Here is a 65,196-nt window from a genome sequence, read left to right on the forward strand (position 1 = left end):
ATTTAGGGAATGAGATTTGGAAGAAATATATTGCTTTCGCTGATATTTTACATTATTACTACACAGAAACATAACCTATGTAACCATATGGTTTTCATATATTCAATATGGGTTTTGGTTTGCAAATTTAATCTTTCCGCTATTGTACTGTTGTCAGTGAGCTGTTCAATTTTGCTCCTGATTGAATATTTACCATGCTAGCCACAGTTTGATGACACACATAAATACAACCATGCTATTATACAGTCAAACTTGATCAATCTTTTCACACATATAGATTAGCAGTACAACTTCCAGTGAAGTAGTAAAGAGTTTCTGCATAGTTTAAACAGTAGAAATATGGTTAAGTGACACATTATATATGATGTGTGTGTGTGTGCAGAAGGAGAATATGATTTATTGGGTCATTGAAGTAGTTGTTTGGATTGTTCAATTACCTAGTACTTGACCAGTTCAATATTATCTTTTACAAATCTTTAATTAATGTTCTATATTCTTTTTATGCTTCCTTTCCCACTCTCGAGTGCGACAACTAAAAGTTTATTGAGCACTGAGAGACACAGAAAAAGGAGAGAAAAGGTGTTTAGATGACTTCTCAACAAAACTCCCCCTGTTTCCTCTCCATCAATAATAGTGCACTTATAAGGCATATTAGTTTGAGTAAAACTATAGATTCTGCTGTAGTGTGTGTATATTTCTCCTTGTCATGCCTTGAAGGCAAGAAAACAGGTTAGTGTTTACGTGATGAAAATAAATTATCTTTGTCCCAATCATTTAATGTTTGACATATTATATAATTCCTTAAGGCCCACTTGTATTCAATCATGTTAAGGATATGCCTTACAAATATTTCTTTTGATATAAATTGGTAAATTAATCAAAGTTGATTAAAGGTGATTAGTGTTGTTGTGGAGGTGATGACCACCTCTCTTTTGGACAGTCAGTGGAATTTCTCACAGACCACAAGGGAATTGTTCCAATAAAGGCAAAAAAATAAAATAAAATTAAAACAATCCTAGTAGCTTTAATAGTTGGAAGTGGCAACTGCACTTACTATCTTTTGCCTTGTGATATGTATGGGCTCTTCAGTTCTTTATTATTGTTGTGATGAACAAAGAATATGAAGGCATGCTGTCTTTGATATCAGTGTAAATATTAGCAATCAATTTTTCCATGGGGTTCTGGAATTGTTATTTTATTGTTCCTAATTATGGCAAGTACTAATATGCACGAAATTTTATTATTACGAAAATAAAAAATGAAATTTGTCAATAATTGGCATAATGAGAATCTAGATTGTCATGTCAATATGAAAACATTCTTAAAATATTACCATTTTTTTCTTTTTGACTTATTTAAAAAAAATTATCTGGACCCTATTAAAAAATTGTGTTGGATAAACTGAATGATATATATATAATATATATGAAGCATGGGAATTATCTGAAAAGGCAAAAGGCATTGATTTGTTGCATCAAGTTTCCAGGTGCGTGCCATTATTATAGGTGGATGAAATAGCTATGGCCAAAACTTGTGAATAGAAAATTGAATGAAGGCAAATGGAAAGCACTGAATGTGTGGTACCTAATATTGTTTGTTTTTGAGTTAGGGATTCATGGAGGATACTTTTAGAGGGCCATCAATGTTTTTGGTATATAAAAAATGCCCAATTGCCCTATTTGGATATATAGCAATTTAAATATGGCAGACAGAAGCAATGACTAAGTTAGCCACAGAAGCATTGTAAGGTGAAAAACAACTAAAGGTGTTATAGGGGATCCTCAAGTGTGCAAAAGAATAAGGTTTAATCATGCATGTGAGCCCCCTAATTAGGTATAGATAGATGGTTGGCCTTAAAATGTGTCTATGCTTTGTCGGGGATAGATAAGAGTGCATGTCCTTCTTTGTCTTCCTCATTCTCACTCTCTTCTTATAATTTGGCTAATATTCTACAATGCAAGCTCATGAAAAGGATCAAAATTCCCTTCACTCAACCTCTCACCTCAACCAAAACTGATTATTGAGTTCAGTAGTAGCTTCTTCTTTATTTATTTATTATTTCATTCATGCATGATCTTGTTTTTGTAGCTTTAGAATAATAATCTGAGACATGAACGCTGATTATATCAGTTACAACCGGTAACAAAAACTTAATGACATGATATGGTAACAAACTTCATGACATGATATGGGAACAAAAACTTAAAATTGATTTAACTGGTCCGTTGAAAAATCGGTAGCTTTCCGAATGAACTTTTATTATTACCACAACAATCTCATGCAAAATGAAGCAATACAAATGATGGTGATGGGACTTTGCATTGATTTCGTTTATGTCGTTATACCATGTAAAGCAACCTCGACATTTGGAAGGAAACTTGCCAGTGTGTGTACGTTTAGAAGGAGGAAAGTCGTTTTATGTAACTTCTTTTGGTGGTGAGCATGAATATCTAATAACTTTGTACTTAAACTCTTATACAATAGTAAATTTTACACACAGATTATATATTGGAAGAGATAGAGAAAAGAAGAATATAAAATGTAGAAAAAGATGAAGATGGTGATGCATGAATTATATATTAATGATGATATCTAATAGGGTCTACTCTGAAGTGGCTGTTGTTTGGAGTATTTGGAAGGAAGTTTGTTGAATGATTTATATTTAGGTTTGAAGATAGAGGCCTAACAGAAAAGGATGAGAGATTATAAAGAAATGAGGAAACAACCGCTTGTCCTTTACCTAACCTAACCAAAACCAAAGGTGATGATAGTACGAATAATACATATCTAGATATATAGCTCTAGGCGGCTGAAAAAGTTAATATTAATACTCTTAATCTCCATCATATATGTATTTAGAGAGAGATATAGCCTAGAGAGAGAACAAAAGTAGGTTTGTGTTACTAAGGATAATCTACCTTTTATGTAATAGTCAGGAAAATCTAGTTTGGATAAGATGAATAACATCTAAAAAGTGTGGGACGTACTAGTTTTAAAATTTCAGTTGTTTTTAGATAGTTGATCACATTTTCAGTTATATATTTGGGACAAGAGTCAAACTTTATGAACCTTATTTGTTAAAAAATATAAGATGATTGTAACCAAAGAATTTATAATAGGCATTATTATGATGTTTATTGTTTTATATAGATGGATATTTTACATCACTTATATTTTACATCATCGTCGGGTGTAAAATCAAGGAAACTATATTAAATCTAGGTTAAAAAAGGATTTAAGATTTAATTATGTTTAAAGTCTTGGCCAATTTATTTTGTCAATGGATACAAATTTCATACAACAATATATGGTAAAGACAAAACAATATATAATAATGGGGTATGAGTTAGCGGAATTGGACATGGTGATACTTCAAGTGATTATTATGGTGTTCTTTTAGAATTGGAAGGACCAAGTGAATAAAAAAAGTTAGTTTTATTCTATTGTGATTGATTTAATCCTTCAATTCACGAGATAAGAGCACACAAGCAATATAAGATTGTAAAAGTTAGAAAAAGGAGAAAATATGAAAATTTTGATCATTTTATTTTTTCAGAAATGGCAACTCAAGTTTACTACTTGTCTTATCTTGGGGAAGTTGATGATAAACATACTTTGTAAGTTTCTTATTACATGCATGAATTTCAGGTTCATGGAACAATTAAGGATGACCTAGTTGATCAACTACAAGATGATGAGATTAATAGTGAAGAGGTTAACTTGGATATAACACACGCAAATTATTTCACTTAAGAGAAAGAGGAAGAGGAAAATTTTATGCAAGAGGAAGATAAAGATTGTTTTTTTTTTTAAAATATGTTTAGTATTATAATAGTTTTTTTATGATATGTTTACATGGATGATATTGTTTTAGTATTATAGTTATGATACTCACTTATAATTGTTTGTGGTTTTTACCTATTATTGAGATTATGGTGTTATTTTAGTGATTTAGTATTGCCTTTTTTTTTAAAGAAAGAAAAAGATGTCAAATTCCAAGAGACCAATGCAATCAACTAGAAAGAAAGTTGAGAGGAAAAAAAACTACACAAATTCATATACCATATATAATACCATCAACTATCCATGAAGCTTACTCCAACAAAATATCTAAACCTCCATTACCATTTAGTTCTTCATTTCGACCTATACCTCTTTCACCTATAACTCGATCTTGATCTCCTCCACCTATATCTCGACCTCCTTCTCTATCTATTTCTCTACCATCTCCTCCTACCACCTCTACCTACATATGACCCTCCACCTATAGGTCAACCTCCTTCCCCATCTTTATCTCAACCTCCATCTCCTCCACCACTTCCACCAACATATGGCCCTCCACCTCATCCACTTATATCACACCAGTGGAAAAATAGGATTACATGACGGGTTACTATGATAGGTGAAATCCACCTATCATAATACATTGATCGGTAGCAATTTTGTAATAAAATTAAGATATATTATAACATATTTTTAGAAATATATCATAATAGGTGTAGCAGTGGCATTTTCGTAATAAAAGATACATATATTATGATAGGTAAAAGGCCAACTATCATAATAAGTTGGACGCGGTGAGAAAATATAAATTATGGGAAAACATATTATGATAGATATTGAAACACCTATCATAATAGGTGCAAATCCCCTTTCAATCTCCCAGTCCAGCGCACATCATTTCATTTCTTCCAACTCGCACAACTTTTCTTCCAACTCGACCCGTAGAGCTTTTATTCTCTTCACCATTTTGTTTCTTCCAAATCTCAACCTCTCGTCGCGTAGAGCATTTTTTGGTCTCATCCTAGAGCACGGAATACACCACGTTCCACGCCGTCTTCTGGTGGCTGCCGAGAATTGTGAGCTTCCGGTCATCGATCTCAGCCGTTTAAAGGACAGGGACTAGACTGTGAGGGAATAATGCAAGTCGCACATTGCTAGGGCTTCACAGGAGTGGGTTTTCTTCCAGGTGGTCTCTCTCAGGTAGGTCTCTTTTCTCACTACTCACTTCTATAAGCTTGTTCTGTCATAGATTAAGAAGATGACTTGAAGAGTAAATGCATTTTGTTGAAAGGATATGAATTGTTTAAATATGCTTTAGTGATAAATCTGAATAATTTTGGTTTCGCAACAGCGAAGGTGTTTAATGTCTTTCACTCCCCCTATGTATAAATATGTATAACCTTCTTTGTATTAAATGATAGTTTCGTAGTGTACGTATTGATTCTAAGTTCTAAAGCCATCATTTTTGTTGTATAAGCTTATCTTTTGTTACTTTTCTTCCTTACTACTTTTCTTTTTATTATCTGTCTTATAGTCTTTATAATAACCAACCATCTTCGCTTTGCTTCTTATTTGCAAGAAAATTTGCACCTAATGCTTTAGGCCCTCTTTTAGACATAACAACCAAAACTATAGGAATTTGAGAAGTGTCTGGCTGATAAGTTGTATCTTCGAATTAACGCTGACTGAAGCATGTTAGTTAGTCATCTGCTACTCCATTATAGTCACATGAATCTAAACCACATTTTTTTACTGGTATTAGCCAAAATATTGACTAATACTTTATTGGATCTCTCATTAGATAAATAAATATGATAATGTTTCTTCTCGAATTTTAGAAAATAAAAACCAGTGACTTGACTTATTCTTTGAATTGGATGAACTGAACTTGTAAACTCTATGTAATCAAAGTTCTGTTTTAGAATCCTAATACCTGAAAGTGGGCCTTACTTAACATGTCTTCTTGAATAAATTTATTTCAAAAAGAGCATTTTGACTTGTGTTTTGTATGTACCTTAATTTTCATATGTTCAGTTTTCCTTTATTTTACCTTTTATTGTTAAAATTGAGATCGTTACTACTTCTTGCAACACACTATAATTTCTGATTACCATACAACATTAACATAAAGAAAATCTTCATGTCTCCATCAGAGTTGTGAAGCTGTCAAATGTGGTTTCCAATTGTGATTTTAAATTTTGTAGTTGTTTAACTTAGTTAACATGCAACTTCCACTCATATTCAACTTGCATGGATATAGGCACAACTAAATCTCTCAAACTAGAATAAGAGTGTGAATGGGAGGATATATTATAAGAAAGGTGGACAATAATATAGATTAGGTTTGTTTCATTTTATATTATAAGAATTTTGTACCTAAGATACTTATTTGGTTTTAGGGAAATTAGGTATGTACCTAAGTTAATGACTTTCCAGGTTCACTTTGCATTTTTATAGGGAAATGAATTTGGAGAATTGTTAGTGTTCTTCCTTTCACTTACCACATATCCCTAAGTTGCTTTTTAGTGTTGAAGTAGCATCACTTACGTGTTTTGTAGGAAGCCTTAAAGCTTTGCATAAACGTTAAAGTGTCACCTCTTTGTTGGTTTCAGTTCATTGCCACAAAACGTTAATATGGACCTTACTACTATCTATGGATTTCTTGACCCTGTTATCATTCAAAGTGTAGGAAATAAATCAGAGGAGGTGCAAAAATACTTAACAGAGATGTTTGAAAAAGCTAATAAAGAGGTCTATTTAGCACCTTACTTGCATAAGTAAGTACACAAATTTTGAATTCTTGGTAACTAACTTAAAAGTTATTTTTAATTAATATTATTGTCACTTCTAGGGGTCATTGGCAATTGCTAGTAATTGTTCCGGGTTGTTGTCTTGTAGTTCTCTTATGTTCCTTGCATAAGAAAAGCTAACAAATTGTCCATCAAAAATATTTTAGAGGCGTAAGTTTTCCTTTCTATTTTGTTTCCTTCCTATATGATTATAATGATACAATGAATGTCTATCTTTTGTAGGTCTTTGGAAGCTCATTCAAGGTTGCAGGGTATTCCATCTGTATCTAGGAAGAAGATGCAAATAGTGACACCTAATGTAAGATAAGTTGACCTTTGTTCTGTATTTTATGATTTTGCTATTTTTATGAGGAATTGGCTTGTTGGTTTACCAAAATTGATCAAAGCTACATGGTACAAAGGCTATAGTTAGAGTATAATATGATCTTCTGTGTCCTTAGTTTGAATGAGTTTTGATTATTTGTGTTTAATTTGCAGTGTCGACGTCAATTGAGCAGCTATGAGTTTGGATATTACGTAATGAAGCACATGCACACCATTATTTTATACAAATATTACTGATTCATGGAATAAGGTATTAAAAAACTAACTAAATACTTATCTAACTATTTATTACAAAATTGTTCTAACTTAATTATTTTATTTGTAGATCTTTAATGATTCATCTCCAATGGAAGCTCCAGACATTGAAGACATTAGAACTAAGTGAGCTTATTTTATTTTAAGTCTTAGTAAATTGTACAAACTTGACTACAATATAATGTAGGTTAATGTTATATTTGGATTTAATATATGGTTTGATGTACAAATTATGTATTAAATATTATTACACAATTTAATGTTTGAAATAAATTTCATTATGTTAGTTTAATTGAATATGTTCATTTCATGTTATATTGATTATAATACAGGAAACTAATTGTAAATTGAATGGATATGTCAAATGTAATAATGATTTTTTTTTACAAAACAAGTTGTTATGATAGGTGAACAATTACTTATCATAATATATTCTACATATTATAATAAATGAAAAAATCTACATCATAAAATGCTACATATTATGATAGGTAAATCGAACTGCATCATAATAAATTCGCTATATTATGACTGATAAGTGAAAATCTGTCATAATACACTGGACCTATTATGATAGGTGACAGAAAGTACGTCATAATACGCTGGACCAATTATGATGGAGTTTTTTGTACGTCATAAAATGCACAGACATATTATGATAACCAAAACTATGATGTCAGGTTACCTATCATAATAGGTCATTTTTACCTATCATAAAAAGCGATTTTTCCACTAGTGTCTCGACCTCATCACCCATCTTTATCTTGACCTCTACCATATGGCCCTCCACCTCCTTCCATCTATATCTCGATCTCCTCCTCCATCTTTATCTCGACATCCAGCTATTCATATTCAAGTTCATCAAATGCACGATTTTCCAGTGGTTAATAAAGATTTGTCTTCTTTATCTAGTCACATCAGTGGAGACAATAGCAAAAATAAAGTCTCGATACTCCCAAGGGTGATGGAAGAGTAATTTTTGTTAGTGAATCATTTAATTTCTTAGCATATACATTTCATTTGTGTTATTTGAGTTTTTTTATTTTGTTTCAATTCCTTTAGCTTTACATAGGTTTGAGCAATACAAGTTGGTACTTGGTTCAATTGTTTTAATCATCTACACTAACTGGGAGGAGGGAAAACCATCATGGAAAAAGTTATCCAAAGAGCAAAAGGGATCATGGTTTGACATGTTCAATGTAATTAAATTTCAAACTTTGACTAAAAATGTTCTATATACTTTGTGGAAATGTATCTAATAATTGGTTTTCATTTGTTATAATTTAGTCAAAATTTTCATGACCACCTCAATATAATGACATGGTGCGACATAACTTTCACTACAAGAAAAATGTCATTTATCTGCTAATAATTACATACAGATTTGAATCCATATATAAATTAGTCGTTACATACAAATTTTATATACAGATATGAAAAATCTAGTTACATACGGTGAAAGTTTTCGTACGAATTTCCTGTATGTAAAATTCGTAAGTAATTTTAGTGTCTAAGAGCATGAACTTTTTCGAAGGATTTTATTTATATGTAATGATATAGAATCCGTAGGTAAGTGAAACAAAATTTACCTACCAATGTTACATACGAATTCTGAAATAATTAATTTGTAAAAATTAAAATAAAAAATACATTTACATTCTAAGGTCATGTTTCCCCCCTCTTCCTTAGTTCACTTGCTCTGAAGAGAAATCACTTTTGTGTTCCTTCTTCATTCACTCTCGCGACTCACTCAGCTCACCCTTGCATTGCCCTCGTTCAGTCTCGCACACTCTCAGCTCACTTCATCATTTTCTTCGTTTAGTCTCGTGCATTGTAGACTCACGCACATGAAAAAACTCGTTCTTATCACTCTCATTGTTGATCTTTTCTCTTTATCATCACCAAAACAAAAAATCAAGAGAAAATCTAAAATATTCTACATTTGAAAGATCAAATATCATTTAAAAATTAAAATTTAGTTATTATTAAATTTTGGAACTTTATAATTTCATAAGTATCAAATATTTCATTAAACTGATAAATTAGTGGTTTAGAGGTAAAATAAAAACCGCAATACTATAAAATAACCTTAGAAAGTAATAAAAAGAGTATGATACTTAAAATTTATATTTTAGATCCTAAAAACTAATTAATACTACCGTCAGTATTTACTTTTATATATAGAGAGAGAAACACTATAAATTAAATTAATTTAATTTAATAAAATATCACTATGTATATAGTTATTTTTCTATTAACTGTTGATAAAAATAATTTCTTGAACAATAAATCTTAGGATTGTGTGATTTGTACTAGAAATTGTACAATGTACACTTGTTTCCCTATATCTCTATTATTGGATATTGCATGTCAGTGTCTTCTTCTTCTTCTCTCTCTTGGTTAAGAAGTTAATTTGGTGAATTTAGTAGCACAGACATAGGTAGGCATTCTCTCTAGGGCACTTTGTCACATGAGCAGCTCCTCTTGCTGGGTCACATGGGTGTGTGCACAAGGGCAACAAGTACAGCAAGAGTTGTATCATTTGATGGTTGGATATGTCAAGTTTACATTGCGACAACGGAAAGAGGAACCACCGCTGTCCTCTATTAAACCTCTTTCATCCCCCCTTACATACACACAACTTTTTCATCTTCATTTTATGCACCTACCATTATGTTTCTTTCTCTCTATGTATCTGTTTCTCACAAAAGTTCATCAGATCTTTGCCAATGCGTAAATACTATGACTCATTCTGAGAACAAGGATACCTCTTTCCCACATTTGTAGTCACAAATTTTCAAATGCTGCTTTGATATATCTCATGTTCTAACATCAGTTAAAGTTCACATCACCTTATCTGGAACTGTAACCATAGGTACTATGTTTAATTCGTTGGAGGAGTCCCAAATTCTTAAAATCTTTAGTATTGATGCTGATCACGATAAAGCCCCGGAAGTTCTTAATGTTTTTTTCGGCAAAAAACTTGCAAGAGGTTATCCGAATCTTTTGTCAGTGTTATTTTTTTATTCTTTGGGGAATTTATCGAAGCATTCCCAATTTATAAAAGGATTTTTCTGAACCCAACCAATAGAGTTCGAACTGGGACCAAACATCTAGAAGCTTCAATAATGTAAAATGATATATTCCTACAAAATTAATATTCTGCCCAAGTAACAGAATAAGTAAGCTTTGAGAGTGTTTTTGGGAGGGAAAACAAATATATCCACATGAAAAACTGGATAACAATGAGATGGAAATGAGTGAAAATTGACAAAAAGAAATTATTCATATTTTATTTCGTGAATATAAATATTGAAATATTATTGTAGTGTTATTATTACTACTATTATTATTTTTACATAATATTATATATGTGTGCGTGCGTGATATTATATTAATTGAATAAAGTAATTGTTGTAGTGTAACAACAAAATAACAGTACAATACTATACAATATATTATGCAATAATTAATATAAGAAATATGATAATTTTTTTAGAATAAAATCTTCGCTTCTAATATAAATAGATTATTAATAATGAAAGTATTTAAAAGAATCAAGAGGGTTGGTGATTAAGGCTGCCAACAAGATAGCTAAAGGATGTCATAAGGAAAAAGTCAAAGTCCATAGATCGAAAGAAGAAAAACTACTCACACCCCGTTTTTTCATATTTCCATTGCCAACTCCAATTTTGTTTTTCTATTTTACCCTTTTTCCACACCTCGGTCCTCCTAGGGATTTTGAGATCCAATCCAAAATCAATTTTTGGATATTTTTGGTTTGCATAATTGATCAACTTTTAGTTGGTATATTGTAAAATCAAATTCATTCAAATATAACTAACATCTTTTAACATGGATACGTATCACTGGAGGATAAAAAATTGAGTAGGAATTTTATTGCATGAATCAGTTATGCATTAGATTTTGGAAGAAAATGGATCTAAATCATTTCATTTTTATTAATTTGAATTAGTTCTAAATTTTCAAAATTTTATTGCACATCCAAATCAAACAAAACTGTAAGATGAGTTGGTTACATTAGGATCAATTACATCCTATTTTATGTAAATGTTTGTTTCGAGAAGAAAAAAAAAGAAATATTCATATTTAATTTTGAAATTTTCAAATAAATCATTAAATACATATTTTATGTATTTTTATTATGGTTGGTGTACATAAATTAAGTAATAATAAAAATAAAATATAGTTATATCTTCGTTGATAATAATTAATAATAAAAAGTTAACATCATTAACAAAACTTTAGTTTCATTGAAATGGTTTAGCTAAAGAAAAAAAATTAAACTAATTGAAATGGTTTAATTTGATTTTTTTTTCAGTTTGGTTGGATTAATCCTAACAAAGACTGTAATATTTTGTATAAATATTAAATTTATATAATATAAATTTGTATAATTATTTCGAATTTATAGCATAAGTGTTTTAGAAGACAATGTTAGTACTTGTCTCGGTCTTATGTTGAATCATTTTTACTTATTAAAGTTTCACAACATAAATTTGTCTTAAGTATGTATATAAAAGACACAACTTCCAAATCTTATAGAGCACAAAAATATGATTTTATGCATAGCACAAAGTGCTGAAGCTTGCTTATTTTTGTATTATCCAACAAAAATGAATTTAGAATTTATGATGTAACTGATATTAAGAACTCATTATAAAACAACTAGCAATGTATGCATCAATGCACTTGAATAGAAAAATAAGGCATTCCAATCTGTTAGAATAGTTAAAGTATTTGTATAAAACAATCTCTATATTTTGTCCAAAGAACGATATTGATCAAGTGGTTTATAGGTATGCAGGAAAGAGGACTTCTTCATGTTTTGTTTTTTCTTTTTTTTTTAATCACAAATGTAAAACGGAGAAGTTAGTGGATGGTTTTTGATTTTTTTTCTTTTGATTTCTTTATTGTAAATGGTTAAGATAATCTAATTGTCTTTATTTATTAAATTTATTATTGCTGATAAAAAGAACTTATATATATATATATATATATATATATATATATATTTATATTTTTTTCAGGTGTAGAGTTTGGGTTATACTCCAATTCACACTTTTTTCAAGTTTCCTAGGGTCGTGTTCTGCGTGTTATAAAATTTTTCTAAGTTCTTAACATTCCTTTTCCAAGTCGTACGGAAGTATACTTGTCAATATTCTGATGCTCAAGTCAATAATATGGTCCTTTGGTTAGTAAAGTAAAATCTTAAACTTGTAATAAATGTAATTACCTACCTCCTTACCTACTAAGCATACTTATCTATAAACTTCATTATTGGTGATACTTAAGATATTTAAATGTTTATGATTAGTCTGTCATTTCTGAAGTCTGAATGATTGACTGATTCGAATTCTAATACACTCCTGTTGTAAACTATTCTGTCAATAGACCAGACAATGATATCCCTTTATACTAGAAAGATTTTCAAATTTTGTGGTACAGTTTAATTTTGTAAGTTTTTCAAACCTTATTAAAAGAAATTTATAAATTTAAATATGATTAAATTTATGGATTCGAGATTTCTATATTTCTATAAGCAGAATCCTATGCAAATTATCTAGGATATATACATAAAACAGAATAAAAAGAGTTCGCTTATCTTCTATGTACAGTTTCAAGCCAAAAATCTAGGAAATATGCATAAAACAGAATAAAAAGAATTCTTCTATCTTCTATATACATTTATCAAATGCGCATTGAGGAGGATAATAATCAGTTTTTGTTAAAAAAAATTAATTGAAAAAAAAATTGTAAGAGCTGTAGTTTAGGATTGTAATAGCAATAAAAGCCTAAGATAAGATGGATTCAACTTAAACTCATCAAACAATTTTGGAATGCAATGAAGGATGCTTTTATGGGTTGTTTAGAAGAATTTCAATCTATAGGGAAACTTACGAGAGAAGGAATTCATCATTTTAGCACTCATACTCAAATCAAATCTGAAAACTCCTTAAGTAGTTTAGAACCTATATTACTGGTATAGGTTGTGTATACAAAGTGGTAGCTAATAGCCTTATTATGAGGATAAATTTTGTAGTACCATAGGCCATATATATATATCCATTAGTTTGCATTTTTTAATAGATAGAAATTTAATGCATAGTGTCTTAGTTACTAACAAAGCTATTGATGAAACAAAAGTGGAAGAGAAAGCGATCCATTATTTTTAAAAGGTATTTTGGGAAAGTATATGACAATCAATTGGATTTTCTTGTCTTATCATATGCAAAGGGTGGGATTTGAGAAATGATTAAATTGAATCAAACGACATTTAGAGTATTGTATATGTTCTCAGTCATAGGGAATGAAAGTCCCACCTAAGATTAAAAATGAAGAATGTTTTGAGACAAATGGACTCTACAACATCATTTTTGTTCATAATTATAGGAGAAAGCTCGTCATGTCTTATTAGAGTAGTTGTGACGTAAATTATGTATAAAGGATTCAAAGTAAGAAGAAATAAAGTTGAAGTAATATCATACAATATATAAACAACATTTACTATTTAGGGAAGAACAAGAAAGACAATGTGGTATTCATCAACCCTATACTGAGACTATATGAACTTGTTTATACGTTAAAGGTTAACTTTTATCCGACAATATACAATAAGAGAAGATTAAATAATGTATTTAAGATTTTTGAAAACATTTCATTAAACAACATCCTCAAACTTGAACAAACCAAGTTTAAGATGGACAAACACACCATCCAATATTTTTCTAAAAACATGTATTTAACTAACACAACTTTAAAAGGACAAACTCGTTCATTTAAAAGGTTTTTCAAAATACATTTTTTTTTCAAAACTCTACTCCTTAGGGTAGTTGCAGATAAATAACATGAAATATAAAAATATAAAGGATTAGAAAGATTTACTCATGATATTCTTATACTAATTCATCTCAAACACACATACTACATCTAATTCTTCATCAACCTTTTCAAGATTTCATTAACACAAACTATCACTAGAGGTTACAAGCATTATTTGGACTTAATCACTCATAGCTAAACTATAAGTATTTTGTGGACAACCACTTCCGGCTAAGCTAAGTATTGACTGAAACATTTTGTTTACACAAAGATAGTGACATGAAATCACATGGTTTCACTCACTAAAAGAAAGTTAACATGGTAAGATGAATACAAGTTTGAGTATAATTATCTAGTTTACTATAAATATAAATATTGTTTGTCATCACAAAAACATATAGGCTGAGGATTGTTCAAGAAAAAAACTTATCTAACAAAGAGTACAAAGAAAAGTGTTTGTGTGTGAAAAATAGTTTAAACCATAAGAAGGAGGGGTTTTAATTTTTTTTTTTTTTAAATTGTTGCAATACATTGTTTGATATGAAGTAGTCAAACGATGGTTTTACATTGACAAACGATTTGTCAAGAAGTCTTTATTGGTTTGTAAATCTCTCATTTTTTTATAATATAGTATAATAATATGTAATTAACACATAAGAAAAATGACCAAAGATAAGTGTGATCACAACATGAGCTTGTTTATTAAAGAGTGCTGGTATATAATATACTCACTCACTTCTAAATTCAGATATGAACAAACCAAAATACTTTCACAAAGCTTTAAGGTTACAGAAAGATTTTGACACTATTTTAGCATTTTGAATTTGATCATGTCTTTTGTTTTCCTCTTAAAAAATAGCTTTATATATAGTTTCAAAGAAAGAGCCTTGCATATTCCTTTTTATTATTGAGAACTTTGAACTCAAACAACTTCATCTTCTTCATTTGTCAAATATAAACGTATAGATACATTAAATGTGTTTTGTGGAACATTTCAAACATGTAAAAATATAAAAAGAAAGGATTGAATCGTGCATTATATTTTTATATTGGTTCGTTAGAACATATAAACTATGTTTAATTCTTGATCAACAAATTTATATTATTAATAAATAATAATAATATTTTATCATTTCTCATATTATAATTTACATTTAATTTGCTTACTAAAAAAATATAACAATTTATAATAATAAAATAACAAAGATAAACCTATAAATATAGAACTTTGCTAATTTAAAATGAAATATACTTATTACATATACTTACTGAAGCTTTCTATATGCTATCTTTATAAAAACAAAAGTAGGATAAGGCTACTTCATCATCTTGAATAAAGTATTAAAATTCCCAGAAAAGTTATAAAATTTATAAAAGACTAGTATACTTACCAGCATGATACCCATGATACTTTAGAATCAGTGAATTTTAAGAGTACACTGTAGCTATTTACAGAGATACTATGAAAACAATGTGTTTTCCCATACTATGACTGGCTTGTACTTTAGTTAAAAAAAAAAGGACCACATAAATAAAATAATTGAGATTAAAGTAATAGAAATCAAAGTGTTAGAGATTCTAAGATCTCCATCACACATGCACATATATAGCAAGTAGAGAGAAAGACAAATATTGCATTTGGCACTTCTATATCAGAACTCTTTCTTCCTCTCTTTTTTGTCAGCAATATGACAAAACCCAATTTCCATGTCACACATTGAAAACAATCTTTTCTCTTGTACAGCCATACATAATGAAACTAGTTTTTTTTAATGTTATTATGTGTTCCTGTACGGGATCGAGTCACCTAAGTCTGCACGCTTTCTGTTGTCTCTGTCCGGTCTCCATGAGATTCTTTCTTCTGTTGTCCAAAGTTCGTCCGTCTGTCCTGTTCGCCTGGGAGGATACCAGTCAAAGGTGCTCCGATACTTACACGATCGCCCGTTCTGGGTATTTGAGAGGTACCTTTCGTCCTGACTGTTTGTCAGGTACCGTCCGGGGGTCATCTGGTACATTATGTTTTTTAGTTTCTTAAATTTATACAATTTTTTTTTTCAATATTAAACCTCGAAATAGCATAATCGTTTCTTTGTGATGCTTCAAAAAAATATCTAAAGATGTAAAATTAGTTTCTTAGTGGAAATAAAAACTCGTTAAATCAATTTATTTCTTAAGGTAAATCAATTTCATTCCTTAGATGTAATAAAACTCATGAAATTGTAAGAATACTATCTAGCCATGAATTTTGTTCTCTGACTTTGCCATCTAATTTTATTTTATTGTTGAAAACAAATATGTTGTTCATTTTCTTGTTGACGTACAATAGAGATTAAACAACAGTTTAGAAAATAAAAAATAACATGTTCATAGGTAGACCCATCATTTTGGTCATCTTTATATGATTTGATTCTAATATACATGGATTGAAACTAGAAGAACTCCCATGACCAAAAAGTCTATCATAAAAAAAACTCACAGACCAAAATATCCATAAAAACCCTATGGATCAGGGCTAACCCCATAAACCTTTTCCATTTAAAAAAAATACTCATTTTAAACACAAAAAATTACAACATACTAAACTATTAAACTATCACATAAATTAAGTTACAACATATTAAATTATCATCATATTATAAAATTACAACATATTATATGAGATGATGATTTGATCTTGTACATGAAAGCAGGACAATGGACCTCTAGTTTGTTATTTTATAAGAAACTGCTTACAACCATTCATTAAAATTATAAATATTAATTATTTATTATCTAAAATTATAAATTTCATTTCAGTATTTAAAATTATTATATATTTTAATCTTTACTTTTATAATTTTAATGTTTAAACTAATTATGAATTAGTAACGTGGAAAGCTCAAATGTTCACAGGATAAAATGATAATGTCATAAGACTTATAATGTATATAATTTCCCTTTTGAATCTAAATCTCACTATTAAGTAATAATGTTGAATACTTTATTAAAATAAAATTCATAAATTTAATATTTAAAGCTTTTAGTTGGAGTTAATCTTATAAAGTTAAACTAAATACATTAGGTTTATTTAGTATTAGATTTCTCCATTTGATTCTTGTGCCTTCTCTTTCTTCGTGTATAACAACAGTTGGATAAGTCAACTTGTCAGAACAAACATGTTTTTTCAGTACTTTGCTTGAAGTAGGTAGTACTTCCTTTTAGGTATGGTTTCAAGTGAAGAACATTCTGTGAATATCTCTTTTGTCTATAACGTCTACTTCTGATATTTTGATCTGAAGCTTTGTTGATGCGTGTAGAATAGCTTATCTTCAAAGAGTAGAGTAAATTGTGTATGGAACAAATATGTATTTTCTTATCAATTTTGTTGTTTTTGAAAGTTGATCATTTAATGTCGTTTAATGCTTGTTGCTCAGAACAACAAAGTGCCTTTTGATTTCCTACCACTAAGGTAGCATTTGACAATTAAGTTTTTCTCTTTAAGATACCAAGTGTTCAGTAAACACTTCGTTATTTTAATTCGTGGTATCATTTAGGAAAGTAAACACTTCTTGTGATTTTATCTTTTTAGAAAGATAGCGTTTAGCTTTTCTTGTTTTCTTTTGATGTTTAATGCTTTTAATCTTTTAGTATGTTTTGTCAAAGACATCGTCTTGACACTATTTTGTATTCGAGAGCTAAATTGAATACTCTTTGGGTATGATAATCATTAAGTGTTTCACTTTAACTCTCTTAGATGCTTTAGGCATAATAACCGTTTAGCACAACGTCTAGGTGTTTTGACCTAGATGTTTTTCTATTTCTTAAGGACCTAAGTGTTTTCCTAAGATTTTCTATGTTCTGGATTTCGATTCTAAGTATTGTGTTTTCATCCTAACTTATTTTCATATTATTATCCTGTTTTTAATGTTATTTGGTTAAACTTCAAAACATGATAGTGTTTAGGCACATAGACGATTTTGTCTTAACAATATCAGCTCAAAGGCTGCTTGTGATTCCAGCTAAAGTTGAAGCAATGTAGCAATAAGAGCGACCTAAGTCGATGACGGAAATAAGTTTAACTAGCTACTATAGGAGATTAATAGAAAAATTCTCTAAAATAGTGGCACCTTTGACACAACTAACTCACAAAGAACAATTGTGAACTATGAACTTGGTGGTCCTAGCCGAGAATATACTCGTTGGGCGAAGCTAAAGTCAGAGAGCTCACTGACTTGGTACTAGTTGGACGAGACAAGTCTCGTTGGATGACTTTTGGGAGAATTTAAGTTTATGAGTTCCCATGATAATTTCATTGGGCAAACTATCTGGTCGTTAGGCGAGTGGGCTTTCAAACACTACTCGTTGAACAAGTAGATATTCTTGCTAAACAAAATTAACATAGTCTGACTCTATTTCATATGTTCTCTTCTAGCATGTTTAATGTATAATTTTATGAATGATAAAAATGATAGTTAGTTTATGATGTTTATCTGAAAATGGTTGGTACTAAACCAAGGAGGATTAGTTGTGATTTCTTTAGTGCATGTATTGATATATGAATTTAATATTAGAAGTTTTCTTATAGCTCTAATAATCATTCAATCTTAAGTAGAGAAGGTATGTGGTGAGAGGAGCAGGAGGTTCTCGTGTAGGAGTTTTATCTTAGTAAAAGATGTTAACGAATTAACCTTGTGTTTTAAAGTAGTAGAGGTCAGCATAAGTGCATAACTCATAGAATATGGTATTAATACATGTATTTAGATCATTTGTCTAGTCTGAGTCTTTATTTGTAATGTGATTTTTGTTATGAATGAGTTATGTGTGATAACATCTATATGTTTGTTTTATGAATATTCTTTTTGAACATTAGTTTATCTTTTTTTCTATGTTATTTTGTTTGTGTTTTTTTCATTTACAATGATCACTGTAAATGGTGCGAAGAGATGATAGGGTAGTTATTGAATGGTGCAATAGTTTAGTTTAGTTATAGATTCGTCTAGTTGTAATTATATTATTCTGTTTTTAAAAAAACTTTACCTTTTTTAAATATTAAATGTCATATTTTTTTAATAGTTATATATTATTACGTGGATGTTAAAAGACATATATAATTAAAGTGGTTAGAATAAAGTGATAATAGTTTTAATTATATTAAAAGTAAAATTATATTAATATTGATTATATTAAATGGATTATTTATTTATAGAAATATAAGAGAAGTAAAAAGAGTGTGAATAGCAAAGCGAGTAATAGAATGAATGAATGAAAGAGCATCGGGGTGACAGCGTATCGTGCGCACTGCTGTCCTTGTTTTGGCCTATCTTTGAGTCATGTGCAGATGCACTCATGCACATGGCTTTCCCTTCTTTCTCTTTCAATTATATAGCTCTCACTCGACCCCACTCTTAACTTAACCACTACCCAACCCATGTGATTTCTCTCTCCTCATCCTCTCACTAATCATCACTTTTTTCTTTCCTCCAAACTACAAATAAAACAATCTTACTACTAACTAACAACAAATGCCTTTCGTTGCAACCTCGATATGCTTCGTTTCCCATCCCACTTTTAATCATTTTCAAATCATCCAAACATTTACATCATTCTGTCTATCAAATTTCCATTCTTTTACTCTTCTTTTCAAGGTTAATTTAAAATATATAAATAAAAACATATTTTCTTTTATAAATTACTTTTATATATAAGTTCACTTCTTAATAAATCTAATGCTAACTTTATTATTTTGAACAGCTATTATTTCTGTCATCAGTAGCATCACTTTTCGGTCATATACCAAACTAAACGAAGTCGTCTAATGTTTGGTTTATTAGTCAGAAGGTTAGTTTTCAATTGAACAGGTTAAAAAGTAATGCAAAGTCAAATTTTGGAAAAAAACTTATTCAAAGCGGTTCAATCAATTTTTTAATATATTTTTTTTCTCAATGTTAAAAGTTTTATAAAGTAAGTTATTTTAATTTTTTTTAATTATATTGCGTTCCGACATTATATTTCTTTAATGTTATTTCTTACGTATTCAATCATTTGTATTATTTTAGTCAGTATCGGTTCCACAACCAATCTAACCAAACATATTTAAACACGTCTTTTCATTATTTCAATGACATTTCGATTTTTAAAACATATGCCATTTTAACTTATGGTAGAAAAAAGGTAACAAATGTATGTTTTTCATTAATTTATTTAATGAACTGAAAGAGTGAATTTTGTTACCTTACATGCTAAAAGGTTAACGATGACAAATAATTCAAACCAAAAATATTATACTATACAATGTTATTTTAACTTGGCAAGTAGTAATGGTATTTTGCTATTCTTTAATAACTTTTACGTATACAAAAATATTCTTATGAAACCATTTAGGTGTGTGATGATTAAAAGGAATTAATATTACTTTTAATTTAAAATTTAAAAAAAATAAATTAATAAGTCTTCACCTTGATGTTCTATTTTTTTTAATCCATAATGAGAATTAAACTTACACTTAAATTTTTAACAAAAACTCATGTGTTTTATTTTTCAAAAATGAATAGTGTATGGTGCAGCATGAGCAGTAAATAAAAAAAGATTATTGAATGGTGCAAAAGTTTGGGATAAGATGGTAGCACAATGAAAGGTACGGGCTCACGTTCTCATGAATACAAAAACAGGTACTGCTACACATAAGAAATACAATACATACAGTATTATACTATACGGTAATAATTAAATAATGCACTATTATCCAATATGCATCCTTTTCAGAGTTAAAAGCCAAACCGCGTCTATTTATATCGCTTACAAACCGCTGCATCTGAATCAAACCAAACGCACCGAACCATTTAGGCCTCTTAAACCGAAGGCCCCTCAAACCCCTTCCCCACATCTTTACTCTGTCCTTTCTATTTCTCTCTCTTTCTCTACAAAAACCACTTCGACCCTTTTCTGTAGTGCAATGGCCATGACTAAGCTTCTCTGCGTTCTGCTTCTGGCTCTCCTTGCCATTTCCATGATCACAACTCAGGTTATACTCCCTTCTAAAACAACCCATTATTGCATTTACATGTCACAGTTATGTATGTAAGCTGTTTGATAATATATTTATATATATGCTCCAAGTCTAAACCTTGTTTGAATTTTTTTTTCCTGTGGTTTCAGGTTATGGCAAAAGATGCAGCTTATCACTTGGACCGAGTGAGTATCTCTTTTCTAATCTCTGGAAACTATTGTATGGTGTGATTTTCACTTGTGTTTACGTAATACATGATGTGTCATGTGAAAATGAGATCAGATCAACAGTAATGCAGTTTTACAACATACAATGACTGGTTTTAATTGGTTGACAAATTTCAGAATTGAAAAAAAAAAATCATATTTTGACTATTTCTTTCCATTGATTTTCAGAGTAAGAATGGACCCGGGAGGAATTATGGACCTGGGAGTCTAAAGAGCTCACGTGAGTAATGATACTCTCAATGATGTTTACACTAAGCTGTACTATCTGTTCATCATGGTTCATGAACCAAAAGTTTCTGATGGTTTTGAACTCAATTTGCTTTCATGTATATCTGAATTATGTGTGATCTAATGAGCGATGTTTGTTGGATCAGAATGCCCTTCTGAATGCTCAAGAAGATGTAGCCAGACACAGTACCACAAGCCATGCATGTTCTTCTGTCAAAAGTGCTGCAAAACTTGCCTATGTGTTCCCCCTGGCTACTATGGGAACAAGTCTGTGTGCCCCTGCTACAACAACTGGAAGACCAAGCGTGGAGGACCCAAATGCCCTTGAAGTTACATAAGCATGATTTGACCCACAATTTTATATTACTCAAAGTGGAACCACCAACTATGGCCATTGCTACATGTGTTTCAGGTAGCAGCTAGTACAATTGGGTCTTCACTACGACTATTACTAAGTTAACAATCTTGTTCTCGACCGTGAAATTAAACCAATCATTAATTTCATGAAGAATCCTGAACAAGAGGGTGTTGTTCTTCTGGTTAATCAATTATATTTGTCATTGTTCTATTACATATAATGAAGTTATTTTATGATGCGAGTCATGTAATGTTTACGACAGATATGGGATGTAGGCGAAAGGATCTGAAGATCCAAGCTTATTTTAATTGTTGTACCTTGTGATTCTCTACAATTTCCTATTCCCCTGCGTGTAGAATCTGGCATCTGCATCAGAAGCAGGGCCACTGGTGCATAAAGAAGTGATAGTTACAAATGTTATTGTACGATATAGTTATAAAATAATATTTGATGCACTGTGAAGATGTCCTCCTAAAAGTCGGGTATTTTGGAGACTCGGTTTTTCTATAACTAAGGATAAAATTCATCGTGACGTTTCTAATATCGATAAGATATATTATATTGACAATAGTTTAAAGAAATAAAATCCAAAATAATTCACTCAACATATACGAAAATTTACTGTTCTCAATGGTTTAGTAATGAAGTTTATCTTACATACTTTTCCGATTGACGGTTCTTTCACTTTGATGAATTCTTTTACTCTTTTCTCCTCACAATTTTAAACATGTCACTCAAGATTAAACTAATTTTTTGTACACAATTTTACCCTTTCTATAGCCTATGTGTTGAATCTCTCCTGACTTGATAATCAAAATGTCATTTTCAAATACCCACTTTTTGAGAAAGAAATAAAAGATTTTTTTCCTTTTCATGTGAACTTGGAATAAAACATGTGTTCGTACGAGTACTATTGTATCTCCTGATTTGAAATTATCAAATGATTCAAAATATATTACAGAGATTAGCATCGTTATCTCATTCTCTAGTCTTAATTTTTCTTTTATTTTAAAATTGAATTGAACTGCAAAATAGTAAAAGATATTATGTATCTTTAACTAAGGTGTCTAGATTTTTTTTCAAGATAGTTGCATGGTATCAAACTGGTGATTTAGTTTTACTTTTGATGATTTAATTCTTGGAGTGTGATAATATTATAGTGAATTTAGTTTGAAGGTGCAGGGTCTCATTATAAAAAGGTTGTGTTATTTTTTTTTAATTTCTCTTTGATATAAATGAAAATTGTATCACATGACTATCTGGTTAATCTTTTGGACCGGACAATCCAAACTTTCAGTCATGTTACAAACATGACCACGCATTACTCTTGAGATCGAGACTGTGATGTTAAATGTTATGATTTAAAATATACATACTTATATTATGAGAATTTTTCAATGTGTGTTTTATACTCTAGTTGCAATGTATAATTGTTTAGAGAAACTTACAAATTTTAGACACTTAATCAAAATAAGATGATTAAATATAAAATCAACTATAAGTAATACAATATATAAGGACAAAATTATTTTAAAAGACCAAATAAAATCAAAGAAGATATAAGGTTGCTACATATGTGTTCATAAATCAAAATGTTTTCATAGAAATAAAAGTATAGAAATAAAAGATGTTTCAAAACATTCATGTAAAATATCAAAAGGGAAATAAAAAAATTATATATGCATGAATTAATTATATTTATTTTGTATGCTTGAATTACTTTATTTTACATTAAAAAAAGAGCTTCAAGCGTATTATGTTTTTCTTTATCATAACTTTTAATCAAACGATTCAATTAGTTAATCATATTTGTTAAAAGGAATAATCAAAGAAAGAAAAATTTGAAACAATAATCATATTGAAGATCCTATTTAAAAGATTCAAAATAAAGAAGAAGAGTATTGTAATTGCCTATACATTTTCAAGTATTCATAAATTTCTTAGTGTTGTTTGTTCTTCACTCCATGAAGTTAACCTAGTGAGTTTCCTTTCTTTGAGAGCTTTTTAAGTTAACCTAGTGAGTTTCATTCCTTTAAACACTTTTTAAGTTAACCTAGTGAGTTTTCTCTCTTTGAGAGCTTTTTATTTTTTTCTTATTTTGATGTCTTAATCTAAGGAGAAATTAAAAGGAGATAATTAGTTGTGATTTGTGTACATGTTTGTAATAATTGAATTTATTAGTGGAACTTTTGAAGAACTTATCTTACGATAAACATATTTTATATGGTGATGATTTTTTTTTGTTTTGTTATATGATCTAATAATATAGTTGTTTGCAAGAAAAATTTAAGGTTTTATTCAATCAGCCTTTTAGAGTTAATGATTCCAACAAATTTCACACTATTGTTAGAATTGAAGAATAAAGTCAAGTCATACTTCATAAAATAGATAAGAGAAGTTGGTTTTGATGATGATGTTTGAAGAAGATAATGTTGAAAATGTATTGTTTGTTATAACTTATATTGCATGTGTTTGTGAGTCTTACAGATAAGATAAATTATAAGACTCTTGAAAAAGTATTGCTTAGTAACTTCTTTTCATTACTACGTTGTTAGTGTGATCCCATATTGATTCCTCATGAGTTTTCAAGGGTTGAAATGTTGACTTCTTCGAAGGTTTTCAAGAGTTGTTTGCTATATTCTTCTTGGTGTGATCCAAAGGTAGAACATACCCTTTTTGAGTATGTTTAGGAGTTAATTTTCTTGTTTCTTATCTTGTATATGTTTCACATGTGTTTGTAACTATAAAGATAGCGGATTTTGGTTGTTTTAAAGTTGAATAACTAAGATTGGATGTAACATCTATTTTTATTTAAAATAGTATAAAAAAATTTTGCAACCACATCCTTTTTCAATTTTTATGTATTGTTCTTTTTGTGTTTTGTATTTTGTGTGCAATCTTTATCAATTGTGGCACCTTAATTGATTACATTATGTTTTTAATTATATTTTCTTTCAAAAGAGTTTAATAAAAAGTTAGTGTTTTCAATAAAGTTTCAAAAACCAACTCACCTATCTTAGTTTAACTTAACTCTAATTTCTTTTACAAACACACAACAAAATCATGATAGAATAATGCATAAGTGTTAGAAAAAAGATCAAGAAACCTAAATTCATAGGCTCTAAATAGGCTCATGCTAGGCATCATGGTCATTACATGAAAAATTTATTTAAAAAAACAGGAAAAACATGGGGACTAAATCAAACCCATGATAAAATTACATTGCACATATAGGCAAAAGTACCTATTATGAAAAAGAAAACTAAGTAAATACTTTGATAGAAAATAGTAAACCAATTTAACCCCTAATAGCTCCTAGTCAAATTTATGAGCATATGCCGACATTTATTATTAACTAACTCTCTTACATTCCACAAAACCTTTAAAACTCATTCTATCTTTTTAGAAGTCCTTGCTTTGATAGGTTTATTATTAACTTTCATTGGTCAACCCCTACTAGGTTTCTTTGTAGTTTGAACTGGGTAATAGAATCATCTTTCTCATCAAGCATGTTAGCCAATTTAGAAGCTAATTTCAATTCTTCCACAAAATGAGCTTCTTTAGAGGTCAAAGAATTAGGAAATATCTTGGAATTACTATAAGATGAATTAAGATATTGTAAACCCTGCAAATTATTGACAATAAGAGTGACATCCTCCAAAGAAGACATATTAGCCAAGGAATCGAAATCCATAAGCACACCACCACCAATAGAAACATCTAGATTTTTAACAATAGAATATCCATGTACGACACAAACATTATCAGGATTTGACTCAAGTTGTGACTGATTAATAAACGATACCACAAGAGAGTACACCATAATATATTCCTTCATAGGCTCCACCACAGGCTCAACTATAGACTCCCCACATGCTCCACCATAGGCTTTAAATAGCCTCAAAAGGTTTAAAATTGAACCTAGAGAGTGTTTATTCCCATTTTGGGCATCAACTACCTTAGGACTATAAAGTTGTTGTATTTTTGCTCCAATTATTTGTTTCTCATTAGATACTACATTGGCATTTTGTTGTAATAATCAATTATTTTACAATATGAATAAAAAAGAGACCATTTTTTATGTTCCATATTAGTAATAAATGCAAATCCTAGCCTTTGCACCAAAATTTGATTAGACAAATCAAACAACAAATCAACATCAACTAAGACACGTGCAAAGACATCTTAAAACTTATTTTTAGTGTAATCATTTAAAGATAAGGATGTGTCAGTGCCATACACAATCCACACACAATTGAAAAAATCGTCTTTGATTGTCAATATTAAAAAGAAAGATAATGTATATGCACCCAACATTGGATTTTGGTGAACTTCACACAAGTTAGAACAAAATCTTTTTAGTTCAAGCAAATACAAGAAGGATTTCATGAGACAAATTCCAAACTCCAATAACCTAGACCTTTCTCATTTCCTTGAGCAAAGAAAAAACAAATTCATAAAATCTTTTGCAAAGTAAAATTATTTTTCATTGACTCATGTTTACATGTCACATCAAACTTTTTATAAAGATCGAAATACATAATTAATTTGTTCTTGTTAAAAAACATACATGCAACTCCTTTTTGTACTTCTCTAAACTAGCTAAATAAATTTTTTCAACATGTACCGAGAATATATCTATATTGATGCAAGAATAAAGTAATTATGATAAAGGAATTTCACATATATTATTAGAATATTAACAAATGCATGTTTTCGTGTGTTTTAAAGATGATAACTTGTCTGGATCATGATGTTGTAAGCAATTTCAAAAAATATGAAATTCCAAAGAAGAAGACATGTCTATCATTCGAACCAGCCACGCTATAAATTTTGTGAAACACTAACCACAAGCAATCCAACAGAACCGTGAGTGCCACGTGAAACTCAACGCAGACACAGCCACGCAGACCCCAATTCGAACACGGGTGTTGCTCCCTCCACCACCACACCTTTCTCCCTCCACCTCCCTTTTATTATTTTGTCCTTCAGTAAAATTTTATTTTTAGGGTTATTATTTTTTAATTTTATCCATTCACAACTTATTTCACTAATAACCTATTCTAGCCCCGTACATGAGTAAAATATTTTTCTTTCATTTTAACATTATATTTCTTCTTCTCTTTCTTTCGTCGTTGTGAGATACTACAAGTTGCAAAGGTTGGTGGTGGTGGAAAGAATTATCAAGCAGTCTCCCTCCCGTGGTGCAGTGTCGCTCTCGTGGTGCAGTGCGTGGAGTGGTGCAGTGCGTGTCGTGCTTCCTAGTATTCGAATAAACCTTGAAATAAAACCCTAAAATAAAAAACGTAAACGGATGTCAACATCCTTCAACGGATGTCAACATCCTTCAACGGATGTCAACATCCTTCAACGGATGTCAACATCCTTCAACGGATGTCAACATCCTTCAACGGATGTCAACATCCTTCAACGGATGTCAACATCCTTCAACGGATGTCAACATCCTTCAACGGATGTCAACATCCTTCAACGGATGTCAACATCCTTCAACGGATGTCAACATCCTTCAACGGAGGTGAACATCCTTCAACGGAGGTGACATCCTTCAACGGAGGTCAACATCCTTCAACGGAGGTCAACATCCTTCAACGGAGGTCAACATCCTTCAACGGATGTCAACATCCTTCAACGGATGTCAACATCCTTCAACGGATGTCAACATCCTTCAACGGATGTCAACATCCTTCAACGGATGTCAACATCCTTCAACGGATGTCAACATCCTTCAACGGATGTCAACATCCTTCAACGCATGTCAACATCCTTCAACGCATGTCAACATCCTTCAACGCATGTCAACATCCTTCAACGCATGTCAACATCCTTCAACGCATGTCAATGTCAACATCCTTCAACGGATGTCAATGTCAACATCCTTCAACGGATGTCAATGTCAACATCCTTCAACGGATGTCAATGTCAACATCCTTCAACAAATGTCAACATCTGTTTAAGGAAAAATAGATGTCAACATCCGTTTAAGGAAAAATGGATGTCGACATCCGTTTTACCTTAAAAGGATGTTGACATTCGTTGAAGATGTCACCTCCAGGTTACTTTTTTATTTTAGAGTTTGTTTTATTAGGGGACATCTTGAAGGATGTCACCTCTGTTGATGTATACTTCCTCATGTTGGTTGATGTTCTGGACGTTCCTCGATGTTCCTCCACACCACGACGGCAATGGAAGCTTTCAAACCAAAAAAAACTGGGAAGAAAAATGAATGGAAGCGCGGAAGGTGGGAAGGTGAAACGAAAATAGGAAAAGGAAAAGAGAGTTCCGTGAGTGGGTGCTGAGAAAGTAAAATTAGGGTTTCAAATTATTTAAAATAAATTAAAAATATAATTATATTTAAAATAATGTGGAGAGGTGAAGGAAGTATAGGTTGATGGTGGAGGGAGCAACACCCTTCCAACACTCCATATCAAAGCCACACCCGCAAAGCCCACCAAACTAACATAGAGATTATTAGAAGATTTTCAATTTGTTTTTATTCTTAAAGTTGTGGCTAGTCTGTTTATAACTTTTTTTTGCTTGTTTTTTTTTTTTTTATGTTCTTGCTTTATAATTTTCAACACTTTTAGTTTCTCTACGCTTATTTTCCAACAACTTTAAATTTTGTCGTCAGTTAAAATTTTGTTGCAATTTTAATTTTCCGTTTTCTTATTTTAGTTTGCATTTTATTTTTCAAAAACCTAAATTTCCAAATTAATTTGATAGAAAAACAATACTAAATATTATATATAATTGAACATGTGTCCTTTAAGAGCTACTTGAGTTATATTATTGTAAATTTTAGATAAACTTAATTTTATTTGAAATCACATTTTATCAATATCAACTCGGGAATTATTTAGCTAATATAGATAAAAAAGAAAAAAAAATCTAATGATTAAAGTTTTTAAAATAACCGAAGTTGTTCAATGTCAATTAAAAACAATTTTAGTTAATGTTAATCCAAAAAAAATTCGAATATCGATTAAAAAAATCTTAGTAAACATTAGCTAAAAATAACATTAACCAAAATCGTCTAAACAATCATAAATGTTAATATTTTCAAAATATTAATAATTTTTTATATTTAAAATTTTTAAGTGGTAACTGAGATACGTCATAGAAAAATTAAAATTCAATAAATTTAAATCTTTTTATCAACAATTCAAAATAATTTTAATTTCAATGTCGTATATGAAATTTTCTATCTAAACTCCAATAGCTTTACTAAAAGGGTAAAGTTTGAATTACCCATTAATATATTAAAATGTCAAAAATGCATTAATTCATGTGTTATATATTCTGAAAATCTTTTTTCAAAAATCATGTCTTAGAACATGTATGAAAAAAATCTGCAAAGTGTGTTCCCAAACAAATATTTCCAAAGTCACCTTTTCAAAAAGGTAAAATGGTCATTTTAAAAATTATGGGAATGCAGTTAAGAATAATGGGAGTGCAGCATGAAACATCCTATCACTTTCTAGGCCCAATGTTTTTCCTGGAACAAAAAGAAGTGTGCTTGACCCAAAACAAAACGATGAAAAGAAAGAGACTGAACCATTTTGGAAGGAAAAAGAGAGTGAGCATATTATAAGAAACCTTAAAAAAAGAGTGACTAACACATCGTTATTATCATTCGTAATTATGACCTTCTTCTGCACAATAAGTAAATTAGACATTGTGATTAGGTTGTCATTTCAATTGTTCAGGCCCAGAAAAAATTATATAACAAATTTTCACAAAGAAAAGTTTCTTAACATTTTGTGTCGGCAGACAAGTGACACCTTATCATCCTGTGTTCAACCAAAAACAGTTCACTAATAATATGCTTTCTTTTGTTATGCATACTTAAATACTAGAATTTAATCAGTTAATCATCTAAAACTTCATTAGGAGCTCTTGCTATTCCTTAATTTCATAGTATTAACTTCATAATATATTTTTCATTTTCTGACTCTGACCTACTAAAACATTGACAAAATATCAAAATGATGTACCATAAAGGAACACTATACTTTATCATTCGTTCTAACAATGTAAACAAGTTGGTGTACAAAGTTTAAAGAATAAGGTTCTTTCCCTTCTTATTCGCTTACTTTACATGTGTCTTTTTTTACTACATCAACCAAATGCTATAAAAGCCTAAACTTATTACTTAAATCATATATTTAAAGTCTTTTTCTTGTTAGTTTCTATTTATATTTTCTTGGTGAAAAACTCAATTCATATTCTTTATAATACCTGTAATTTTCAAGTAGATTATTATATGTTAATAATTATTTTTAATAATTTTTTAATAGTAGATTATGTATCATTATTTTACTAGTTAGTGTATTTAAAACGAATGAATCACTAACTATCACATAAATAATTTTAGAAAAATTGTTAAAGAAAACATTTTTCTTCCATGTAAAATAGAACATTAACAAAACCGTGAAAAAGAAATAGAAAAGGAAAAAGTCACTTTCACTCTACAAGTTGTTGCATACCATCACTCGTAAGATTATTTTCCACTACCTTCAGCAAAGCATGATTTTGACTATTCGCCAAAGAAAAATTAATTGACGCAATGCAACACCGTACTCCTTCACATTTCAAATTGATTAATTTCCTGATGGGTGGCATAAAACCTAATCACTATAAATAATGTAGAATGTAAAAGATGTTTATGCTTATCTCTACTCATAAATGACCGTTTAAACTATGTTTATTAAATTGTATATCAATTCAAATGTTATAGATTGGTAAGAAACAGACAGAGTTTGCCTTAATTATTCAACGTGAACAGCCAGAAAGAGAATAAAATAATTAAGAACTGGAAAGGGTTATATGTACATACAGTAAATGGGTATTTGAATTCTGCAAGAAAGGTTGAGACTTTGATGGAAAAATAAATGAGTGTAATGAAACTCGTAATTCGCACACGTTATGCGTGCACCGCTAACAAAACATAAACCTTTGCTGAGAAAGTTTATTCCTTTTCTCCTGTCTGAATGTGAAGACTTGGCACAGTGATGAAGTGAGTGCTGCATCAACATTTATCGTCAGGTACCCATTTTTTCACGACCCAAAGAAAAAACTTGTCTGCCCAGATGCCAATTCCTCTTTAATTTTCTTGCTGTGTTCGTTCAGTGCATTTTCTTGGGTTTCTAATGATTGCATCTCCTTAGGGTGTTTATTGGAATGCTGAAGCTGAGAACTTTTGTTTAGGGGTATTTGTTTGTTGCTAGTTTTGGGTGGGCTCATCAAATGTTGGATTTCACTGGCATTTTTGGTTGATGGATTGTACTGTGTCGCATCAGTGTGTTCTGTAAGAAGTGGAGGGTTTGACCTTGCTTTGTATGTGCAAGTCATTGCATGTGAGGAGAACTGTTGGAGATCTTCTTCAACGCTGCAGAAGGTTGAGAAGCCATTAGTGGCTGGGTATGGTCATTTGTGTTTGAGGGATTTGAGCTTTGGGTTCTAATTGAGAAGGGCTTCTTGCTAAAACCATAACCCCCATCAAGGTTTTTGCTCTGTGTTTTTGTGGAAATAGCTTACCCTTTGAGCTGCTCAGTCTTTTTTTCCTGTATTCGCTGCAAGGTTGCTTGATTGGACCTTGTTTGATCCTCAACAATGTCAGAGAAGATCATGTTTCACTCAAGGTTTATATTTTACGTGATGATCATTTCTATGTTCCTTTTGGTCCTGTCATCCCTTTTCCTACTCCAGTTTAGCAGTCATTCTTTGATACCTAGATCAGTGTTAGAACTTATTCTTGTCAATAATGCGTCACTTTACTTCATGCCTAAATTGAAGAGAGAGGAGAACGTACTCCCTCCTTACCCTTCTGGGGATTTAAATTTTCAATCACAAAAGTCCAAAGAATCCGACTGTCAAGCTTCTGATTCAAGCAAGAAAACAAGTTCTGCAGGACAGAAGATGAATGTGGCATCTCACCCAGTTCGGCCTTTATTGAGAGTATTCATGTATGACTTACCCCCAGAATTTCACTTTGGGTTATTGGGTTGGAAGGGAAGTTTGAATCAAACATGGCCTCAGGTGGATAACCCTGAAGGTATTCCACGCTATCCAGGTGGTCTGAACTTGCAGCACAGCATGGAGTACTGGCTCACCCTTGATCTTCTGTCATCAAACACAGCTAGAGTTGGTCATTCTTGCTCTGCAATCAGAGTGCAGGATTCAAGTCAAGCAGATGTAGTTTTTGTGCCATTTTTCTCATCTCTGAGTTACAACAGGCATTCCAAGCTTCATGGAGAGGAAAAAGTTAGTGTTAACAAAATGTTGCAACACAAATTGGTGCAGTTCTTGATGGACCAGAAAGAATGGAAACGTTCAGGAGGGAAGGATCATCTGATTATAGCCCACCATCCTAACAGCTTGTTGGATGCAAGAAGAAAATTGGGTTCTGCTATGCTTGTGCTTGCAGATTTCGGAAGGTATCCTCCTCAATTAGCAAATATCAAGAAAGATGTAATAGCCCCCTACAGGCACCTAGTACGCACCATACCAAGAGCTAAATCAGCTTCATATGAAGAACGTACCACACTGGTGTATTTCCAGGGAGCAATATACAGGAAAGACGTGAGTTTCTGCTGCACTTATGTTATCTGTTTAATGCATAAGTGCCTTATTGTGAAAAAACATCTCACATTGACTAGTTTTACAATTCAATTCCCAGTTTTGTTTTGTTTTTTTTTGGTAATTTCATCTATGAAATAAATTGGCTATTGATTATACTCATTTAAGGTTTGCAAGAGGCGTGTGTTCCATTTTATTGTGTATTGGCAAGATGTCAAAGTGCATTAGCTTCTTAACTTGTTAATTTGGTGAATATAAGAATTAAGAACCATTGGTTTATGGATTAGATAATAGATAACCTTTACCGATTTCACCCTGTTCAGTATACACTCACTTAAGTCCGCATTTTTATGTGAGAAGTTTGTTGCGGACTTAACCGGGGTGGAGACTTATGGAATATTAGGGTCATATAATTATGAAGTATTAAGATCATGTAATTATGGAATATTAAGGATCATATAATTATGAAATATTAGGGATCATATAATAAACCCTGTCTTTATTGAAAAAACAATTCACCTCATTATGAAAGATGAATGATCATTAGCTCATGGAGATTATTGTTTTGTTGGAGCAATCCAAACCACGGTCCATATGAAGTATTGCTCGACATTATAGAGTTGATGAGTTATTTGAAACTTGATCCGAGAATTTTTCCTTTCCAAATACAGATTTAGGTGGGATTCGGACTTAAATAAGTGTGGACTTAAGTGAATGTATACTGTATATAAGTCACCCCTCTCAGCTACAGAACACACTACACCTCTAGGGCCTTTTGATGGTAAGATTTGATCCCGGGAAATTAGAGTATACCCTGCCACCTTTTTAACAGAAGTATGAGCATAGAGAACTGAGACATAACAAATATTCTACCTTCACCTTTAGCAACAATCTCCATGTCCTTCTCATCCTTCGTATTAAATTATTAATTAAGAAAAAACTTCAATTCCATGTTTTTTTGGCACCTCAAGATATCAATATAAATCTGCTGTTATTAAATTTCAGAAGGTAAATCAACATATAAATATCAGTGTCATTAAGCTGACTATTGCCGGGAATTTTAGGGGTTTTGGAAAATATGAGATATGAGAGATATAAGAGATATGTTGTATGGAGAAACTTTTTTTCTTTTTAATTCATGTACTCTATACCATTAGTGGTATCACAGCCGATAGGTTTAAACCATTGTGATAACAACAACAATACAACCACAACACCAGGGGTTATGTAAAGGCTACCCTATAAAAGGAGATATGGGTAGAAATGACAAAGTTAAATACCATATAAGAAAAAAAAAACTCATTAACCCAATACCTTGAGGTTTTTAAGAGGTTTTGGATTAAAAGTGATGTGAATCTCTTATATGGGTTGGATCAAAGTCATGTGTATATAATCTCTCCAACTCTCTCAGGAAAAAGAAAAAAAAACCCATCAACTATAATGCATTAGTTGAATATGCATCACTGTAGCTTGTATGCAAGCCTCCATTTCAGAGGTGGTACAAATATTACATTTTCATGCTTCCAAATATAGGAAAGGACTCATGATGGTTGATTTCTAAATTTTATTGAATGTTTTTCCTTTCAACATCTATGAACAAATATTGGGCACATAATTTAAGATCAATTCATTGAAACAGTAAAACTTAAACACATCCTGCTAAGACTGCATTTTGAGAATCGTTACAATGAAGTAATTACCGCTTTCCATCGATACTACTTCCCTCATCAATTTTTTTGTACTTACTAATTCTCGATGTGGAAGATGGTCTTTCTTCATTTTAATACGTTAATTTATGATATTGAAACTGTAGGGAGGAGCCATTCGCCAGGAACTGTACTACCTCCTGAAAGAAGAGAAAGATGTGCATTTCAGTTTTGGGAGCATAGGAGGAAATGGGATCGATCAGGCAAGCCACGGCATGGCCTTATCAAAATTCTGCCTCAACATTGCTGGTGATACCCCATCCTCGAATAGACTCTTTGACGCAATAGTAAGCCACTGTGTGCCTGTGATAATCAGTGATGAAATTGAGCTACCCTTTGAAGATGTTTTGGACTACTCAGATTTTTCTGTATTTGTGCGTGCTTCTGATGCTGTGAAGAAAGGCTACCTGCTGAATCTCCTTCGTTCTATCAAACGAGACGAGTGGAACAAGATGTGGGAAAGATTGAAGGAAATTACACCTCACTTTGAGTATCAGTATCCATCACAACCTGGGGATGCAGTGAATATGATTTGGCAGCAAATTGCAAGAAAGATATCTTCAATAAGGTTCAATTTGCACAGAAAGAACAGATACCAGAGATCTCAGCTTCGTGTTAAGACAAACTGAAATTCCCAGATTCTGTGTCGTTAGAATCTGTTGACCTTGGTCTCATTCAAGTTCAACATGCCAGTGGAAGAGACAAGCTCTCATTCTCTTCATTGGTTTCTTTTTCACTATTTTTCTTTCTTTTTGCTGAATTACTCATCTTGTTGAAGGAAAAAACGATTTTTTATTTTTATTTTTATTTTAATGTCCAAGCATCCCTCATTATTTGTCATCTTGGCACATGAATATTAGAAAGAGTACTTAAAATGAATTTAATTGGAATATAAAAGTTTGTGTATCTTTACTTATCATCTAGATTATAAAATGCCATGACTGAGAATTGTTAATTTGTTGGAATAATTATTTTATGAGCCATTTATAAGGTGATTTTTTGTTAGTTGAGTAAATGTTTATATAATGATGGCATACTAAAAAAGTTAATTGCATTCACAATTTTTCCATACTTTATAGAACCTATATCAGTGTAGCAGTAGATAGACAGAGAAATTGTGTGTGTGAGGGAGAGAGAGAGAGAGAGAGAGAGCGAGCGAGGGAGGGAGAAATCCACTATATTCTGTATTTGATAGCTAACAATATCATGAAACTATCTAGCTATTCTTCAATGCCTGATTTCTTTACAAAATGTTTTCATCAGCAATTCTTCACCTGACAGATAGACTCAACAAAACTAAAAAATGGGGAAGAAAAAGAGCATCGAAAGCCGACCAACCTCATTAAGAAACTGTTAAACGAAGCAAAGAACAATCTTGGCATTGGGGAACTCACTTGTCATTCTCAGAAAAGTAAAAAAGGGACAAAACCACAGCATGTTGAGTTGTTAACATCGATTGTGAATTGGATCAGACCCTTTTCGAACCGTCCTTTTGTTTGATTGATTAGGATCAAATGTCAATGAAGGTGCAGGTGCCAAATCCAACTGTGATTGTGATTGCAAGTTCTCCATTGCAACAGCCTTTAGGACACGAGCTATTTGAGCAAGTGGTGATTGCCTCTGATCCCATCTCAGAGCAAGATCTTTGCTTCTGAGGCCAGAAACCATGCCTGGTTGAGAAGCTAAAATCCCAACACAGACTAAAACAAAGAACCCTCTTAAAGACAAGAAACTCATCTCTTTTGCTGTGGAAAATTTGGAGGAAGAAAGGCCTTCTGAGGTTGAAGCAAAGAAGAAAAGGTGGTGGGTCTGAAACTGAGTGTTTATCTCTCCTATTTCTTACTGGTATCTCACAGCAGCACAAGAAGCCTAGAACATGTAGGGAAGTTTAAGATTCAGCCCAATCATAAGGAAATTGTATATAAGCAATATATAAGGCTGATTTAGATGATTGACACTGACAGGTTTGAATAAAAGTTAATTGGAACAATATCCTTGGGAAGCCAAGTATCTTTCCATTCAGTTTCCCTAGATCCCCATCATTTGTTTTCCTCTTTTTCACCAAACAAAGACCCAAGAAGCTCCCTCTTCAAACACTTTATTAGCCTGACACGTCATCTGCCCTTGCTGACATCTTCTTCTAACATATCCTCAAGACATCTATGCCTGTAAGAGGAATCAGTCCTCTGCATCTTGCTTATTCAATTACCCGCATTCATTCTTTTTTCCTGAGATGTTACATGCAAGAAAACTAATCTACTAAATTATACTTTTAGAGAGTAATATATCCATTTATATATATTTTAAGAATTCTCATTTTATATCTAAATATGAAATTTCTATTACATTGTTAACAAGTGAAATGATAGGTTTAATAAACAATAAATCTTAAAATAAATTTCAAATGATTCTAATATATAAGATTTGCAGCTGAAAACTAATCTTATATTACTGAATTGAGATTTCTAACCTACCCTCACTGAATATCTAATGGAATAGAAAAATGATTTTGATCCAAAACAAACCTCCACCCAAAAAAACCGTTTTTCTTTAATTGGCAAGAGCATCTTCAATGTGCAATCACAAAAGAGTAGTTTAATTCGATTTTAGTAAGTCCTATAATACTACATGAGATTTTAGAATTTGAACAAGTTTTCTCTTCAGTGCAATTATCAACTCGACTTATATAAATTCATGATAAAATATCAATTAACATAGATATACATCAATTTTCACATATTTAATCTCGTGTCGAAGAGTTTACTTTTAAGTTTAAATTATTCAAAGTAGCTGACCAAATATTCTATATGACTTTTACTACTAACACACTCTCAGAATAAAAATAAAAAACACTCAATCATAATTTTTTTTTCCCTTCAAACTTAATTCTAATCAGAATTAACTTTACAGAATGAACTTCATTAAAAGATTCTTTAATAAGAAAACCAGAACAAAGAGCAATTAGCATTCATAGCATCGACTTTTCTTAAGTAAGAGGTGGTCCAAATTAATGGTTACATGGCAAGACTAAAGATAGATGTCAGTAACACGTTTAAATATATCTTTGGATACATTGTTTTATAAGAATGGAGAAATATAAGAAAATAAAATAAAATTAGATTACTGATTCTTTTGGGCTTAAGATAATTTTATAAAGAGGTTTCTTTCATTTCTTTTGTTAATTATTTTCATATAAAAATATTTATTAAGAAAAATGTGTAAAAGTATGTTTAGAATGTTAATGCAAGAGACAGAAGAAAGGCATTAAAAGTAGAGAGTTTTGGAAGAAGGTAGGGAATGGCAGTGACTCCATGAAAAACGAAGCAACCAATAACAGGCTTTGATGTCGAAGCACTTTCTTTAAGCCAAGAGTCTTTAGAATTCCAAGCTCTTCATTCCATGCAATGAAAATGCTAGTCTTGGTTTTTAGTGCTCAATGGATTTCCTTTATGCTTTTCTTCCAATCTGTATGTATTGCCTAGATTCAAAACACTTCTATACCCAACTCAATCAAAAAAAGTACACAAATGTACAATTGTACCAAAAGTTATTCAATGAAATTATCACATCTCTGCAACTCAACCAATATTCAATTCTCCTTATTTTCTTCCAAAATCTAATAAAATATTAACACCTTATTATCCTTTAACTTAAAAACATGTCACATAAACAATTAAAAAAAAAGTTTATATTATTATAAATTCAAGTGTAAGATTAAGTTTTATGAGTATATATGAAAAATTAAGCATTATATAAAATATACCTACAAACTCATTACATTAAAAAGTTTTAGATTGATTGGATTGAGCTTATGTACAATTGATGTTATCTGTCTTTTTATGAATTCAGTGTTTTAGAAGAACATGTTTTTTAGCTTCTAAATCCAGTATTTATGTTCCTTCTTATTTTTCTGGCTTATCCATGAGAACCATGCTCTCATCTCTCAGTTTTTTTTTCTTTTTCTATTATATAAATTTATGTGGTTTCACTCTTGATATGTTTAATGAAGTAATAACGGTGAAAGAGGAAAGAAATTTAGGGAAGTGAATTGAAGAATATAGGCAAATAGGCAAGGAGTAAGATATTCTTTCTGACCACTTTAGAGCTGTATTAAAGTAAAAGAAATATCTGACCGTTTTCTGAAGGAGAAAAGTAAAAGAAATAAGTGAACTGTTGCTTTCAAAAACAAACCTTCTCTAGCGAATACAGCTTTTAAGATTCATCAATGCTAATATACTTTCTCAACCATAGCTGGTTTTTGAACCAAATCATTCTAGCTTATCACATAGGAATTCATACCTTAAAACACCAATGTTATAATCTATTTACAACCCTTCCCCCAACATGACAAATTCTTGTATATTAAACTACCATGATTTAATCAATTTTTACGTTATATATAGTTGAGTTTTATTAACTTGATCGGAATTTGAAAAATAATCAAAATTGTCTGCACTTTATTCTATCCTCCTCGCTCCAGTTTGGACCAGTTTCAGCAAGAATAAGAAAAACAAGAGACCCACACAACAGAGTAATGGTATAACAAGTTCCTATTAGAATGGTTTTCATTGTTTTCAATTGTTAGAATGATTGGTCCTGAAAATCCAAAAAACATAAAATATCATCTCTAAAAAATTACTGGTACTTACTTGCACATAATTATCATAATCTTTATGAAAGGGCTACAACAGAACATAGAAAAACTGAACATTGAGCCAGTTTTTATTAATATTTCAAAAGAAACTTATCTGACCCTCAACTTTTATGTACTGTTAAATTAAATTTTCTAAAATATTGAGGTGGATAAATTAAATTAAAATTTTATATTTTTCTCGTGGAAGTATTTCTGAAAAAGTTATTTCCAGCATTGGCTTAGTCGTGTCCGGAAGTTTATTCAAGGAGAGTTTCTCCTTACACCATTACAGTCTTTTCTGTGCACCTTCCAATTTCCCATTTGCCCTTACCAAAAATTTAAATGTAGTTAAAAAAAAAAAACTTTTAGCCAATATTCAACCACTTCATTTAAAGCAGTCCCCACATCCCACCATAGAAATCACATTTCTTCTTCCTCCTTCCCTGTGCTGGTGGGCTTCTTTGTGGTGGTGTGATTACTGTGGTGTGCTTGTTTGGAGGTGTCAGAGCTTCCTAGAAGAGCTTGTTGGTGGTATAAGGTAGTCCGGTGGTGGTGATGGCAGGAGGAGCTCGTCCTAGATGCGAAAGCAGCCTGAAAACGAATATGGAACCTTCAACGAATATTAACATACAGTATAAAATCATAAAATGTTATAATTTTACAAATTAAATCTCAATATTAACTATAATGATGTTTTGTCGTCTCAAATTATTTTATATATTTATATTTATTACAATACAAAGTAAATTTTACAACAGACAGATAATTAAAATATTCATTTATTTCATTAAATAATATTATAAAAATGATAATTAAAATTTTAAAAATATATATAATTAGATAAACAAATAAAATAAACATCCAAATTATTAAAATATTGTTGAATAATATTCTATTTTTTAAAAATATTAAATTGACAATTTACATAATTAAAGTGATAACTAATTATAATAAAAGGGCTATGAAAAAAATGAAAATACCTATTGTTGGTAAATTAGGAGTTTCTTTAACTTACAGTTTTAATAAGTTAGATTCAATTTGACTCGTTTTAAAAAAATTAAAATTTTTCCAATCTAAACTAAGCTAAAGCCTATCTTGACTAGCGTATTTTAACACATTTCAACACCTTTACTTGCAACTAAATGCTATATCAATCTTGAATTGAACAAAACTGGCAATTGGAACTCCGAAAGTACCATTACCTACCATACTACATACTTTGTTGAGCCAACGCTGACCAGCAAACATGGTTTATGGTTTTAATCGCCCCCATCAACAACAATTTCACAAAATTTCAAGAACTGCATGAAACTGCAACCGTAATTTAAAACAATTCCATCAGCCATGTCATTTCGGCTATTGGGAGAATGCTGCAGCCGCACATTCAAATAATTTGTTCGAAGATAGAAATCAATGATCAATTTCCCTTTTCAGCTCTGCTACCCCTGAGAGTTCATCATAGAAGTTGGTTGATAACAACAAAAATGGCATGCAAATCTTGAATTTGAACGACAGATTATTTTAAGTTAGGCAGGTTAACATAAACTACACTTCTTCGCTGATACTAAAAAATAATAGTAAAAGGCCAAAATAAAGTTTGAAATATGTTTGGTCAATTTATTCTATTTTCATAATATATTAATGACATCAATAAACTACAAATTTGTATACAGATATTTTCATAGTTGAACATTTCCAGATAACACCAATTTCCCAATCAGCAGCTATATAAGCTGTATTTGGGGTGATGAGATTATGTATAATATACCTATTTACAGAAGAAAGAGTGAGAAAAGGAGGGAGGTGGGGTATTATAACCCGAGAAAGATACAAATGGAGAACCAGAAACAGGGCCGTCAGATCTTATTCTGTTGCACTACTGATCCAACCACAATTTCTAAGGTCCTTGTATTAGGGATGGCATTCCACAGCACTTACGGGAATTAATCAGTGAAAAATAGATCCTGGTGATATTGCAAACTGCTAACCTTGTTCGTCTGCTTGTAGCATAAATGCAAGTTCTTCAGGTGCTTGCTGATCCAAAATAAATACATGACTCTGTTAGTTCATAAAAGAAAAATAAAAACCACAAAGTAAAGACGTAGAGAAGAGAACCCAGCCAAAAACATTTCCTATCATCAAAACTTAGTCTGCAATCACTATCAACTTTCCAGGTCTCTGGTAGAGACTATAGACAGGCAAGAAGCTCAATTTCACATTGTTTTTCACCAGTGATAAGAGAATCATGCCATGCGCACCATATCTCGTTGCAATTCAAATTGATACCCTCACTTAAATATTATAATCTTAAATGGCCTACCAATTGGCATCATATGATTAATCAAAATATGAAAAATGGAAAAAGGAAGGGAAAATAACACATATTTCAATATTAGAATAAGCACAGGGTAGTAACTTGTCTTTGCCTTTGATGCTGTATTACGCGAATTATCCAGGCCATAAGATACCAAGGAAGGACAACAGCCGCCGTACGAAGAAAGAAAAACTGGAAAACAATAAGTATATGAAATCAACCAATCAGCTATATAGCATGCAGCACGATTAATTATTTAGATTATAACTTACATAAAAATACGTTAAAACTTTCTCCACATCAGCATTGAAGAGGGGAGCAACATACTTCAGAAGTAAAAGAGCCATTAACTGCAAATTTTGCAAAAGAACCAGGCACAGATATTAAGGAATTGGACTAGGAAAACCATTTAATATATACAAATATAGGGATCTATTTCCATATAAGAATTAACATGACAAAAAGCACCCATCAGACACTAGACCCAAAGAAGTAAACATGAGAAATACAATATTGCAACCATACACCCAACAGAAATACATGGGTAGGTACCACACATCACATACACAAATATATTTGTAGGACAACGATCAGAAAAGGTGCAGTGGTCCCATGGATGAAGTTAGTGTTGAAAATCTCTCATCAATCAGAGATATGATCAAATTATAATATATAAGTGAGTACAAACCTACCTTATCAAGCCAATTTTGTGAGCTTGATTTAGACTTAAATTTTACTCTATAAAAATGATATCTAGAACCTTTTTCAAACCGTCTTGTAGACCCACTTTCTCCAGAAGAATTCTTTTAGCAAACTTTTCTCCCAGATTCGCTTTCACTATTTTGACACCCTCTACTAAATTTTTATTTCCCTCTAGCTTTTCAGAAAAAGTAAATGTCTTCCAACCCCATATCAACCTACAGAATAGATTCTCCTATCTTTTCTAACCATATTGCTAGCATTGAGAAGATAGATAGGTATTCCACTTCTCCTACTGAATCATCAGTTCCTCCTATATTCCCTGTTGATCCATCTCTAGTAACATTAAAACTTTATCAAAGATGTTAGAGTAAAGTCCCCTCAGCCTCATAGTTTTGATTTAATGTTTGTCACACCAAAGTATAAAACATGAAGATGCTTCGTTTGAAGACAATGAATTATAGAAAAATGTAGATCTTGCAAGATACAAGTACTTCATTTGATAAGTGAAAACTTTTACAGACGTCTTTAAGCTTACATTGTACCTAACAAAAATATCCTTGAATATGTTCCCCAAATGATTCGCAAAGCACAAATTTACATCAAGATCACTTGGGATTTGAGTTAAAGCTATTTTGTCTCAACAACCAACTTGACACAAGCTTTTGTCAACTCTAATCAAGCTATTTGTGTTGTATAGTCTTTTCTTTTACTTTGTTTTGAGAAAAAAGTTTTCTAACCTTGTGTTGATAAGTATTGTCATCTATCATGATGTTGCTTGAAAAGGAGATTGACATTTAATGCTGCATGGAATGCATTTAATGCATCTCTCCATCCATGCTCGTCAGATGCTAGAAGATGAAGCTATCTAAGTTCAAAATCTCTCAACAACCAAAATGGGATTTGCAACGGCTCATTCTTCCAAACTCTATATAAAGTTATCCTTTGAAGAAGAAGACGGAGCAATGAATGATTGCTAAGTTCCAAAACACTACCAAAATATTTCCGCTCTCTTAAAAGCTTTGCATAGAACATTGTTGTTTTCATATAGCAAACTAGAAAAGAGTTCATATAATTGTATACATCATAAGATGTTTGATCACATCTTTATACAAACCTAGATTATTAGCAAAAAGTAGTTGTGTTCCAAAACATACTTAGTGTCTTAGTCAGAGTTGTTTGATATGCAAACAATACTTTTTACTATGTCCTCAGGTTCTAACTCAAGCTCTACCTCTAATTTTTATCTCTATTGACTACATCACTTTTTAAAATTTCTTCTAATGATACTTGGTCTGACTGCTTATTTGCATTTATGGATTTTGCAGTAACAATCTACTTCTAGTAATTTTCTTATTTTGAAGAAAATTGAGTATGAATGTCAAAGTTGCCCTAGGTTTTAGGCATGAGTTTCGTTCAAGATAGGAAACGAGTATGGAAAGAATTTACTGAAAAAGGATTGCCCCAAGTGGTTTGATTTTCTTTTGCATGCTTCTGGCTAGTTAGGGAGTTCCCAAATAACACAAGCGAGAATAACTTTGGCAAAACAAATATGCTCTAGTCTAAGGATTTGTGTTTATCATTATGGATAGTGTTTGTGTTTGTTAGAGCCAATCTCTTTTTCTTTTGAGGGAAGGTTGGAGGATGAGTGTTTTCAAGCAATGCACACACACATCTCTCAACAGAAAATGCCATTAGTTATTTGTCAAGAATGGCTACGATTCCAAACAATATAAGTGGTTTAGTCAAGAGTGGTTGTGTTCCAAAAAATATTGGGGTTGTTTGGCAAAGAGTGGTTGTGTTTTCCAAAATATACTAAGATTTTAAGCCAAAAGTGGTTGAGTGTTCAAATAATACTTGGCTTATTAGCCAAAAATTGTCATGTTCCAAATAATACTCGGTTTGTAACGTGTAGCATTAGTTAGTTGGTGATGTTGCCCAAATCTATGGCATTGTCACAATTCGCCATATGGAGGACATTATAATGGAGAAAGGACAGCCGCCAAAGTGCTTCAATCTGGTTTCTTTTGGCCAACCTTATTTAAAGATGCACATGCTCATGCAAAAGGTTGTGACAAATGCCAAAGAACTGGAAGCATTTCAAAAAGACATGAGATGCCACTGCAGGCTATTTTAGAGGTTGAAGTGTTTGATTGTTGGGGAATGGATTTTATGGGACCATTACCTTCTTCCTACAACAATGAATACATTTTAGTGGCAGTGGATTATGTCAGTAAGTGGGTGGAAGTTGCAGCATGCCAAAAGAATGATACCAAGACAGTTGTCAAATTTCTCAAAAAGACAAATCTTCTCAAGATTTGGTGTGCCTAGGATCCTCATAAGTGATGGAGGATCACATTTCTGTAATGCTAAATTGGCTAAGGTCTTGTCACATTATGATGTGAGGCACAAGATTGCTTCTCCATATCATCCTCAGACCAATGGCCAAGCTGATGTTTCCAACCGGGAAATTAAAAGAATCCTTAAAAAGACTGTTTCATCTTCAAGAAAGGATTGGGCTGCAAAGTTAAATGATGTTCTTTGGGAATATAGGACTGCCTTAAAGACTCCTGTGGGGCTAACACCCTTCCAGTTAGTCTATGGCAAGTCATGTCATCTCCCGGTTGAGATGGAACATAAGGCATATTGGGCATTAAAATTCTTTAACTTTGATTCTTCTCTTTGTGCAGGAAAAAGAAAGCTTCAGTTGCAAGAGTTGGAGGAAATGAGGATGACTGCTTATGATTCTTCCAGAAAATATAAAGAAAAGGTCAAGATGTACCATGACAAAAAGTTGATCAAAAGAGAATTTCAACCTGGACAACAGGTACTGTTGTTCAATTCCATATTCAAACTGTTTCTAGGTAAGTTGAAATCTAAATGGTCTGGTCCTTTTGTGATTAAGGCAGTCAAGTCTTATAGTGCTGTAGAATTGATGGATCCAAATTCTGAGGATCAAAATAGAAGTTGGATTGTAAATGGGCAAAGACTGAAACATTACTTGGGTGGTGAGGTTGAATGCCTCACCACAATTATTCATTTATCTGAACCATGAATTTTCTGGGTCAAGCTAGTGACGTTAAAGAAGCGCTTGCTAGGAGGCACCCTAGCACATGTTTGTTTCTATGTGTGTTTGTTGTTGTAATTGTTAAGTTTGAGTGTGGAGAGGAATTGTTGATGAAGCTTGAGAGTTGATTTCTAACGCACAGCGCACAACTGAGGTGCGCTCAGCGACCAGAGCATTTTAGGAAGCAGTGGTGTGCTCGCACAGCGCATTCCATGCGATGAGTAGAGAGAAAAAAATTCGCACAGCGCACCATATGCGCTTTGCGGTCCAAAATTTAATTTTCTCTCTGTAATGTGATCCGCATAGCACATTTGAATTGCAAAGCAAAAAAAATCAGTGGAGCAAGCTGGGAGAAATTGAGCCATTAATTTGCATAGCACACACCATGTGCTATGCTAGCAAAACTTTGAGGGAGCTTACTGCCAAATAATTCGATGTGCGAAACATTGTGCAGAGCGAACACAAATATGAGGATGATTATGTTTGACTAGTCTCGCAATGCGCACAGCTGAGGTGCGCTGAGCGAGAGTAGTTATAAAAAAAAGTTTATTCGCGTAGCGCACAACTGAGGTGCGCTTAGCGACTGACTTTCAAAATTCATAAAAATAATAAAATATTCAAAATGTTCAGAAAAAGAGGGAAGCATTAATTACGAGCTTATTCGCACAGCGCACATCTATGGTGCACTCTGCGAATCTACTCGTCCAGTTTTTTATTTTTACTCTTTCTTGTTTATATTTACCACTTTTCATTTTTACCCTAGCCACCACATTGCTCTTTCATTTTCGCACAGCGCCACCAATTCTCCTCTCAAAACTTCTCCCTTTTTCCTCCATTGCCACCACTTCCAAGCTTCTTGGCTTTGATTCGGTCCATTCAAGTGTTTCATTCTCTGCTTAACGTTCCTCTTTTCACTCACACACTTCAGTTCAGGTTTGGTTCTCTTGTTCTTTTACTTTACTTAAGATTGAAAAGAAATAATTCTTGAGGGCTTAATTGATCCCTCTCACAATCTTCTATTTATAAGAATAAATTGATACACAAATACATGATAAATAGGGTAACCCTAGACACAATATAATCATGATAAATAGGGTAATCCTAGACACAATATAATCATGATAAATAGGGTAACCCTTCACACACTATAATGATGATAAAATAGGATAAATATCCTAACACTCCCCCTCAAGCTGGAGCATACAAATTGTATGTACCAAGCTTGGAACAAATAAACTCAATCCGAGGACCCCTTAATGACTTAGTCAATACATCTGCAAGTTGATCGTTTGACCCAATAAACTCAGTACATATTTATTTGGTCAACAACTTTTCACGAACAAAATGACAATCAATTTCTATATGTTTAGTCCTCTCGTGAAACACTGGATTTGATGCAATGTGGAGAGCAGCTTGATTGTCGCAATACATCTTCATAGTATGGATGTCACAAAATTTAAGCTCTTGAAGGAATTGTTTCACCCATATAAGTTCACATGTTAATGATGCCATTGCCCTATACTCGGCTTCCGCGGTTGATCGAGCTACTACATTCTGTTTCTTACTTTTCCATGAAATAATGTTTCCTCCCAGAAAAACACAATATCCTGTTGTAGACCGTCTATCAATAGGTGAACCTGCCCAATCTGCATCACAATACCCAGATACATGAATGCTTCCTTTATCTTCATATAACAATCCTTGCCCGGGAGCCTTCTTTACATACCTTAGAATGCGAATGAGAGCATTCCAATGGTCAACACATGGAGCCTGCATGAACTGACTAACCACTCCAACTGCAAAGGATAGATCTGGCCTTGTAATAGTGAGATAAATCAGTTTGCCAACCAGCCTCCTATACCTCTCTGGATCGGAGAATAATTCACCTTCTTCTGTCCTTAATTTCTGGTTTGGGTCCATGGGACTGTCTACCGGTCTACAATCAATCATGCCTGTTTCTTGTAATATATCAAGAGCATACTTCCTTTGGGAGATTACAACTCCATCTTTTGATTGCGCTACTTCAATGCCTAAGAAGTATTTGAGACTTCCAAGATCCTTGGTTTGAAAATGTCTACACAAGTACTCTTTTAGTTGAGATATTCCAACAGCATCATTTCCTGTAATGACAATATCATCAACATATACTATTAAGTAAACACATTTCCCGAGAGAAGTGGCCAGTGACGAATGGCTGCCATGGCAAAGAAGAGACGAATAGTAATCATCTTGGCAACAGGAGAGAAAGTGTCACAATAATCAAGACCATAAACCTGAGTGTAACCTTTTGCAACAAGCCGAGCTTTGAGCCGATCAATTTCACCATCAGGGCCAACTTTAACTGCATACACCCATCGACAACCAACCGCCTTTTTTCCTGGGGGAAGGGGCACCAGCTCCCAAGTATTACTGTGGTCAAGAGCCTGCATTTCTGCAATCATAGCTTGTCGCCATCCAGGATGATCAAGTGCTTCTTTCACATTCTTGGGTATAACAACAGAGGACACTGAGGATAAAAGAGAAAAATAGGAGGGCGACAATCGATGATAGCTTAGAAAATTATAAATGGGATGAGGGTTCCGAGTGGAACGAGTACCTTTTCTGAGGGCAATAGGCCATGCTGAATCATTTGCACCAGGAGGCGTGGGAGGAGGTGACGAGGGAGAAGAATCTGAAGTAGGAGATTCACCATTGTCTTGGGGAGGTGGACTATCCATTGAGGCCCTGTGTGGGATGATCTTAGTATATGGAGAAACAGGTGTAGAAGGATTGTGATCAAGACTTGGAATTACAGAGACAGTGGAGCTATTCGACTCAGCCATTGGAATAGGAAGGACTTGCTGGAGGATAGAAACATCCTGAACAGATGGAGAGAAGTAAGGAGTCTGTTCAAAGAATGTGACATTGGCAGACATGTAATACTTCTTAGTTTCAGGAGAGTAACACCGATATCCTTTTTGAAGTCGAGAATAGCCTAAGAAGACACATTTGAGAGCGCGAGCGGAGAGTTTGTCTAGATCTGGAGACATGTCATGAACAAAACATACACAGCCAAACACTCGGGGAGATGTATGAAAGAGAGGATCATTAGGAAACAAAATGGAGAAAGGGACTTTATTATCAAGAGAGGAGGAGGGCATCCTATTAATAAGATAACATGCAGTTAAGATGGCATCCCCCAGTGATGGACAGGAATATGGGCACCAAGCAAAAGGGTACGAGCAGTTTCAACCAAGTGTCTATTTTTTCGTTCTGCTATACCATTTTGTTGTGGTGTATGAGGACAAGTAGACTGATGTAAGATACCATGGGAACTCAAGATGGCAGAAAAGGAGGATGAGAAATACTCTTTTGCATTATCAGTTCTTAATATTTTGATTACTTGACCAAATTGATTCTTGATTTCATTCAAAAAGGATGTAAAGATAGCTAACAATTCAGAACGATTTTTCATAAGATAAACCCAAGTACATCTTGAATATTCATCAATAAAGGTAACAAAATATCTAAAACCAAAGGAGGAGATACGACTAGGTCCCCATATATCAGAATGGATGATGGAAAAACTAGAATTACATATTGATTGAGACCTTTTAGGAAAGAAAGGTCTAACATGTTTTCCTAATTGACATGACTCACATTCTAAGGTTTGGAGACCACTAAGTTCAGGACACATCTTTTTTAATTTGGACAAATGAGGATGACCAAGTCGATCATGTAGCACTTTAGGATTAGGAGCAGCAACACAAGACACCCGTGGACGAGATCCAAAATGGTATAATCCGCCAGCTTCATATCCTTCTCCAATCTGTCTCCCCGAACCACGCTCCTGTATAACAAAAGATTTATGATCAAAGGTTATTGAACAATTTAACATTTTAGTCAACTGGCTTAAGGAAATTAAATTAAAAGGACAATTAGGGACAAAAAGGACTGAGTTGAGATTGAGGGAGGGAGACAAAGAAACATGACCGACTCCTTTGGAAGAAGTTTTAGATCCATTTGCAAGGGTTATGAAATGAGGTTTTTCTCGAAAGGAAATAGATGAGAACAAAGAGCTATTACCAGAAATGTGATCAGAAGCACCTGAGTCAATTACCCATGAATTTTGACATTCCATAGATTGAGAAACGCAGGCTGTTGATGTATTGGGAGATTGAGATGGTTGTGCCAAGCTGTTAGACTTTAACCTTAAATACTCTTGATATTCATCCTCAGAAAACATAGAAGTGGAGGTTTCAGTTTTCGAAGTGGAAGTTTCAGTCTTCGAAATATTGGCGGTTTTGGAAGGGAAACCATGTAAGGAGTAGCAATTCTCTTGAGTATGACCCATCCTTTTACAATATGTGCATTGAGTACGTCCCCGACCTCCTCGTCCTCCTCCTCTAGTGCCACGTCTTCCTCTTCCTCGTGTGGCAACCATGACAGATGGTTCCACTAGTTCATGCGCTTCTTGAGTTTGAGATACCGGGACACGCAGAAGGCGAGTGGTCAATGTTTCCATAGAGGGGACCTCATGACTAGTTAGAAGTTGATCTCTGAGATGATCAAAATCGGGATGTAGGGCACGAAGGATCAACACCATGTAAAATTTGTCTAGTTTCTTTTTGATATCCTCTAATGGATCTACTTCCAAAAACATCCTAAGTTCTTCGACAGCAGATTGGGCTTCAGCCATGAAGGACACCATATCATGGTCAGCCATTTTAAGAGATGCAAGCTTGTTCGTAGTGTCATAGAGACGTTGAATATCGTTGGCATAAATGTTTTGGGCTTTCTTCCAAAAGGAGTGACAAGTTTTGAAAGCCCTCAAAGATACAAGAAGTTTGGGTTCCACTGATTGCCATAACAGGGTACACAACTGGAAATCTGCTTGTTTCCACTGAGCAGCTTTTTCAATAGGCACATGGCTTCCATCTCGCTCAAGGTGGTCATAATGCCCTTGGCCGAGGAACCACATTTCAACCGCAGCAGACCATGATAGATAATTTTTTCCATTTAGCTTCTCGGAGGTAATTGATGGACTTCCAGAGAAGGAAAGAGTACTGCCAGACGCCATCTCTGAAGAAGACAAATAGTACTAGCGAGAAACAAGAAAACCCTAAGGGTTTAGACGAAGGAAACTGTGACAGTGATGGACGACCGGTGGCCGGCAACGGCGGGCGGTGAACGTCGTCCGACGACGGTGGCCGGCGGCGACGGTGGCCGGACGGTGGCCGGCGACGGCGACGGTGGCCGGACGGTGGCCAGACGGTGGCCGGCGACGGCGACGGTGGCCGGCGGTTGACGGTGGCCGACGGCGGGCAGCGGCGGGCAGCGGCGGGCGACGAAGAACTGTGGCGCCGAACAGATATATATTACGAGACAGAAACCAGAGCGAGATCGACCCGCTCTGATACCAACTTAAGATTGAAAAGAAATAATTCTTGAGGGCTTAATTGATCCCTCTCACAATCTTCTATTTATAAGAATAAATTGATACACAAATACATGATAAATAGGGTAACCCTAGACACAATATAATCATGATAAATAGGGTAATCCTAGACACAATATAATCATGATAAATAGGGTAACCCTTGACACACTATAATGATGATAAAATAGGATAAATATCCTAACAACTTTTTTGTTCAGTGATTATCTGTCTGTTATCGGCATAGATGTCTATGATCAAGACTAGTGCGACTTTGTCCATAGTGTGGCTGCTGAGACTTAGAAATTTAAGTTTGTTGCATGATATATATTGATTCTAAGTCGCACAGCGGGAAACATAATCATCCTCATATTTTTAGGTCATAAAGGTTGTCTTTAAGGTCAAAATTAAGTACAAAAATAACAGTTTTTCAACTGTTATCAGATGCTCAAGCTCTATTCTTCAACTTCTATGGTTCTATCTTTCATTCTTTCATTGTTTTTCATCTAGTTTAACCATGTCTATGGTGAACTAAACCTTCATTGTTGTTGGGGAACCGATGTAATCCTTTGAAACTCTCATGTATTGAATTGGTTCTATATTCTATATGCTTTTCTTCATTAATTGTTCATTTCGCATTGCGAGACTAGTCAAACATAATCATCCTCATATTTTTGTTCGCTCTGCGCAACGTTTCGCACAACGAATTATTTGGCAGTGAGCTCCCTCAAAGTTTTGCTAGCATAGCGCATGGTGTGTGCTATGCGAATTAATGGCTCAATTTCTCCCAACTTGCTCCAATGATTTTTTTTGCTTTGCAATCCAAATGTGCTATGCGGATCGCATTATAGAGAGAAAATTAAATTTTGGACCGCAAAGCGCATATGGTGCGCTGTTCGAATTTTTTTCTCTCTACCCATCGCATGGAATGCATTGTGCGAGCACATCACTGCTTCCTAAAATGCTCTGGTCGCTGAGCGCACCTCAGTTGTGCGCTGTGCGATTGGAGTGTCAGAAATCAACTCTCAAGCTTCATCAACAATTCCTCTCCACACTCAAAATTAACAATTAGAGCAACAAACACACATAGAAACAAACGTGCTAGGGTGCCTCCTAGCAAGCGCTTCTTCAACGTCACTAGCTTGACCTTGAAAATTCATGGTTCAGATAAATGAATAATTGTGGTGAGGCGTTCAACCTCACCACCCAAGTAATGTTTCAATCTTTGACCATTCACAATCCAACTTTTATTTTGATCCTCAGAATTTGGATCCATCAATTCTACAGCACCATAAGGCTTGACTACCTTTATCACAAAAGGACCAGACCATTTAGATTTCAACTTACCTGTAAACAATTTGAATCTGGAATTGAACAACAATACCTGTTGTCCAGGTTGAAATTCTCTTTTGATCAACTTTTTGTCATGGTACATCTTGACCGTTTCTTTATATTTTCTAGAAGAATCATAAGCAGTCATCCTCATTTCCTCCAACTCTTGCAACTGAAGCTTTCTTTTACCTGCACAAAGAGAAGAATCAAAGTTAAGGAATTTTAATGCCCAATATGCCTTATGTTCCATCTCAACCGGGAGATGACATGACTTGCCATATTCTAACTGGAAGGGTGTTAGCCCCACAGGAGTCTTTAAGGCAATCCTATATGCTCAAAGGACATCATCTAACTTTCCAGCCCAATCCTTTCTTGAAGATGAAACAGTCTTTTTAAGGATTCTTTTAATTTCCCGGTTAGAAACTTCAGCTTGGCCATTGGTCCGAGGATGATATGGAGAGGCAATCTTGTGTCTCACATCATAATGTGACAAGACCTTAGCCAATTGAGAATTACAGAAATGTGATCCTCCATCACTTATGAGGATCCTAGGCACACCAAATCTTGAGAAGATTTGTCTTTTGAGAAATTTGACAATTGTCTTGGCATCATTCTTTTGGCATGCTGCAGCTTCCACCCACTTACTGACATAATCCACTGCCACTAAAATGTATTCATTGTTGTAGGAAGAAGGTAATGGTCCCATAAAATCCATTCCCCAACAATCAAACACTTCAATCTTCCCATCGCTTCCTTGGCAGCCTTAGTCCAAGCAAAATTCCGCTCTTAAGACAACTCTTCTTTTTCTCCCTTCTTCTCGCTCCCCTTCTCGCCCTCCAAACTCCAGACCATCGCCCAAGCCTCCACCTCACTCAGCTTCAGCAACTTCTCCGGTCCGACCACCCTTTTTTCCAACTTCGGATCGCCCTTAACAACCACCCTTCTCCCTGCATGTTTGAACGCCATGGTGGACTCCCTCCAGTTGAGGGTAATTTCCCCCAGCTTGGCCAACCACTCCACTCCTAGGATCATGTCGACACCCCCCAGGTCGAACAAGTAAAATTTTTCCTCTATCGCAACTCCCCCCATGTCGACCACTACCTTCGGGCAACATCCACGGGCCCTTTTCTTACGTCCGTCTCCCAGACTCACCTGGTAGGGAGGGGTGTCCTCCTGTGCAAGCTGCAGTTCCTCCACCAACCGTCTACTCACGAAGTTGTGGCTGGCGCCACTGTCGACCAGAATTAGAACGTCTTTCTCCCCCACTCGACCTTGCTGTTTCAGCGTCTTGGGCTGGGTTAATCCCCCGGCAGAGAACGTCGATAGCTCCATGCATGGGGTTTCTGTTTCGACCTCCATCCCCTCTTCACCACCTTCTTCATCTTCGGCCAGTAACACCACCCGCAAACTCTTCTCCGGACACTGATGGCCAGGGCTGAAAGGTCCCCCACAACGAAAACACAGGCCTTCTTCCCGGCGTTTCAGAAACTCTGGGTAAGGTAGGTTACGTGTGTTTCTTCCCCTGTTCTCCCCTCCGCCGACATTTCCGCTTCTCGCCGTCACATTCCCCGTCGCTCTGTCTTGTCTCACTGACCCACTGCTTTCGGCCGGACTAGTTCTTCCCGAAGTGCTTCTCTGTGGCTCGGTCCTAGCCACCACCGCTCCTCCACCGGAAGGTCGCCCCCATGGAGATGGGTTCTTGGTTCCGGCCCATCCCATCAATCCTAGGCCCCGAAGAGCCTCTTCGACGTCACGCGCGATCTTCATCGCGGTCATCAGATCTCGCGGGTCGTGTGGCCTCATCTGACATCTCAACTCCTCTCGTAATCCCGCCAAAAAATATCCCAACAGCTGGTGATCAGAGAATTCCTTCGTCTGTCCCGCTAACGCCTCGAATTCCCTGACGTATTCTTCCACGGTGCCCGTTTGTCGGATCGCCGCCATCCTCTCAAAAATTCCCCCACGGTGTCGGCTCTCAAATCGTATCAACAACGCTTCCTTCAGCCCCTCCCATGATTGATCCTTTGCCTTATCTTGCCATAATTTAAACCAATACCCGGCGCTCCCCTCCATACTAATGTGCGCCAGCTCAACTTTCTCCTCTTCCGCCACTCTTTGGATCACGAAAAATTTCTCCGCCCTACTAATCCAGTTCAAAGGGTCGGGTCCTTCAAAGGTGGGCAATTCCACCCTTCTTCTCCAATTGGGTAGCGTTTCGGGACGCTCCCCGCCTCCTCCTCCTCCACCATCATTGGGACGGCCACCCCTATGATCGTTGACGGACCCCTGGCTCCCGCCAGAATTGTCATCAGCTATTTTGGCGCGAGCCCCCATCATCCGCATTAGTTCTTGGATGTCTTTGCGCATGGCAATAGATTCTTGCCGATTCGCCGTTGATTTCGCTTTCATCCCATCCACAGCCATCTCGATGTGCTCCAATCGCCCCTCAACAACGTTCATCCTTCCCTCCATAGCACCCTCTCTCCTCCGCACAGATCCGGCAGGTCGGACCACTTTGTTAGAGATTCAAGTAAGAAATCTAACTCACTCACACTCTTACGCTCACAGAAACAAACACCACACAGTATGGGATGAATAATGGGTGTGTATTCACAAGAAAGAAACAAGAATACAAAATAGTCCAGGAGCTTAACCTCCTTCACCAAGTGCTATGACCGGTCAACAAATCAACAAATGTCTAACCACCTAACTGATACAACAAAGAGGTCCTTATATAGGCCTCTTTCCCAAACCCACTTAACTGACTAGCAGTTAAGTCCTCTGTTTTCCCTTTCTTCTCTCATAGACCCTCCATTCCCTAACAGATATAAGACAAGGTTATTAGTTACAGGGTATACTCAAACATATGGCATTGACTATCTTGAAACTTTTTAACCTATTGCAAAGATGAATATTGTTATTTTTGTCCCTTGCAACTAACTACGGATGAAGTTTTCATCAATTTGATGTCACAAATGTTTTTTAGCATGGCAATCTTGAGGAAGAAATTTACATGGAGGTCCCACCTAGGTTTGAAGTTGAGGAGGAAAAGGTGTGTAAACTAAGGAATTCACTCTATGGATTAAACCGTCTCTGACCATGGGGTACAACCAAAACCAAGGTGATCATATGTTATTTATTAAACATTCAACTTGGGCATTATTGCACTAATTGTCTATATAGATGATATAGTTGTAACTTGTAATTGAAAATGATCAAGCATGAATAGGAGCTTTTAAAAAATGTTTGAAACCAGAATTTGAAATAAAGGAGTTAGCCAAATTGAGATATTTCTTGGGCACTGAAATGGATTATTCCCATCATGGTATTTTCATCTCCCAAAAAAAAAGTATGCTCTGAATTTATTGGCTCAAACTAGTAAATTAGGAAGCAAACCAATAGATACACCTAGTGAACAAAATCACAAATTTGGTGAATCAATTGAAGACGTAGTTATGGATAGACAATCTGACAAAAATTGGTTGGGAAATTAATCTACTTGTCTCACACTAGGCCTGACATTGCCTATGTTGTAGGGGTTGTAAGTCAGTACATGCATAATCCAAAGAAGCCTTGTCTCAGAGTTGTTTAACACATTCCACACTACTTGAAAGGAACTCTTCGAAAAGGAATTCAATTTACAAAGGGGAATGATATAAGCATAGAAACCTACCCAGACATTGATTATGCAGGTTCTATAGATGACAAAAAATCTACCTCTGAATATTGCACTTTTCTTAGAGGAAATTGTGTCACTTTGAGGAGCAAGAAACAAAATGATGTAGCAAGATCAAGTGCAAAGGCAAAGTTTAGAGCCATGGCCTTAGGGATTGGTGAAATACTATAATTAAAAATAATTTTAAAAGACCTGAATATTGATTGGAAGAAGCCTATGAGACTGTATTGTGATAACAATTCCGCAATAAATATTGCACATAATCCAATGTAACATATTAGAATTAAGCATGTTGAAGTAGACAGAAACTTCATAACGGAGAAATTGGATAATGGGACATTATGTATGCCATCTATATCCTATGGATATCAACTAGCAGATATATTGACAAAAGGGCTAAGTGGTGCTACATTTCAATATATTGTTGACAAGTTGGAATGGATGACGTCCACTCACCAACTTGAGGGGGGTGTCAAAATCCTATGATTTATGTTGCAGTTAATATTTCCTTGTACATTTTTAATTACATAATTAGGAATTAATTGCATTCCATATTTTAGAGGATAATTAGGAGGATTAATAGGTTGATAGTATATTTTATATTTATTGTACAAGATCATTGTTCTTGAACTACAGGAATAGATTATATCCATTATAAATTAGGATTTTTAGTTATTATGTCTTTATATTCTATTTAAAAGTAATTGCTCCTCTATGAATAATATCAAAAACCAAGAAATCATCTAATATGGTATGTTGCCCACACAACTCGTTGTATGGTCTCAAGCAATCACCCCAATAGTTTGAACATTTTTGAATAGTCATCCAACAATTTGGAATGAAACAAATTGATGTTATCATTCTTTGTATCATCATTCTCCCCAAGGATATATTTATCAAATTGTGTACGTGGATAACATTGTTCTCGCAAGTAATGATAACGAGGGTATAGTACAACAAGAACAAAATATATCTTTGGTATAGAAGTGGCATAATCCAAGGATGATTTGGTCATATCTTAAAGAAAATATTCTCTTGATATTCTAGAAGACACAATAATTATAGATGCTAAGCTTGTAGACAAACCAATGGATCCAAATGTCAAACTTGTACCTGACTAAAGAGAACTGTATTTTGATCCTAAAAGATAAAGAAGGTTAGTTGGTGAGCTAAATTACCTCACTATGACCCGTCTCGCAATCGTCTTTGTAATGAGTGTAATAGGTCAACTTTAAACTCTCCTTGTCAAGATCATTGAAATTTAGTTGTATGGATCCTAAAATATATTAAGAAGACTCATGGAAAAGATCTCATTTACAAAAATAAAGCCAAGACTCGAATTGTTATTTGATGTTGTCTAGGCAGGGGCACCAAGCTATAGACCCTCCACTTCAGGGAATTGTATTCTTGTTGGAGGTAATTTAATATCATAGAAAAGGACAAAATAAGATGCGATGACAGTCAACTACAAAAGCACAATATAGGACAATGATATTAGTCACTTGTAAGCTCATATGGCTAAACCAACTCCTCAAAGAGCTTAAATTTGAAGAAAGTTCTCAAATGCATCTTGTATGTGACAATTGAGAAAAATATAAAAGAATAGAGAATAAATTTGAGAGCTTGATTCCCCTTTCTTAGGGTTCTCATATTTATAATGACACTAGAAGTTCACATACAATGAATGAGAAAAGAATAAGAAAGATCAAATCTAGAAACTTGTTACATCACAAAGCACATTGCAGCTTTTCAATAAAGTCTATTTAAGATGACCTATTCAACTAGTGTCAACCAGGAAATATTACACATTTCCTTAATCCTATCTTTCATGAAAGAACCAAACATATTGAGTGGATTGTCATTTTATTAAGAGAAAAACTAGAGTTTGGAGATACTACTATATTTGTCAACTCTAATAAACAATTAGCTGACATATTCACCAAATCTCTAAGAAGATCGAGGATCGATTATGTGTAACAAGCTAGGCACATAATGAGGGAGAGTGTTATAATTATAGAAATAAAGAGTTGAACCTATATAATCAGGAATATCCAGATTATATATCTATTATTAGAAACATTCTTTTTTACTCATGTCACGTATAATATCTTTGTTATTAGGGGATATCAAATGTTACCGATTTATTGTATTTATATCTTTTTCTCAATATAAATAAAGTACTCATGTAGTCTCAAAAACATATGGTTTCAGTTCAATGTTTCTCTCTTTCTTATACTTTAACATGGTATTAGAGTCATTCAGAATTTATCTTAGCCAAAATTGTTGAGCCTACCATGTTACCCGTTACCTAGTTCCTCTTAGTCTAATATCCGAGATGTTCAATCCTTGGCGTATAACTTGAGATATGATCAAATTATAACATATAAATGGAAGCAAACCTCACTTTACCAAATTGGTTTAGTGAAATTGGGTTAGGCTTAAATTACAATTTTTTAAAGTGTTAGGAAAGAAAAAATTTAATAATATCAATTCTCATGACTAATATAAAAGATTTGAAAAACACACTATTGAGCTTCATGAACAAATTAAAAACGCTTACAATTAGACCAACCGAGTGCCACAATGTAATTCCATCGGTGCCAGCAGCATTGGCATAACCTTCACGAATCTCTGGAACTTGGTGCTCTACAGCTGCAATAGCCAAAAGTCGAGAATTGTGCAAATCTAAAGGAATACTAGAGCTTTCCCAGTCATCACTGCCCAATATGCAGAAGCATATTTTAAGATATAAAACCAGACGCAGGACATAGAGCAGATAATGATAGTTTAGCCTGAACAAGAGGTATTCAAAATATAGCAAGAATATAAACTACATAAAAAAATGGATATAGACTAGCATAAAAGGGAAGAAGGCTAATAAATAATCTTAAACCCACCTAGCCCCCAACAAATTCCTCCACTCTTTCCATCAGAGATCTCTTACATTTAGTCTCACTCAATATAATGAAGTCTAGAAGGAAAACAAATAAGCAAGGCGAGATTGCCACTGTATCTACATATATAAATATAAAGATTCTTGTTTATATCAAAAAGAATAACATCAAGTCAAAAAGGTGGAATCACCTGATATCAATTGAAGTATCTCCAGGATGGTAGACAGTTGATGTCGCAGAATAGTCAGGTTTGAATGGCTGAATGTCAAGAGAACTTTTCTGTGAAAAAACTAGAACTTAATCTGAGCAAGTAAAAAAATGCAATCTTCTGGCCCTATGATTTCGTTGTTGTTCCATCTAATCAATTTGGTACTTAGAATTCATTCATCTCTCTTTTATCCTATTGCTAACAGCCATGTATTGTTTCTGGCTTTGCTTTTTTCTCTCTAATCTTTCAGGGCATGTTTGTTTTCCTATATTGAGATTCTCCATAAAATTAATTTTGTGAGAAACTAGTCTTAATTGTGATCACCCCAGCCCACCTTAACGCTTTGGTCTGCCTTCATTGCAGCCTCCAGCACCCTCATGGTGTTGGGTGTGGGAGGCACATCCCTTAGTCATATAACCTAAATAGACCTTACCTTTTTAGTCGAGTCCTGGGTTGAGTTAGGTCCTAAGTCTTAAATTTGTTGTATACACATGATGTTGGCAACTGCACACTAAACATCTAATAAGAATATACACTGATAACTTTATAAATGCCTCAATGTTAGACAAGCACTGATTCCCAAAACCAATTATGAACAGGTCAGATTAAAAGTTGCCAATACATACTCCAATCATTAATGTCATGTCTATGAGGGTTTCCCACAGTCTCTCAAAGCAGAGATAACTAGCAAAGTAACAGCTATATAATCCACAAGAAAATTATCAATATGCTGGGTGTAACCAGCAAGCCCCTACTTCAAACACAGCCACAACTCCTTAAAAAATAATGACCAAAATACAACTAAAGCTAAGATACATGTGAATTACAATAAATATGCTTCTTAGTGCTAATATACCATGCTAATACTAAGAGTTCAACAAGTCACCTGATGGCAGATTTCACAAATTGTATCACCCTTCTCGTAGCACCATAGCTGAACACATTCCCTATGAGCAAACTTGTACAAAGAAAAAAGAAATATTGATGGAATTGTCAATTTTCGCAGAGTTTACAATAAAGAGATGGAACGGGAGGCAAAGCAATGGTCAAATGACTGACGATTATACATCAATAACTGTTGTTAGCTATGAGAAAAGAATATAACTATTGCAATTCAAACTATCTCATTTGAATACACATCAACATGCAGTCCAAATTACTTGCACACACAATAACTGCTGGAAACAGCCAATCCTTTGAAATCCGAAGCATTGATTCAAGAAAGAGGAAGTCATTTAATGCAAACACCATGCTTGTACTTTTCCCAAAGAGTTTACTGGTAAATAGCATAACCCATCCGCCCATAGAAAACAACAATCTACTGTCTTCATTGCTTACTAAAAATATACAGGAAGCCACAATCCAAAGATGCCTCAATTGCAGTGCTTACTATCCTCATTCGCACACTAGGGAAAGTTAGTATAAAATACCTTCAAGGTTCCATTGCATCCACAGGGTATGTCCAAATTTTGAATAATGTCATCTTCCTGGCAAATGCGACACTCCACCATTAGGGTAAGGTCTTTTTCGTGATCTTGTTCTTGCTCTTCCAGAGTATCACATCCCCCAGCATCATTGAGATGAGTAGCACCCTCAACGAGTGAATCTCCGTCATCGCCACCGTGCTCAGGTTGCAAAGTTGAAGATGCTGCAAGAAGAGGATCAACAACAGATAAAACCACGTGCTCCCGCATTGATCCTGAAACAAAAGAATCATCGCATACACTTCTCACTTTTTTATTTTAGATTATCAGAAATGGAAGGTCTTTGAATCATCAATTGACTTTATACTCACACACAAAATACTAGAACTAAATCAGAACAAACCCAAACAACAATGATGCAGTCAATTGGAAATTCAGATCCAATTAGATGGAAAAATTGAAACTTTTCTTGGTTTAAAATAAAAAAAGAAATTACCTGAAAATGGATACAAGTGAGAAAAGTGTAGTGGAGATAGCCTTACACTGAGTGTATGAGTGAGAGGGAGTGAATCAAGGTGACTATGAAGAAATTATTTATTTATTAATTACTTTTTTGACTGAATTATATTATTTTTTCAGCTTGTAACATTTTAAATGTGCTATTTTAGTAGTATTTATTTTCAGCTGAGTTTTTCCGTCATGCCTAACTTACTTTATAGTGTTAATTTAGGTTTTCCAAATATTAATGTATTAAGATTTTGGTTCAAAATTAGAATTGAAAATAACACTAAAATTTTGCACTTTTAATGGTTGATGAATGCAATTAACACATTAGAACATGATAGAACAAAATAATTAGACAAAAATATAACGAATTTAACTTGAGAATTATGACTATCTTTTGATAATTTTTTATTATCATTTTTAAAATAAAAATTTAAAAAATATAAATATAAATTTTAAAAAAAAGTAAAATTATAATTACAAAAATAAATATAAATATTTTTTACAATTTAATTGTTGATGAATTTTGTTTATTTAGGGTTAAAAAATAATTCAATTTAAAAATATGACTACTTGAAGAGTAAAATTAAATAAAAGAAGGTAAAATAATTCTTCATATAGATACAGATAAAATATAAAGTGATAATTATAAAGACTTTCTATCCAATATAATTTGATAATGATTTAATATATTTTTAAAACTACAAATTAAAATCGTTTTCAAATAATTAGTAACCAAAATTGCATAAAATTATATTTTAAAACTAAAAATTGAATTTAAATTAAAAGTAATTATCAGTTAAAGAAATAAAGTTTAAAAAATTAAAATAATTAAATATGTTTTTATCTTTATCTTTGACTAAAATTAAAATTAATCCAGTTTTAAATTTTGTTTCAATTTAAATTTTAATATTAATATATTTAAAAAATAATAAATTTAATAAAATTTAATTAAAAAATTAAATTATATATTTTTAAGTTAAAAATCTAAATTAAAATAATTTTTTTAAATCTAATTTTTAAAATAATATATATAATTAAACCAATTAAAAACCATATTTCGATTTGATAAGATATGTGTACCAAAGTTACATCGAAAGAATATAGTATGTGTTGTAACTTGTGAGATGTAACATTGAAAGGGACCGAATTGGTGATCTGTCATGGAGAGAAGCAAGGCGCGTAATAGCATAAGGCGCATGGACGGTTACTCCTGATATTTCATTTTCTCTCACATCTACTAATTTTTTTTGTTATGTAAGTTTTTTAATCAGTTTTATTAAACTTTTTAATTTAAGTTTAGTTTACTATTTTGAATGTTGGTTGCAATTTCTTTTTAAATGAATAAATAATATACTATTTATGACACATAACACTTTTATGAAATGGTCAACTTTAGATGATGTATCAAATTTAGTCTTCTATGGTAAATAGAGGTTTATTAGTTTGAAGATGGAGGTTTACGTTTTTTAACTTTTAAGAATTCTTATTTGATTCCTATAAATTAAATTTAATGTATCCTCAAATTCAGCAAACAGTAATGACACGTATTTCAATTAAAAGAGTCTGACAACAATTTATCCTAAGTTATGTTATACTATAAACATTTACACTGAATGTTTGGATGTTTCTATAAAAATATCTTATAAGATTGTAGTGTTCAAATTTCTTTTATTGTTAGATTAATTTATTGAGCATGATGATACCTTTGCATCTTCCACATTTACACTGACCATCGTCTTTTTGAAATTTTATTGTAAAACCTTTTTTTTTCTTAATCCTAAATAAATTCAATGACAATTTTTATTTACTAAAATATACATTTTTATTGTACATGTAACGTGTAATATTAAGTTTTGGAGAGGCAAATTTTAACCTTCGAAATTCCTTTTTCAGGAATTCAGTTTTTTCAAAATAAATTATAACCTAAATTTTTCATTTTTTTAAATAAATAATTATTATTATTATTAAAAAATAAAATATTTATATTTGTGCCTACACTCAATAGATATGCTAAAAGATATAATCTAAACCTAACAAGGTTTATTAAACTTCATTATCTTTAAAATTAGTCTACTAAAACAAATATTTACATATTAATCATAAATATGACAAATTTTATCAATTTGATTATATCATTATATTGTTATTATTATTTATGCTAACCTACTATATTATTATTATTATTATTATTATTATTATTATTATTATTATTATTATTATTATTATTATCTATTTAGGATAAGTTTTATTTTATTGATATTATTTAATATCACATTATCAGTCTTATAACATGAATTCTAAGGTCCAATGATCCTGGTATTCTCCAAGAAAACTCAGATATACTTATTTTCTCCTACCGAAAAGATTCTAACACTCTTAATGACTTGAGTGTTGAAGAGTTTTTTGCATGTAGATCTTCCTTTGTATTCCAGCCCTCAAGGAGTACATTTAATGTCCGGTCGTGGAGGCCTAGATAAAACTTTTCTCAGGCCTCACTCTCTTATAACTCTCCATTTTTTTCCTATTTTTCTATGATAATATTCTTCTTTTTGGTTACTTTATCTTTTAATTTTCTAGAATTAAGATAAGAGTAATTAGAGTAAAAATAGGTTTTAAATAAAAAAAGGTGTTAATTTTCCCTTTTTAATTAAATAAATATGTTTTTAAATAAATAGAGTATTTTACTCTTTAGATTAAAATGTTTAGAAAAATAAATAAATATTTTAAGTTTTTACTTTTTCTTTGTACTGTTTAAAATTTCTCTCTTCTTGTAGTGGTGCCCCTGGTCTCTTCAGGTTGTTTAGATTGAGCTTCTGAAATTTAGATTGAGAGGCTAGACTGGTGCTGATTACAAGTGTTGAACCTTAAGCTGACTAGCCAAGAGAACGAGAACTTCCCTCCACGACCTTAGCCTAACTCTCGGGAGGAAGACCCACACAACTCTCGAGTAGATTTTAACTTGACAAACAATTTATCAACTAACTTCACAAACTTAGTTTGGAAAACTCTTTTTCTTAAATTAATACAAGTTTAATAACATGCAATATTAACAAGATGAAGAAAGGAGAAATTTACTCCAATATTTTTTGTATTGACGTGTCTGATAATGCAAAAATAAGTCTAACACTCAATCAACTCAATGAGTTTTACTTTGCAAGCTAGTGTCATAAATACTTTGAGTTTTACTATGCAAGCTATTGTTGCAAGTTACAAACCAAGTATTCTTTCATAATGTAGTCGCTTTTTATTAACTCGTCAACTATTGTTTTAGAATGTAACCACTCTTGGCTAACATGTGTAGTATTATTTCACTGTGTTGACTATTGTCTCAAGTAACAGACCAAACATTCTTTTGGAACATAGTAACTTTTGGCTAACCCATTAACATTTGTTAGAGCCTTTAATCACATAGGAATCCAAACAAAAATCTCAACAATTCCCCTAATATAATATAAGGAAGACACAAGTGCCAATCCAAATAAATAAGTTCTTAGTAGCTACTTTGTGTGGGTTTAGCCATGTTAATTTTGCATAATTTGGGGAATATTTACAATGTAGAAACATAAATAAAAATGGATACAATTAATACTAACCTAAATAATGAAATGAATATGATGCATGATACTAAAACTAGTGTGTATAGAAATGTTGAGACAAAGGCATTATATCTTCAATGACAAAATGCAAATCTAGTACGAAACAACTTTAGAATGATAGGAAATCACAAATGAATAGGAAATCACAAATGAATGCATTGTATCTTCAATGACAAAATGTAAATCTAGTACGAAACAACTTTAGAATGATAGGAAATCACAAATGAATGTTAGGATGCAATGAATGATATATATGAAAAATTCTAAAAGTCATAATCAAGAAAAACTAACTGAAACTATTCAAAAACAAAAATTGTTTGATGAAAGAAATCCTAAGAGAAAACCACAAAAATGCACAAATTGTTTAATGAAATGCCTATAAGAACAAAATGTCATAATTATGCAATACAAATGGTTGAAATATATTTGAAAGAATATATTTATGCATAAGATGTATTTAGAATAACTTAATCCCTTAAAAATAATAGAATCACAAGTGAAACCAAATCTAACAAAAACTAGTTCAAGTTTTGACAACATTATGTAATATGGAAAACATGGGTCTAAATGTTAAGCAATGATGGAGATTATGATATGAACATGCAAACAAGTCTAAAATAGTGTTAGTTGAATATTGAAACAATGAATTACTTAAAAGAACAAAAATATAATGATATTCCCAAAATTAGCAAAACTTTAAAACCTAGCTATCTTTAATGGTATGAACTAACATTAATGCAAAAAACACTTGTTACGATGACTTTTTGTATTCGTTATAATCCACCTAGTATAATAAGTGACACAGTGACATAATTGTAAATATTGTAAGACAAAGATAACTTAAAGAAGCGTTTTGAGTAAAAGCATACATAGACTAGACGATACCATGTGTGAAACACAGATAAAAGTGTCAAAAAATGTTTTTGGAAGGTATACTAAAAGTCTTAAACGATGGTCCAAAAACTTGTGTTGAAAGACACATTGCTAAACGCGCTTTTGAACAAAATAGAGATAACTTAAAGAAGCATTTAGAGTAAATGTCTACATAGGTTAGACGATACCATGAATCAAACAATTTCTTTCATCCAACGATGAAAATCTTCGTCAATTACTTGGTATGATCAAATCCTGTCTGAAAGGTAGAAAATGTGAAAAGCACTTGTTGTTCTGAACATGCATTAAATGTATTAAATGCATAGCGTTTAAAAACAACAAAAGTGATAAGGAAAAAGACATATTTGTCTGCATGCATATCTACTTTACTCTGTGCAGATTACCTATGTCAAGTATCCACCTACTTCATCCTATATAAATC

General features: G+C 32.9%; 3 protein-coding genes across 8 annotated transcripts; 2 read left to right on the forward strand and 1 right to left on the reverse strand.

The window, feature by feature from the left end:
* Nucleotides 1-20,800: 20,800 nt before the first annotated feature.
* Nucleotides 20,801-22,129, forward strand: LOC124829208 (gibberellin-regulated protein 6-like). The gene is made up of 4 exons (XM_047302672.2): nt 20,801-21,015; nt 21,150-21,185; nt 21,396-21,447; nt 21,602-22,129. The coding sequence occupies exons 1-4, from the start codon at nt 20,947-20,949 to the stop codon at nt 21,781-21,783; spliced, it is 339 nt and encodes a 112-aa protein (XP_047158628.2). The 5' UTR covers nt 20,801-20,946; the 3' UTR covers nt 21,784-22,129.
* Nucleotides 22,130-30,612: 8,483 nt separating this feature from the next.
* Nucleotides 30,613-35,027, forward strand: LOC124829189 (putative arabinosyltransferase ARAD1). The gene is made up of 2 exons (XM_088106155.1): nt 30,613-32,412; nt 34,223-35,027. The coding sequence occupies exons 1-2, from the start codon at nt 31,444-31,446 to the stop codon at nt 34,742-34,744; spliced, it is 1,491 nt and encodes a 496-aa protein (XP_087962281.1). The 5' UTR covers nt 30,613-31,443; the 3' UTR covers nt 34,745-35,027.
* A 3,896-nt stretch (nt 35,028-38,923) lies between these two features.
* LOC124841881 (uncharacterized) lies at nt 38,924-60,405 on the reverse strand. Of its 6 annotated transcripts, none has more exons than XM_088106159.1 (9): nt 60,275-60,405; nt 59,785-60,053; nt 59,241-59,312; nt 58,337-58,404; nt 57,813-57,969; nt 41,335-41,412; nt 41,175-41,254; nt 39,955-40,782; nt 38,924-39,339 (listed from the first exon to the last, which is right to left on the reverse strand). In XM_088106159.1, exons 2-8 carry the CDS (start codon nt 60,046-60,048, stop codon nt 40,692-40,694), a joined length of 810 nt encoding a protein of 269 aa, XP_087962285.1. In that variant the 5' UTR covers nt 60,049-60,053; nt 60,275-60,405; the 3' UTR covers nt 38,924-39,339; nt 39,955-40,691. The 6 variants fall into 6 exon arrangements, with proteins under 6 accessions (XP_087962285.1, XP_087962282.1, XP_087962284.1 ...); XM_088106156.1 differs by having other exon boundaries at nt 58,337-58,425; XM_088106158.1 differs by having other exon boundaries at nt 39,951-40,782; nt 58,337-58,425.
* Between the last annotated feature and the right edge of the window lie 4,791 nt (nt 60,406-65,196).

Source organism: Vigna umbellata, chromosome 2 (genome assembly GCF_029865625.1).
Source record: "Vigna umbellata cultivar VRB3 chromosome 2, Vumbellata_1.0, whole genome shotgun sequence".
Lineage (NCBI taxonomy): Eukaryota > Viridiplantae > Streptophyta > Magnoliopsida > Fabales > Fabaceae > Vigna > Vigna umbellata.

Excerpts from the sequence above, each read along its gene's own strand:
- LOC124829208 (XM_047302672.2), top strand. The coding sequence starts at position 20,947 with ATGGCCATGACTAAGCTTCTCTGCGTTCTGCTTCTGGCTCTCCTTGCC. Across the intron at positions 21,016-21,149 it reads TTTCCATGATCACAACTCAG|GTTATGGCAAAAGATGCAGC; the intron begins GTTATACTCCCT and ends CTGTGGTTTCAG. Across the intron at positions 21,448-21,601 it reads TGGGAGTCTAAAGAGCTCAC|AATGCCCTTCTGAATGCTCA; the intron begins GTGAGTAATGAT and ends TTGTTGGATCAG.
- LOC124829189 (XM_088106155.1), top strand. The coding sequence starts at position 31,444 with ATGTCAGAGAAGATCATGTTTCACTCAAGGTTTATATTTTACGTGATG. Across the intron at positions 32,413-34,222 it reads GAGCAATATACAGGAAAGAC|GGAGGAGCCATTCGCCAGGA; the intron begins GTGAGTTTCTGC and ends TTGAAACTGTAG.
- LOC124841881 (XM_088106156.1), bottom strand. The coding sequence starts at position 60,048 with ATGCGGGAGCACGTGGTTTTATCTGTTGTTGATCCTCTTCTTGCAGCA. Across the intron at positions 58,426-59,240 it reads TTTGTGAAATCTGCCATCAG|AAAAGTTCTCTTGACATTCA; the intron begins GTGACTTGTTGA and ends GTTTTTTCACAG. Across the intron at positions 41,255-41,334 it reads AAGTTTTAACGTATTTTTAT|TTTTTCTTTCTTCGTACGGC; the intron begins GTAAGTTATAAT and ends ATTGTTTTCCAG.